The 72,089-nt window shown below is 35.2% G+C and overlaps 1 protein-coding gene across 3 annotated transcripts; it reads right to left on the bottom strand.

Annotated features, from left to right (window-relative positions):
* Nucleotides 1-15,530: 15,530 nt before the first annotated feature.
* ENPP3 (ectonucleotide pyrophosphatase/phosphodiesterase 3) lies at nt 15,531-69,437 on the bottom strand. Of its 3 annotated transcripts, none has more exons than XM_074333594.1 (23): nt 69,289-69,437; nt 65,835-65,913; nt 62,167-62,227; nt 57,740-57,837; nt 51,463-51,542; nt 49,071-49,190; nt 48,399-48,508; nt 47,024-47,089; nt 46,271-46,343; nt 41,404-41,512; nt 39,896-40,024; nt 39,480-39,511; nt 37,064-37,191; nt 34,922-34,988; nt 33,259-33,346; nt 31,768-31,946; nt 30,007-30,058; nt 28,559-28,713; nt 21,554-21,689; nt 19,238-19,315; nt 18,498-18,630; nt 17,366-17,522; nt 15,531-15,781 (listed from the first exon to the last, which is right to left on the bottom strand). In XM_074333594.1, exons 1-23 carry the CDS (start codon nt 69,364-69,366, stop codon nt 15,611-15,613), a joined length of 2,379 nt encoding a protein of 792 aa, XP_074189695.1. In that variant the 5' UTR covers nt 69,367-69,437; the 3' UTR covers nt 15,531-15,610. The 3 variants fall into 3 exon arrangements, with proteins under 3 accessions (XP_074189695.1, XP_074189694.1, XP_074189696.1); XM_074333593.1 differs by having other exon boundaries at nt 21,554-21,693; nt 28,560-28,713; nt 69,289-69,430; XM_074333595.1 differs by lacking the exon at nt 65,835-65,913 and having other exon boundaries at nt 21,554-21,693; nt 28,560-28,713; nt 69,289-69,422.
* Nucleotides 69,438-72,089: the final 2,652 nt, after the last annotated feature.

Raw genomic sequence — 72,089 nt, 5'->3', positions numbered from 1 at the left:
GGTCTTATTTCTCCATTAGGAGTTCAACATGTGTTTAAAGTTTTGTTAGCAACATACAGGTATAACCATAAAACATACATGAAAGAAAATACTTTATCACCTAAGAAAATAGTCATCTTTTTGCTTCAACATTCCAAATTTGGAAGAAAACTATTAACAGCAAATAACCTGACAATAATAATGGCATTTTCAATTAAGAAGAGATGCCTCACTACCTGAAAGTCTCAGTAACCCAGAGGTGGCTAAAATTCTGAGATGGCTTCTGTTCTCAGCCTGTGCCTACCCTGAAGCCAAACTCAGCTTTTGCTTCATCCCCCAAAACAAATCCAACAGTACAATGTATTTGTGAGTAATACCAGTTTTACTGAAAATTTCTAGGGGAAATGAGGAAATTATATCACATACCACTCAGAAAAACTTAATAAAAGTTAATCTTCACTGTTTGTCCCCACACTCCCTTCTCTTGTCTGTTCATCAAAAAATCTTCTCTATTTTCCTAACATTCCAATCCAGCCTTTGGCTTGAATTCTTCAGTTACCAAAAAGATACCCAGGCAAATCGCCAGCAATACCCTTCTCAAACAACAGCTATCCCCACTGCAATAAAAAAAACCAGATCAATAACTAGTGTTAGTTAAGCCTGGCCTGTAGGCGTTTTCTGCTTCATCTCAAGCAGTTTATATGTGTGGTGGTGGTAGTGGTGGTGAAATTCTGCAGCTAAGAGAATATTATTTTTACCAGATAGATAAATATACAATACAGTCATATATCCATAAATGCATACATATAAATATACAATACTTATACAATAAATATACAATATTATAAACATACTATACTGTGACATGGACTCTTTTCAGTTCTGCTCTCACCCTGTTTTTGCCCTGAGCTTTGGCTTCTGATGAAAATGAGCTATGCAGTTGTGGAGCCTCTGGGGACAGGACTGGGCTCTTTGACTTAAGTTCCCTCTACATGAGAGCCCTCTTTTGCCTACCATCTCATAAAGCACATTGCAGTAGCTTCTGAGAACATATAGAGTCTCCCAATACAAGTATTTTTTATGAAAACTTTTTTTTAACCTATAAAAGAAAGTTTTCTCTATACTTTTATATAACACACTTGACTGACCAAGTTGAATTTTCATTGAAAGTGTATAGTAATCTACTTTCTTTCAATAGTCGTGTGTTCTATTAGCATATAAAACTGTCTATAATGTGAGAGTAAGACGACTTACCTTAATAGTTGTCATGAATCCAAATTCAAGCTTTTTTCCAACTATTTACACCATCACTCAGCAACCATTTAGTAATTGCCCAGTTACTCTTTCCAAGTATGTGGGCTCTGGCTTGTAAAGTCAGAGTGGGAAAGTGAGGAAAAGCCGGCCTAAAAAGTTTCCATCAAATAAGTCTAAACTCCAGACATGTCTTTAGTCACTCTGACTCTACTTGGTTATTGAAATTATATGGAAACTTTTTTTACTTATTGGCACTACTAAAACCTCCAGACATCCCGTTTCCAGTCTTATGGTGTGGTGCACTGTTTTTTCATTAACCGCTTTTTGAAACAGAAGACAGTTTAATTCTTCTACTTTCATCTTTGCTGTTTTGGGATTTCAAATTTTATGCTTGCATATTATCTAGGTCATTCTTATGTTAAACTAAAGACAATTATAATTTTAGATTTTAATATTTGACTTCCTCATTTGTTATTGCTTCTCAAAACCTAAGTCACCCACTTTGTCTGAGGTGGCCACATTCCATGGTTGTCTTAGATGACGTACCTAATGAATACATGTTTCCCGCATAATGAATACATGTCTCCCACAGCTGATCTGTGAAGGAGGAGACTTTGCCCTGAATTGCCCTTGGCTCTTCTTCTGCTGATCCTTGCCCCATTATCAGACTCTTATCCTCAAAGTTTTACCCACAGCTCTCAGGCAATTATCATCTCTCCCAATCCCGGAAAAAATAAATTAAGAATTTGATGATTTAGGAGAAAGATTAAGATTGAGCAGAATTTGTTCTCACTCAGATTTAAATATATGGTGGGACAAATCATGTGCTGGCATCCTGACATCTAAAGTCTCTCTAAGCATCGTTCACTATAGCCGAAACTCTTAGAGCTTTTCTAACACAAGCTTAAATGAGACCAGATAAGTTTACTTAGCATTTACTGAGCTCCTTTTCAACCAGACACACTGATAGTTACTGGTACAAAGGTGAATAAGACAAGATTCCTAACTTCAAATTGCTCACAGATAGCTAAATAAATAATTGTGATATAACATATGCACTAAAATTACTTTTAAGCACAATGATGTCAACAGAAACTCTAAAGCTAAGGTACAAACCAAAAACCCATCAGCCAATTCTTCACTAGGTTTCTGACCAACAAGGTAACTGAATCTGTAATGTCTTAGTAGAACCACCCATTGTGGTTCAAAGAATTATATTTTCAAAATAGTGGATGTTTTATATTTTCAATTAAATACAGAGGGTGCCAAAAAATATATATATATATACATTTTAAGGAAGAAGAAAACTGTATTAAAATTGTAATACTCAATATATACCGATAACAAACGATGAATACAAGTCATGTGTATACATTTTTTGGCACCCCCCCACACACCCCTGGTACATTATTTTTCCACCGTCTAATTTTTAAGACTAGTTTAATTTATTTTACATTGGGATATATAAACTCCTGGCAATTTTCAGAGCAAGGAACTTTATAATCGGAGCACTTTTCACTTTGTAAAGCAAGTTTTATGTGTTCTGTCACTTAATCCTTACAACAGGTATGAAATTATCTCATTTTACACATGAAAATGAACCACACGAAGTTTATGCAATCCGCTGTAAGAGCCCTGACTGACCACTGTGCTGCAGTTGCTCTGCCCTCTGCTTTCCCTTGGCAGGTCCTTCCATGCAGTATTAGTTTATACAGATTGGCTCCATGCCAATGCATTTACAAAAATGTATTCATTAGAACACTAGAACTATGTGCACAGGTTGCTGGTACCATTTGTTTTTAATTAAAGTCAAAGTGGTTTTTCTTAACTAAAAACAAATTCCTGGAGCCTTTGATATATTAGGTTGGTGCAAAAGTAATTGCGGTTTTTGCAATTATTTTTAATCTTTTAAACTGCAATGACCAATGACTTTTGCACCAACCTAAGAACCTATTGTTTTTTGAAATATATGTTTCAAAGAATATATATATACATATATATATATACATATGTATATATATTTCAAAGAACAATAGTGATTAGACTTTTTTGTAATAGGTTACTCCCATGTGAACTGGGAATAATCATACCTGTATCAAAAGATTTTGGAATTAAGTGAGGATATATATGAAATTTTAGTACATAGTATAAATTGAAAAATGTTTCATAAAGCAATTATAACTCCATGACAAAAGACTGTGTCAAAATACGACAATGTCAAAGTATGACTCTGGCAAGTAACACATTTCATATTGCCAAAATAAGGTATAGGTTAAATCATATGAAATTGACCATGTTAATCAATTTTTGAGTTACAAGAATGGAAATTTAATATGGCTTATCCTAATATTATAATTTGACTAGAGGGTAAAATGCAGAGTTATACTTGGTGTTACTGTTAACAGACTTATTATTGCTGACTAGAACTTGATATACCCCATTTATTTATTATTTGTCTCTGCCTACAAGGACATTTTATTCTGGGACACGGTGACTCTGAGTACCTATTAAGCACAACAATAACAGAAAAAAAAAATTTGATCTTTTTTGAGTTTGTTGTCACTTAAACAAAATCTCCTTTATCTAGTGTGTTATTCTAGGTGGATCTCAAGAAATGGTTATGAAAAAAAAAAAGAAAAAAAAAAAAAAAAAAAGAAATGGTTATGAGAGGTCTTGAGAGGACAAGAAATTTTTCCTAACAGCCATACTGACTTTCTACTGCTCTTTGAACAAACACACCTGGAAAAGATAGTTGGTTCCAGATTTAAAGGGATGGCAAGAAAGGAAGACATTTAGTATCAAAGTAACCAATTAAAGATTGGATTCTAAATTTCTGTTCTTAATTTGTGGGAAACTCTGCCTAAATGTTATTAGATGCTGAAATTGGAATCTTGGGCCATGGTTATGAAGTCTCCGCAGAATAAACTCATTTTCTGAGATGATGTCCAGGCAGATATGGAGCATATGAAGCTACTGCCAAGTCCAGTTTACCTGAGCCACCGTGGCCAATCTATTTCTAGTATTTTCAGTATCCCAGAATAACAGGATTAACCATGGTATGGTCCCTTCTTTTATTTTTTTTCCCTTAAATTGCTAATGTGGCTATAACGTATAAAAATATTCTTGGCCCTAACCAATGAACAGGGATTGTAATAGAGGTAGGCCAAATTTAAAGATCAGGGCAACCACAAACCATGATGGAGGATGCTATTAATGTGACTAACTCATCCTGGCAGGAACTATAGGACTCAAACCTCCAAATTACAAGGCAAAAATCAACCTGACAAAATCCACAAATTTGAGTCAGTGAGACGGTGCCTAAGCTCAAATGAAGCAGAAACAATTGTTTGGGTAATTAAAAAAGAGGTTTTTGATGTTGTTGTTTGTTTTGTTTTGTTTTATTGTTGAGAGAGGGCAATGCTACTATGCTAGAGCCTCCATTGTGCATATTATTTATCTGGTAACATATTGAATCTCTGCAACAATTCTGTGAGGTAGGTACTAAATGAACCCTGTTACAAATGAGAAAACTAAGCTGTAGAGTTTAATAAGCCAGGTCTCACAGATAGGCAGCCAGGATTTCAACACTGGTGTCTGTAGCTTAGGAACTCATGTTCTTATTAATTCACTACTGCCTCATAACACTCAAATGAAAATTGATGATTCCTTAGGTGACTAATATAAACAAATTTATAGATATCACATTAGACAAGATACTGTGATCATTAAGCAAATTTTCTTAATTTCAAGAAATGTGAAATATTGTTTAAGGTCTTTGTTTATCCCTTAGAAATACAGAACATTATTCTGTAGTGGAGTCAACCTTAAGAGATGGACTAGCTAGCTTCTCCAGATTTCTTCTAGACTTATGAATCCTTAATTTAGACACTGAGAAACATAATACCTTGGGGTAACAGAACAAGCCTAGCTCATGTCCAGTGTCGTACCTTACTAGTTGTTATCCAGCTACATTTACACGGTAGATTTGGGACAAGTCAGAACCGCACAAATTCTCTGTCATTGGAGGGCTGAGGTTTGTTTCTGTCTGGAAGTTTGTTCAAGCTTGAGTCCACTGATTGAGGGAGTGATTGTGGTCTACCGACGGTGCTGTGTAAAAAGGAAGTCGTTTCTTCCAACAGCCTTGTTTGTGTTTTGGAAAACTGTTTCAGCTTCTGTCCTGTTTCCATTCCCATGCCCAGCCCTCCCAAAGTAAACAGATGACAAGTACTGGTGGTGGGGTAGTGGTGATGCAGGGGTGGTGATGGAGGTGGAGGAAGGAAAGAGATTTCCCTTGGGCCAGAGGATTTTCAAAGAACCCAAATGTAATTTGGAAATAAACTCAAGTGCCAAACCAGATGAGATTTATAGTATCAAGATCAGCCCAATATCTAAGTGTAAATATAGACCCCTAGAAATTTCATTTCCTTATTTAAAAATGACCAAACACTGATGGACATTCTTATGCTACATTCCAGCAAAGTTAGTGGCTAAAGAGGAATCATTGGCACATCAATAGATGTAACTCTATCCCATTCATCCTTTCCCATCTACTTCTACTTGCCCAGAAAACCCATTTATTTCTGATATTTTCTAGAAGAACAGAGACTGAGCTGCCTTAATTCCAACTATAGTACTAAAACCCCTGAAATTTTAAAGAAAGGAAAGAAAATTGAAACAAACCCATCGAAGAAGTTTCGGCATTTTAACTGGAAATAAGTCAACATTTAGAATTTCCCTTCTTTCCAAGTCTGCTCTCAAGACCTTAGCTGACCTCATTTAGATGTCTTTCTACAAACAAGAATTAATTCTAATCCTTGATTCAATAATATTGGAACTCACAAAAATGTCCCTTGTATATGCCTGTCTACCAAAATATGTTTAACTAAAAATATCAGTAATATGTGGTCTCACTATTTAAAAGCAAGCAATGTTATTGTATTAAGTTATTGTATCATGTATATAAAAAGCACTTGTCAAAAATTAATTGATCACATATTTCAATAAAAAAGAAGACAATTACATCACCTGAGATGATGTAGTTCTGTTGTCCAAGTCAAAAAATAACTTAAGAAGAGTGGGGTCATGAATGCTGACATGGATTCTTACTACACCCACATGAGTCTCCATAAATGCTCAGTAACACACATCTTGCATACCAATTTACAAAAAATCAAGGCATTTATTTAAATGCCAAGCACTCATTTCCTTATTTGCCCCAATAAATTATACTTTCTGATACAAAGCATTGTCTAAATCCTCAAAACCCAAGTAGTTTCCTGAAAAAATTGAAATTCTCCTAAGAAAAAAATATTTGAATCTGAACCAAAGTAAAATGGATTTACATTTACCCAAATCTCATATTTAAATATTATATTCAAAGGAGAGCTATGCCCAAGGGCCATGGGTTAATAGGGTTTAATAGTTACACCCATTGGTTGATGGAATCATGTGTGATTTAAATATATGTATAGTATATATATTTTGTATATGTATAAATATATTTTTATATATAAATGAGTTTACATATAAAATGTATATATATACATATATATGTAGTTAAATATATATAGTTCGGTTAGTGTTACAATGAATGTATGTTAGTTTTATGATTCAGAAAAAATAAATTATTTACAGTTTTAGTAGGAGAGAACTACATCAAAGTAAATTCAGATTTTGAATATACCGATTTAGGGATTAAAGTTGTGCCATATAATATTTTTATTTTTAAAAAATAAAAGTACCATGTATATGTTTACTGACTTCTAGGAATTTTTCCAGAAGATACACTTCCAACAAGGTATCCAACAAGGCACATGCATAAGGTTTTTCATTGCTGTGTATTTGTAACTGCAAAATATTGGAAAGAATCTAAAAGCCCTTACATAGGAGATTGATTTAATAAACTATGGTAGCCCAGAAACTTGATAACCTAGATGAAATGGACCAGTTCCTTGAAAGACACAATCTGCCAAAACTCACAGAAGAAGAAATAGACAATATGAATAGCCATATACCTAGTAAAGAAATTGAATAAATAATTAATGGTCTTTCAAAACCAAAAGCATCAAGCCTAGATGGGTTGACAGGTGAATTCTACTTAAGAAAGAAATTATACAAATTCTCTGCAAATTTTTCAGAAGATAGAAGCACAGGACATTCTTCCTAACTCATTTTGTGAGGTTCATACAAACTAGACAAAGACATTATAAGAAAAGAAAACTACAGACCAATATCTCTTCAAAAATAGATTTAAAAACCCTCAAGAAAATATTAGCAGATCAAATCTAACAATGTATAAAAAGAATTGTACACTACAACCAAGTGGGATTTATTTTAACTATGCAAGCCTCCTTAAAATTTGAAAAACAATTAATGTAATCCATCACACCAACAGGCTAAAAAATAAAAATCATATAATCTTATAATAGATGCAGGAAAAACATTTAACAAAATCGAGCACCCATTCATGATAAACAACTTTCAGTAAACTAGGGATAAAGGGGACTTTCTTCAACTTGCTAAAGAATATCCGCAAAAAAGCTACTGCTAACATCATACTTAATGGTGAGAAATTTAAAACTTTCCCACAAAAATAAAGTACAAGACAAGGATGTTCCCTTTCATCCCTCTTTTTCAACATCAGACTGGATGTTCTAGCTAATGTAATAGGACAACAAAAGTAAATAAAAGTATATAGATTGGGAAGGAAGAAATAAAAACATCTTCATTCTCAGATGACATGATTGCCTATGTAGAAAATCCGAATGAATCAACATAACAAAACAACTGGAACTATAAGTGATTGTAGCAAAGTTGCAAGATATAAAATTAATTTACAAAAATCACTTTTTTTTAATACCTGTAAAATACCTGTAAATATTTCAAGTGGAATTTGAAATAAAAAACATGATACCATTAAGCATCCCCTCCCATATGAAATACTTAGGCATAAATCTAACAAAATATATACAAGTTCTAAATGAGGAAAACTAAATAAATGGAGAGATGTTTCATGTTCATGGACAGGAAGACTCAATATTGTCAGGATGCTAGTTATTCCCAACTTGGTCTATAGATTAAGTGCAATCTCAGTCAAAAATCCCAGCAAGTTATTTTATGAATATCTACAAACTGATTCTAAGTTTATATAGAAAGGAAAAACATCCAGAATAACCAACATTATATTAAAAGCACAGGCACAGTAGGTAAATGCTGTGTTTACCTTCTTTCACAACTACATCAAAATTACAACTAATCTACTAAACAACCATTATTGAGAATTGCCTAAAATCAAGCTGAGCTGAAGCCTTTCAACTATGGACTTTCAGAAGAAGCCACCTCCAGACTGGTAGGAAGGTCAGAGACACAGCGTGGGCTGATCCCACACCTGTGCGTGACCATTAAAGATCAGGAGGGCTATTTCAGATGGGGACCCCCATCCCTTAAAGGAGCGAGAGGTACCAGCCCCACCCCAGCCCAAAGTTCCAGTGCCAGGGAGAGAAGTCCCCATAATTTCTGGCAGTGAAAACCAGCAGAGATTGTGATTGAATGAGACTGAGTACAGCTGACTCACAGATGCTCATCTTAAAGAGACTGCATGCAGACTTACCCACCAGTGGAATCACTTGCTCTGAGCTCCAGTGCTGGGGCAGCAGCTGAAAAGGTGGCAGGGACACATGGTGGGAAATTGAGTTGTCTGGCTTGGGATGGTGGCTGGAGAGGCGGATTTCTCCTGCGGAGCAGCTGGCAGAGGCCATTGTTTCTTTGTTGAGCCCTCCCTTTTCCCAGCGTGTGGACACAGGTGACCACCATATTTGAGTCTCTACCTTTTGTTAGCCCTGCCCTGGAGATTTGAGAGCTGGCCCCACCCAACTTTCGAGCACACCCAGGCCACTTCCAGGGCTTTGTCATGCAGACCACTTGTTTTGGCTCAAGCTGCAGACTTTCCTAGACTCTCAAGGGTTCACCGAACCCAGACAAGCAGCATCTGGCTTGAGCATGTCCTGTACTTCTGGCCAAGCAGCCCCAAGCCGGCACTAGTGGCAGCTGGCCTTGGTTAAAGACTTGGGCCTCTCAAGGTGTTTCCAAGCACAGCTCAGATTGCAGACATCTGCGGATTTATTTCTGGTTCCTGCTAGGTGGCCCTGGGTGGGGCACACAGGCTGTGCCTGAAGTAGACCTACAGTGGATCACCTCCAAGGTGGTCCTGGGGCTGGTTCTCTCAGTGGCCAGCTTCAAAATGAGCTGGAACATCACCCAACAACTCCCAAGTATGACTTTCTGAAGGGGAGGATTGGGCAGGCACCAGAGTCCTGCTGAGACAGATCCTGCTCTGTAGTATCAGCCCCTGCACAACAACTCTTCCATTGTAGTCAAGGCCAGTTCTCACAACCAGTGAGCCCAAGGGTCAGTCCCTCACAGTGAGGTGCAATTATCAACCAAGGCTCAACTACAAGAGGAGGGCACACACAACCCACACAAGGGACGCACCTGGAGCGTGTGGCTCAGGTGACCAGGAAGACTGTGCCACTGAACCCCACAGCACGCCTACTACATAAGGATCGGAAGACATAGCAGCCCTACCTAATACATAGAAACAAACACAGGGAGGCAGCTAAAATGGGGAGAAAAAGAAACATGTCTCAAATGAAAGCACAGAACAAAGCTCCAAAAAAAGAACTAGGCGAAATGGAGATAAGCAATCTAACACATAGTTCCAAACACTGGTTATAAGAATGCTCAATGATCTCATAAAAATGGAGATGGAAACCATGAGAAAGAACCAGTCAGAAATAAAGGATACAATATTGGAAATGAGAATATATTACAGGGAATCAGCAGTAGATTAGATGAAGCAGAGTATCCAACTAGCAATGTAGAAGATAAGGTAGCAGAAAATACCCAATCAGAACAGCAAAAAGAGAAAAGAATCCAAAAAATTGAGGAGAGTTTAAGGGGCCTCTGGGACAATATAAAGTGTACCAACATTCATATTATAGGGGTACCAGAAGGAGAAGAGAAAGAGCAAAGAATTGAAAAACTATTTGAAGAAATAATGACAGAAAGCTTCCCTAATCTGGTGAAGGAAATGGACATACAAGCGCAGGAAGCACAGGGAGTCCCAAACAAGATAAACCCAGAGGCCAACATCAAGACGTATCATAATGAAAATGCTAAAAGTTAAATACCAAGAGAGAGTCTTAAAAGCAGCAAGAGAAAAGCAGTTAGTTACCTACAAGAGAGCCTCCATACAGCTGATTTCTCAACAGAAACTTTGCAGGTAAGAAGCAAGTGGCAGGAAATATTTCAAGTGATGAAAAGCAACAACATACAATCAAGATTGCTCTACCCAGCAAGGCTGATTTAGAATTGGACAGATAAGGAGCTTCCCAGACAAGAAAAAGCTGGAGTTCATTATCACAAAACCAGTATTACAAGGACTCTTAGAGGAACTTCTTTAAGATGGAAGGAGGGGTTAAGAAAGGGGAAGGGATTAAGAAGAACAAATTGGGTGTTATACTGTAGTCGTAGGGATGTAAGTTATAGCATAAGGAATATAGTAAAAAATATTGTAACAACTAGTATGGTGCCAGATAGGTACTAGATCTATCAGGGTGATAGATGGGAATGGGGTTGGGGTCAGGGTGAAAAAGGTGAAGGCATTAAGAAATATAAATTGATAGTTAATACAGTATGGGGAATATAATCAACAATGTTGTAAAGATCATGTAAGGTGCCAGATGGGCACTGGACTTATCAGGGAGATCACGTCATAGACTGTGTAGATGCCTGACCAATGCACTATTCACCTGAAGAGCTGAATATAGTTGAAGGTCAACTATAACTAAATATATAGGTAAATATTGTCACAATATGTGGAGTACAACATAGGGAAGATAGTCGATAGTATTGTAACAGCTATATAAGATGTCACCGGGTTGTAGCTTGGGGGGTGGGTTATCACATTCTGAGGGGTTTAAATGTCTAACTATTATGTTGCTTTGTACACCTGAAACTAATTTAAAGAAAAAGAGTAAATCTACAATGATACCAAAAAAAAAAAAGAACAAATTTGGAGGGCTAATGCTACCTGACTTTAACATTTATTATTAAGCTCAAGGATATATTAAGTCATGTTAATTGCTTTAGCAATACAGAGTGATATTGATGAAAGCATAAACAAATAGATCAGTGGAACAGGATGGAGAGCCCAGAAATAAATTCACATAAATATAGGCAACTGATCTTGAACAAAGAAGAAAGGCAATACAATGGAGCAAAGATAGTCTTTTCAACAAATGATGCTGGAATAACTGGACATCTACATGCAAAAAGAAAAGGAAGGAAGGAAGGAAGGAAGGAAGGAAGGAAGGAAGGAAGGAAGGAAGGAAGGAAGGAAGGAAGGAAGGAAGAAAAAGAATCTAGATACAGACTTACACCCTTTACAAAAATGAACTCAAAATGGGATCATAGACCTTAATGTAAATTCAAAAGTATAAAACTCCTAGAAGATAACAGAAGAGAAAATATAGATGATCTTGAATTTGATAATGAGTTTTTAGGTACAATACCAAAGATATAATCCATGAAAGAAATAGTTGATAAGCTGGACTTCATTAAAATTAAACACATCTGTGAAAGACAATATTAAGAGAATTGGAAGACATTCCACATACTGGGAAAAAATATTTCCAAGAGACACATCTTACAAAGGACTGTTATCCAAAATATATAAAAATTCTTAAAACTCAATAAGAAAGCAAATAATCTGATTTAAAAATAGGTAAACACATTAACAGGCACCTCACCAAAGAAGATATACAGATGGCAGATATGCAAATGAAAAGGTTCCCCACATCATATGTCATCAGGGAAATGCAAATTAAAACAACAATGAGATACTACTACATGTCTATTGGGATGGCCAGAATCCAGATCACTGATAACACCAAATGCTTTTGAGGATGTGGAGCAACAGGAAATATTTCAAGTGATGAAAAGCAACAACATACAATCAAGATTGCTCTACCCAGCAAGGCTAATTTAGAATTGGACAGATAAGGAGCTTCCCAGACAAGAAAAAGCTGGAGTTCATTACCACAAAACCAGTATTACAAGGACTCTTAGAGGAACTTCTTTAAGATGGAAGGGGGGGTTAAGAAAGGGGAAGGGATTAAGAAGAACAAATTGGGTGTTATACAGTAGTCATAGGGATGTAAGTTATAGCATAAGGAATATAGTAAAAAATATTAACAACTAGTATGGTGCCAGAGAGGTACTAGATCTATCAGGGTGATAGATGGGAATGGGGTTGGGGTCAGGGTGAAAAAGGTGAAGGCATTAAGAAATATAAATTGATAGTTAATACAGTATGGGGAATATAATCAACAATGTTGTAAAGATCATGTAAGGTGCCAGATGGGCACTGGACTTATCAGGGAGATCACGTCAGAGACTGTGTAGATGCCTGACCAATGCATTATTCACCTGAAGAGCTGAATATAGTTGAAGGTCAACTATAACTAAATATATAGGTAAATATTGTCACAGTATGTGGAGTACAACATAGGGAAGATAGTCGATAGTATTGTAACAGCTATATAAGATGTCACCGGGTTGTAGCTTGGGGGGTGGGTTATCACATTATGAGGGGTTTAAATGTCTAACTATTATGTTGCTTTGTACACCTGAAACTAATTTAAAGAAAAAGAATAAATATATAACGATACCAAAAAAAAAAAAAAAAAAAAAAAAAAGAACAAATTTGGAGGGCTAATGCTACCTGACTTTAACATTTATTATAAAGCTCAAGGATATATTAGGTTATGTTAATTGCTTTAGCAATACAGAGTGATATTGATGAAAGCATAAACAAATAGATCAGTGGAACAGAATGGAGAGCCCAGAAATAAATCCACATAAATATAGGCAACTTATCTTGAACAAAGAAGAAAGGCAATACAATGGAGCAAAGATAGTCTTTTCAACAAATGATGCTGGAATAACTGGACATCTACATGCAAAAAAAAAAAGAAAAAAAGAAAAAGAAAAAGAAAAGAAAGACAGAAAGAAAGAAAGGAAGAAAGAAAGAAAGGAAGAAAGAAAAAGAATCTAGATACAGACTTACACCCTTTACAAAAATGAACTCAAAATGGGATCATAGACCTTAATGTAAATTCAAAAGTATAAAACTCCTAGAATATAACAGAGGAGAAAATATAGATGATCTTGAATTTGATAATGAGTTTTTAGGTACAATACCAAAGACATAATCCATGAAGAAATAATTGATAAGCTGGACTTCATTAAAATTAAACACATCTGTGAAAGACAATATTAAGAAAATTGGAAGACATTCCACAGACTGGGAAAAAATATTTGCAAGAGACACATCTTACAAAGGACTGTTATCCAAAATATATAAAAACTCTTAAAACTCAATAAGAAAACAAATAATCTGATTTAAAAATAGGTGAAACACCTTAACAGGCACCTCACCAAAGAAGATATACAGATGGCAGATATGCAAATGAAAAGGTTCCCCACATCATATGTCATCTGGGAAATGCAAATTAAACCAACAATGAGATACAATTACATGTCTATTGGGATGGCCAGAATCCAGATCACTGATAACACCAAATGCTTGTGAGGATGTGGAGCAACAGGAACTCTCATTCATTGTTAGTGGGGATTCAAAACAAGTACAGCCACTTTGGAAGACAGTTTAACAAGCTTCTTACAAAACTAAACATACTCTTACCATATAATCCAGCAACCACACTGATTGCTATTTACCAAAATGAGATGAAAAATTTTGCCCCCACAAAAACCTGTACATGGATATTTACAGTAACTTTATTCATAATTGCCAAAACTTGGAAGCAACCAAGATATCTTTTAGTAGGTGGAAGACAATAGACTATTATTTAAAGCTTAAAAAAAGAAAAAAGCTACAAAGCCATAAAAAGACATGGAGAAACTTTAAATGTATATTACTAAGTGAACGAAGCAATATGAGAAGGCTACATACTCTATGATTTGAGAAGAAATCTGGTAATCCAAAAAGTTGATCAATGGTATTGCCCTTCAAATAAGTACTGGAATCTCTGATTAATAACCCCATCTTGAAAATTAAAAAGATGCATATACAGAGGTTCTTTTTAAAAAAATAGTATAAAAAAGGGCATAAAATAAAAAATTTATCTCCCTCTCTATTTACTATTAATTCCTGCCTCTACCCACCCCAGCTTTATTATACAAATCAGGAGTTGTTGACAAACTACAGCCAAATCTAAGCCTCCATCTGAAAGTTTTTGTAATGTTGTATTGGAACATAGCCACTCCAATTCCTTTTTTCATATTACAGTGTTTTCCTGAAAATAAGACCTAGCCAGACCATGAGCTCTAATGTGGATTTTGGAGCAAAAATTAATATAAGTCCCGGTATTATATTATATTATATTATATTATATTATATTATATTATATTATATTATATTATATTATATTATATTATTATATTACCCAGTCTTATATTATAGTAAAATAAGACCGGGACTTATATTAATTTTTGCTCCAAAAGATGCATTAGAGCTGATGGTCCGGCTAGGTCTTATTTTCAGGGAAATAGGGTATCTATAATTATTTCCTTGAATTAATGGCAGGGTTGAGTATTTCCAACAGAGGCCATATCACCTAAAAATTTTTATTATCTGACCCTTTATAGAAAAAGTTTGCTGAAAAATGATAGCATACTATATATACCATTTGCTTTTAATTTAATCATAGATCAATATATAGATCTTTTTCCTTTATAGTAGTGGAATAGCATTCCATTGTTTCTTTAAATTAATTCCATGATTTGCTCAACCAGGCTTTTAGGTTGTTTTCTGGTCTGTGCTACTGTCAAAGATGATATTTTCACACATTTGTGCAAAGTATATCTATTGGCACAGTTTTTACAAGTAAAATTACTGACTGAAGGTAATGTGCATGTTTTATTTTAATAAACATTGACTAATTGCCAAATGTGAGAAGTTTTATGACAAAACTGATTGAGAATGGATTCAATTCCAAAGTAAGACCTACTTCTCTTATTCTCCTTCTGTTTAGAAAACACTGGGCAGCAAAATACAGCCGAAGATTATAAATGAGATAATTAATATAATAAAGACGATGTAACATAGCACAATCTCTGTGCAAAAATAAATGTAACTTTAAAATAATACATTTTTATGGAAATGAAAAAAAGAGAAGGGAATAGTGAAAATAATGCAACATGGCTTTCAGTGGACATAGGGAAAAATAGAATAGTTTATGATTCTTCAACAGAAAAAAAGCATTTACATTTTGCCAAAATTGTTTTATATGTTTAGTTAAATAATGGTTTCAAATATGGGTAAATATGTCTTTAGTTGCAAAATTTCGGAGACAGGCTGTACTTTTTCTTGATAAAAGTCAAGCCCAGTAAGAAGTTCCACGTCACGGACTCGGGCAACATGCGCTTTCAACCGTTCTTCAATCCACACAGCCTCTGGTTTATATTCCTAAAAAAGAGAAACAAAAGACATTTTCTACAGGACATACTTTTTCATTAATAGAAAGATCTTTTATTTCTTAGAAGTTGTTATTTTTCCTATGGTTTTGCTTGCTTGCTTGCTTTCCTTCTTTCCTTCCTTCCTTCCTTCCTTCCTTCCTTCCTTCCTTCCTTCCTTCCTTCCTTCCTTCCTTCCTTCCTTTTTTTAGTATAATTGACATAAAACATTCTGTTAACACAATAATTCGATATTTGTTCCTGTGGTTTTTACTGCCTTAAATTTTAATTTGATGCAGCTAGATGAACCCAGTCTGGCTTAGATTTTAAGCTTTCATTTCCTGTCTCTAATGGTCAATGGGATTTTCCATGGGAACACCCATTTCTATACACTCGACATGCCTAAACTTAGTTATCTTATCTACCTGCCAAGATAGTTCTCATTCCTAACTTCCTACTTTTTTTTACCTAATTATCTACATTTAAATCTCTGATTCATCTTTAAGTCTCCCTTTTCCTTTGGCTCTTGGCATCCAAGAAGTTACCAAATCTCCATTTTTTACTGCCTCCTTGGAAGATTCTTCCTAATCCTCTCAGTCTGTTTAAATTCTGCCCATCCTTCTGGGCCCAGCCCTACTCTCACCACATTTTATGTAACCTTTATTGATTATTCCAGCCAAATGTGTCTTGAATTTGAAACACTATATCCTTATAAGAGTATTTGGCAATTAATCCCAACTTTGTGACATCTCTCTTATTTTAATTTGTAAAATAATTCTTATATTATTGACTGACCCATTTACTTGTCTGTATTTCATTTAGCTTTCATTTATATATAAAGTTATATATGAACTCTTTGAGGGCAGAAACAATGTATTCCTCTTTGGTGCATTCTAAAAAGTTTCTGTTACAATACTGTGCTCTTAATAGGTGCTCAGTATATTTGTTGAATAACTTTAGTAAAACTCAATTATCAGGATATATATTTTTTTCTATAAAGAACATATATGCAAGTTGAAGTAACTATTTCCATAAAATTTGCCTTGATCCAAAAATATTTTGAGGTGGTATAAAACATGATGTTAGAAATGTTACTTGAACTAACTTAGTGTGCGTGTGTGTGTGTGTGTGTGTGTGTGTGTGTGTGTGTGATTAATTTCAGACCACGTTTCAAGTTGCTGGAGTATTCATTCAAGAAATACTGATCCAGTGCCAACTTTGGGACAGAACCTTAAAATTTGTGTACAGAATGAAAATATTAATAAGATACCACCACTTCCCTTATTAGTGAGTGTGAATAAAAGGGGTAAATAAAATACATCAGATATGCATACATAAACACATGTTCATGTAGGCACATACATGTTTAAATTGATATTAATTACATATATCAATTACATACATGTTTAAATTGATAGTAATTACATAGTCTAAGGAAAAGTTTTAAAATGAGGTTATTTTTAGTATGACTCTATTCATGAAACACCAAAATATATACATATGTATTATTGTAGTCAGAGCCTCGTTCATGAGAGCCCAGATGAGCTCTGACCAGTCATTTTCGCAGGTCCCAGGGACTTTCCCGGAGCATACTCACCGGGCAGCTCTCCACATTGGTAGGTCGGTGAGGGATGATAAAGGATAGGACATCCAACCACCCAGGGCAGTCACTGGGGGTGTAGGTCTTATTTTTACAACTAGTCATCATCACAAAGTAGTGTGTTGGAATGGGAACAGTGTTGTTGACTACATATCTAAAAAACATAATTGACAAGATTTGATGTTAGTATACGTTTACTTCTAAAGATTGTAAATGTGTTTATATATTTTGAAAGAAATGCCAAGGTAAGAATATAATAAAAGAAATTAAATGAATAGAAAGTACAAAAACCTATCACATATTTTTAGATTTCAACGAGTCAGACTAGAGATTTATAGAAGTCCAAGCTTGGTTACATTCACATTGTGGGGATATATTAGAATACAAAGAAAAGCAGAGCATGATATTATGCATCCTGTGCTTCCTAGTTTTGTTGACTTTATACCTCAATAGTGTCCTTTTCTGAGAAAGAAGAGCCAGGATTCCAACTCTAGCTGTGCTCTCCCACTAGATGTTCGGATGTGCTCTAATCCTCTAACATTCTACAACTTACAAAGTGTCCTCAACTTTAACATGGAGGTGACCCTGTGCTACCAACTTCACACTGTAGACACAGGGATAAATCCATACAACTGATATGACAGTCCTTTAGTTTCAGATAGCAAACATGAAAGTGCTTTTAAAAGTTTTAAGGGCAAAACAGACTTAAACTATTAGTATGAGTACACTAAAAGGAATATGAGCAGGGATAAGTACTGGTTGTTTTTATTTATTGCTGGACTTGTTCTATTAATATATTTATCAATAGCAGAGTATCTTCCCCATCTCTTCAACTTTTACAAAATCACATTTTTCCTTTGCCCATTAGTTTAGAAATTTTCTAAATAAAAATTTTGCTAAATTTTTCCTGGACATTTTTCTTTGCTCAGTAATTTAAATTATTTATTTCCATATAAGATTTTTTGCTAAGTATTTCTATAGACTAGTTGAAAATAGTCAACAATGACATCTTTACATAAATACATTATGTAGTACTTAGAATACTGAGCTTTCATTTAAAATATTAAGGTTTCCCCTCATGATACACCATTGCTAAACTAAAAAGTCCTTTTGGTTTTAAAATACTTACTTTTCAATTTCACTTGGAGTATCAAAATGACCATCGTAATTATAATCAAATACTGGTCCACTAACTACATTTACTCCATTTCTTTCCATGGCATGTTTTACGAGAAGAACACTGTGGAAGTAGTCCCATATTTCTAAAAATAAAATAATAAGGTGTTTAAAAAATCTATCGCTATTAAACATGGAAACATTGTCGATTATAGATAGGTACAGTTAAATAGCATCAAATTCTGCTTCAATAATTGTCAGTGGTGATCGAGTAATTCTGCAAAATAATCCATGCAACAAAAATCAATAGCCATATTAATAATAGCTTTTTGTTGTTAATGTAGTTGCAGTCTTGGAATTACAATGAAATATGTCTCCAACTTCCTTCCTAGGGCTGTGCTGCTTTGGGGACAGTGAGTATTAAAAAATGGTCAGAACACATACACTGCCTTACTAATTATGACTCTAGGGATAAATACCTTTCACTTACTCATGGTGAGTATCAGTAAAATTTTGTATTGTGTAGCTCTTTGCACTTAAATTAGGATAAAAAACAAATTATCAAAATTCTCAACAAGTCACCCAAAGTTGAAGTTGAAAATAAATTATGTCAGAGATACTTTCTTTTTCTATATTTAAAACATTAAAACCAGATGACTCAATATCGAACAAATTGCAATAAGAGATGTGCTTAGTTTGTAAGTTCATAGTCACTTAGGTATTTTTAAATTGATAATCTAAATATATACTTACTTTTGAATGCTTCATACATAGGGACCAAATTACTTGTAATTAAAGCATCATATTGACTGTCAGAAGTTCTATTGTATGCTGCAAAACAAATGAATTTTATTAAATCTAGCTATGAGAAAATATGACATACTATATAATGAGCAAATTACTATTACATACTAATATAAATTTACCAGCTGTCAAAACACAGAAATATTAAGTACTCTGTAATCGTGCCATCAATAACACAGTTATATGCATTTGATATCTGTAATGGGTTGAATGGTGACCCTCAAAAAGATATGTCTAAGTTCTAACATTCCTATACCTGTGAATGTGAGGGGTAGAAAAATAGGGTCTTTGTAGATGTAAAGTTAAGGGTCTCGAGATGAGATTATTCTGGATTTAGGGTGAGCTTTAAATCCACTGACTGGCATCCTTATAAAGAGAGGAAGGGTAGAGAAGAGGAGAGACTCAGGGGAGAAGGCCACGTGAAGACGAGGCAGAGGTTAGAGTGATGCATCTGTAAGCCAAGTAGCACCTGGAGCCCCGAGAAGCTAGAAGAGGTAAAGAAGGATTGTCCTCTAGCTTCTCTCCTTCAGAGGAAACGTGGCCCTGCCCAAACCTTAACTCAGGACTCCTTGCCTCCAAAACTGTGAGAGAATACATTTCTGTTGTTTTAAGGCCACCAAGTTTGTTACAGCAGCTCTAGGAAACAATTATAATACCGATATGAATGCATAGTTATGTAATGTGTACAAAATAATAATGCTATTATAAATAAGTCCTAGAAAATAAAACTTACTTAAGAAAGTCAGTTTTAACTCAGTTAAGACTGCTGATGACACTACGAATGATTGGCTCTGAAAACTCATGGACATGCCATCCAGCATAGTAAGTGCTGGGTGTGTGTGCTCTGGAACCCCAGCGCCTCTGCCTGCCAGCTGAACCACTTGAGCAAAGTGCTATGTCCCTCTGCCTCATTTGTCTCATGGCATCTGTCTCATGAAATATTGTGAGGATTAAAAAGCTGCAAGCCTACAAATGTGTATTGTAATACTATTTATATTTAAACTACCCTTGGGTATCTTAACTAAAACGTAAATGAAAGGCTAGTGGGTAGGCACCAAAAGGCAAGAAAAAATAAATTGTTGGTTTTTAACTTAAGATTCCACGTGCTGCTTATGGTCCTCAGATCCCCTATAATTCTTTTCTACTTTTTAAACTAAGCCCCAAAAGTTGGTAGGTCAGTATAATATTAACTCTTTTTTAGAGAAAAATAAGAATTAGCTTATAATGGAATTTTTTAATAGACTATATTTATAGTGGAAAGTTGAAAGAAGTTTGATTTTATCCTTAATATTTTTTAGATAAGCTCTTTATGAGTTTCATTCCCATTGAAATATATATCTCCAATATATATTTAACAGATACAATTTTATATGTCAATTTAATTTTTATTAATAAATTGTTACAACTATTCAAGGTTTATCCTAGGGTTTGCATAAAGTTGGTAGCTCTAATTGTCTCTAGATATTTTAATAAGATATAGCAGTTTAATTATCCTAATTCTTGTTAGAATTCTAAATTGATATGCTACTTACTTTCATTAAGACTTTTATTCCCCACTATAAATCTTAGAATCTCTAAATTATAAATCTCTAAACTGATCTCTTGGGTCCTGGCTTCCAGAAAAAAAATGAAGTCAAACATCAGGTTAAACTCATTCCCAGAAGCTGAAATTGCTGGAAACCTCAGGGGTGAGTTAATGAAAATGACATTTCCTGTTGAACAGGGAAGAGATATGAGTTTTTAAAAAATCACATAGGTTTTTGTATGTTCCCAAGAGAGATGCTCTCTAAAAAACAACTTAAATTTCATCCAGCTGCTTAATCTAAAGTTTAAAATTGTTGGGTATATAGCCTGAGTGAAAGAACTGAATTCCAGCCTGATTTCTTTTCACAGGCACAACTGCATTCTCGATACAGGCCTTAGTCTGGGCAGTGGTCAGAAAAGAAAAAAAAAAAAATGCTTTTTTTTTAGACACTTGTGTCCCTCTCTAAAGAATCTTCAGTTTTAAAATTAAACTTAAACCTGCCAAACTTTCTGAACATCTGGGCCAGATTAGAGCTGATGTGTGGTTCCCGTTGCAAAATTTATTAGTCTTTATTATAGTCGTTGGGCTGCTTCAGGCCAGCCCACAACCACTGGAAGCCTTCTGGGTAGCTAGTTTAGCCCAAGCCGATAGTTTTGCTGGGGTGTATATGTTTAAGGCACATGCCCACATCCAGCTGATGAGGGCTTTCTAAGCTGCTGCTCTAAAAGAGTTATACTAACCAGGAGGATAGAGGAAGCCGTGGGTGATATTCTTCTGTGCTAAATAGAAGGAACATTTTTGGCTCTCAGAAGGAGCAACCCTGACATCAGCCCGCAGACAGTCTGGGACAGTGGGAGGAAGAGGCGATGTGTCTCCCTGTTGAAAGAGAGAGAAAAAAAAATTACGCCCACAGTTATGGCTCACCCATCACCTTATATGGTTTGTAACTTCCCTAGAATGTTTTTCATTTAACCTTTTCCTATTTTCTTAGTGAATCAGGTCTACGCAAGCAATGAAAATGGATGTATTCAGCAATGTTTTCTTCTGTGGTTCCCTTCTGGCTAGAGACTCCAGGAGGGCAAATCAAATACACTTTGGAAAGGAACATTTACAGGATCAAACCTGAATTGAGAACAGAGGAATAATGGGAGCTACTGCTATATGTCAAAATCATTTTTAGGATGAAATTTTTAGGTGGTGATATATGTTGTACTTGCAAATAAAAATAGAAAATAAAACATAAACTTAAAAAAAAATACATGCTTTGAACTAAGGATATTATTCTTCAGTTGGGCCCAAATGAACCTAAGATTAATGCAAATAACCTGTAGTTGTCTAAATATATCTGGGGTTTTCAATAAATTTATAGCTATGCTTCAATTCTTCATAAAATACAGGAATTTTAAAAATAATTTTCTTGTAACTCTATTTAAAGATTAATGAAATAATTTATTCATTAGTGGGTATCTTATAAATGTGCTGCCTAACCCTACTACTTAAGGTAATATACCATGTTTCCCCGAAAAACAAGACCTAACCAAAAAATAAGCTCTAGCATGATTTTTCAGGATGACATCCCCTGAACATAAGCCCTAATGTGTCTTTTGGAGCAAAAATTAATATAAGACCCGGTCTTATTTTCAGGGAAACACAGTGGTACTGTATTATCATATTTTGATTAGCATATAACATGAGTAAGTAAACATTTTGCTATTCATTTAATTTTTTTCAGGGATTTTGATTTATATGCCCTCTACTGCTGCAGTGTATATATTTCTTAACAATTTTGTAAAATAATTTATAAAAAAGATTAAATCAGGATGCCCTTCCTTTGTTCGCTGCATTATGCTAAAAGCAAAAATTAGCTGCGGCATCTAAAATATGCGTGGTAATCCTTTTATGATAATCATTTTATCAAATCATCACATTGTATACCTTAAACTTATACAATGTTATATGTCAATTATATCTCAATGAAGCTGGGTTAAATACATACATGTACAAGATCAATTCACAAAGGAAAAGGCAGCATACACTTTGTGCTATATTCATAGGCAAGAGAGTATCGCGATAAGGTATAGAATAGGTAGGAGACGAAGATGAGGGAAGTCTGGGGAAAGCCAGAGAACGGACCCCCTAACACACCACAATACTACAAGATGGAACACACTGTAGAATTTGAGTTGACCTCTCACCTTGATTGAGCACACTTATCTCTGTTCCCTTCTGAAATTCCATTAAAAGGCAGTAATGATAAAGATACACAAGGGGTGATAAGAACCTTTCAGAAGTGCGAATCAGATAAACATATTGTTTACAATTGTAACCTAACTTAGTAAACCAATAAACACCCACAACCAAAAGCCTATGGTTGAGGAAAGCACAAAGAAGCTGATTCCTATTGCAGAACCACAAGATAGAACTTGATATCTTTTAAAGACAGGAGATAAGTATAGGTATGGAAAAAGGATAAGATGAAAGTCTGTACAACAGATGAAACAAAATCTTTACTCACGGGAGACTCTGAACCAGAGGGATGACCAGACTAAAAGACATAAGACACCCCCGAGAGCAGGTGTACCATATTGAAAGCAACGGAATGAAATAAAAATGTATATACTGAATGGGAAGAGTTCCCCGAGTGTCATTACCCCATGTAGCATGCCAATCTTATACACTGGGTCAGATTAAAAGTGTCCTGTTTTGGAAAGCAAACCAGCCCGAAAGGACAACTAGATACTTACAATTCAGAGTCCTGAATACAATGGCTGATTCTCATCCTGATCAACTACAGTAAAGCATATCAGCTGGCAGGCCCCAGCCACGTAGCTTAGTGCCTCACCATTAAAATATGAGTGAAGGACCACCAGACATTTTGTAGGAATGGGTCAAGGAACCAAAAAGGAAAAGAGAATGCAGACAGCACAAGAAAACTCTCAGAGTGATGAGAGTATCTATATAGTACCTACACAGAAAACAAAAAGCAACAGGAAGGGAAAGAGATACCAGAAATAGCCCTTGGGATTTAAAACTATGTGACAGCAGAAATAAAATAATCAGTAAGATCTATAAGGTGAAGTTGCAGATACCTTTCAAAAAGTTGAATAAAAGATGAGAGATGGAAAACAGTAGGAAATACATAAAAATATTAGAGGGTCAATCCAGGAAGACTAATGTCCTATTAATTTTGAAAAAAATATATTTCTAAAATTCTAAAGCTATACTATCAATTAAGCATAGAGGTAGAATAAGAACCTTTGAGACACACAAACTTTCAGAAATGTATCTTCCTTTCTTCCTTTCTCAGGAAGCTCCTAAGTCCACCAAAACAAGAAGTAAACCAAGAAATAGGAAGATATTTATGTCAGGGGCAGTGGATTAGCTATCACCATTTATTTCACTGTCCTGATGGCAGACACTGGAAAACTAAAAACATTTGTTTATATTCTTTCAAAAATCCATCATAGCAAACAGTTCCGAATAACCAGGTTTCTTCACTTGGCATAAAGGCGCCACATAAAGTTGTAAAATGGGAGAACCAAGGATACCGATTGCTGACAAAGTCAGTCTCATAGAGATCCAGAATATTGTGATTTGATGTTTCCTACCACACATCTTTATTATTTTACTCTAACACTTCACATCTTCTGCAAGTTTTACTTGAAGAAATGCACAATACATAAATGTAGCCACAGATGCATGTTCCATAATATAAAGAAAATGAAATAGCTGTATTCAACAGTTATAAATATGTTAAGGAGGGAAGTTTATAATTTTTAATGAGATTGCAGCTATAAAGTTGTACTCAAACAATTTAGTTGAGCAAAATGTTTACTATTTTCTCAAAGTGACATAGACTTTGGACTAGGACAAATGGACCGCGATAGTTTTAGCCAGAAAGTACTAAAAAAAGGTTATGAGTTTTCTGCTAACTGAAAATCCTGTTTCTTACATACCAAACTTGAACCCCTAAATAGAATAAGTGCATCGAGACTAAGAAAGGCAAGATGTGACCTCCTTTATGAAGGTGAGGTTATGTAATATGCAACCCTCTAGAAGGAGGGCGGGGGGGATGATCATGTCATCTTTGAGTCTTGGGCTCCTGAGAGAAGACATTGTTAACTACTACTCCCTGAACCCCTTCACCCTTCCCCCCAAAAAACAGCTTCAATCCCACCATATTTTCAGAGTTCCTTAGAGTATTTTTAATTCAAGAGATAGAAAATAAGGAAAACAATAAATAGAACTCTCTAGCTCTCAAAATTCTTCAAGAGAAGTAGAAAATAAGCATAGACAGAAAAGTGAGATGCTCTCATTTCTAGTCTGGCATGGGGATAAAATAAAATTTGAACAGGGAATAAAATTATATCTATTGAAGTTATAGACTCTACTTGTAGACTGAACATAAAAGCTAAAATTTATTGATTTGAAGATTGGATAGTTATGATCTTGCCTAATGGTAAAGATAATGACTATAAATATTTTCAATTACTTTTCTGGTCATGTGACTTTTTTCTGTAGGGAAAAATATTTTTTATAGTTAATTAAAAAAACACTTGAAATATACAAAAATTGTCCAGTTTTTAAAGACTCACAAAACATGATTGGATAATAATTTATTATATTGGAGCTAACAAGATTTAGAAACAAAAAGAGCTTTAAAAAATTCGGTGATATGGGATATATGTATACATATATAGATAGAGGGAGGCATTTTTCAAAGTGTGCTAGATTTTCTTCTCTGGAAAAGTCCTTTGATTGCCTATTAAATTTATAAAGTATATATTCTAAGTAATAATCAGAATTCTTGCTCTTACTTTAAATTGTTCACAAAGCAACATAAAAAACAGTTCACATTTTCCTATAGAGAAGGCCCAGAAGCAAAATTTATACAGAGATTGATCACACTTAATGGTTTTGAAGCAGTTGTTATAGGACCATGATTGCAAATCACAACTATTTCCCCAGAACTCTTCTGAGATAACAACAACAACAAATTAGAAAACCCACCAAAACCACAGAAAAAAAAGAAAGCTCCATAAAACTTAGTCACAAACCAATTAGGCCCATGTTCCAAAAAGTGCTTATTTAAAGTCTGATTTTTCAAACACAGAGCTGATTTACAACATTTTTATGTGAATCTCAAAACATCCTTGTATATAATTTTCTTGAACCACAACATACTAACAGAGTAATTTCTGAATTAGAAAGCAGAAAATTGCTAGAATTCCATCCTGTCACGTGGAGGGAGAAATACACAAGTAGTTCTGTAGGATCAGTGAAAGGACAGGAACTTTTGGTAACAAAGAAGCTAGTTTTAAAACAATAACAAAAAAGAATTGTACTAAACTCCTAGTTTGAACCCACTTAAAATCTCTCTGCCTTTGATTTCCGTTATAACTCATAGAAATTCAGGAATGCAGAACAGCAGGGGAAAGTATTAAAAACAAACGTTCCACACAATCCCTGGTACCTGGACTTTTCAAAAATAGAGAATTGAATAATAAGACCGGAGTTGATTATATTGCTCCTCTCAAGAACAAAAACAAATAGAAGTAATTTTAAGGAGAAATAACATGTTGTTGTTTCATAGCATGTTTCATTGTATGTTTCAGGTATGTTGAAGAAAATCAAACAACTGAACGTTGTACATACTAAGAAAGTGATATTGCCATTGCTAGGGAGGCAGAAACTTCCCTCTATCCTTCTAGGTTCTTTTGGTTGGTCTAATAATTAACTCTACATGAGACAGGTTAACAAGAGAAAAATTACCACATTTAATTACCTATGGATGGGATTCCCACATACATGAGAGAGTCAGAGACCCCATACAGATGAGAGGTGCAGAGACAGAAAGGGAAGATGAGGTGTATATGGCATTCTGAGCTAGGGATGAGGTTAGGCACCTTGGGGCTTCAGAGGGGAAGAAGGTCATTCACAGGACCATAAGAAGAGCAGGTACTCAGTAATTAGAAGTTGCCCTGCTCTATAAATAGGTCATAAAAAGTTATTTCTGGGGATAACTCTTATTATGGGCACGACCCCTACTTTAGATTCTTTAAAGGAGAGGTAAACATTTCTCATAAGCCTACAGGGTCTCTACTGCCTTCAGCTCAAAATAATTCACATGCCAAAGTGGCACATCTCAGGAAGGCTTGTTCTGAACCCCTTCACCATTAATAACGCATATAAACTCAGGTAATAGTTCGTAAAATATTTGCCCACATTGGGAATCAACATTAGTGTTCTCCTACCACTGACCACATTGTCAGCAACTGAGTTGGCTTTCAGAACACACAAGCTTTAATTAGTAGTGCGAAAACACGCTTATTTTTCTCCAAAAATCTTGAATTGGCACAAGAGTAAATAAACCGGATACAACTAATCACTTCCTTTCTGTAAGAGGTGGTACATCTGTATGTACCCCTAGCAAGAACAGCAATAGGTTAAGGTTTGTCATAAGAATATTTGGATGTAAAATACAAAGATTTTCTCTATAAAAACAGTTTCCTGATTATTTCTTTACTCTTCTGGTTGAAAGTACTGCTTTGTCTTTAATAATGATTGGGATTAATTAATGCAATGTGTTCATTCCGTAAGCATTTACTGGGCAGCTCTAATCTGCTGGGGATAAAGTAAACCATCCCTGCCCTGAAGGAATGTTTGAACTAATTTTTGGCAGACTTTGACTTTTGCTTTAATTTATATTTCCTTGATTGCTAATGATGCTTAGTTGCTTGGCTCAGATCCTTTGCTTATTTATTAACTAAGATGCTTGACATTCTCTTGTTTATTGGAAGAAACTTATTAGCTATTCTGAATCTTATTAGGTATTCTAATTACTATTCTGGATTCTAATCACTTGTTTCTTATATGCAATGCAAACATATTGTCCCATTCATAACTTTGTCTTTCTGTCACACATTATTAATATAGTCAAATTAAATCAATTTCCTCTGAATTTTTTTTTTTTGTTGTTGTTGTTGTTCTTGTTCTTGTGTCCTAAGAAATCCTTCTCTATCCCAAGGGTATATAGATAGGCAGAAAGGCAAATGTGTTCATATTTAGGTCTATAAATCCACCAGCAATTTAACTTTGTACACCGTGAGGTAGAGATTTAATGTTTTCTTTCTTGTGGTAGCCAACTGTCCCTTGTCATTTATTGAAAAGGAGTTTGCCAGATAATGAAGAGGGAAGAGGATTTAAACAACTGGATTCTCAATCTCAGTCTGGAGAGACTGGTGACAGTAAACCTATACATGTAAGTCTAGCGTGACCTATTTGAGTGCTAGCTCCTTCAGGGAAGAATTACCTCTTATTCACACTGTATTTCTTGTGCCTGACATAGTACACACAGCAGATAGTAAAGTATTTGTTAAATAATCAAATAAATACAAAGGTCTTTATCATCTGGTTACCATCACCTTGTATGTACACTCACTATATACTTAGAATATACGAAATGAAAAGTGTGCGTCTGTACTTCCTGTTGCTTCTCTTTGAAGTGTTGTTTTCTGTCTGCCTTACCAATCGGCCTGTAAACATTCTTTTTTCAGGCAAAACACAATGTGTTCCTCTTGCACCCAAACAGCACCTATAAATACCTTTAAGCAATACCTGGGCATTGTCTTATAGGACACAGACCAGTGAGCGCCCTTTGGGATCTCTACGGAAAATCAAAATTCAATATTAGAGAACCACAATTGTTTTCTAGCCTGTGTGGATCAAAGGACACAGGAACTTACTGGTTTGAAGACTGTATATGAGCTCCACATGGGCATCCTAAAAGCTTTTCCAAATCCACTGACATAGTCCCTGTGATAAAGGAGACAGTGTTCTTTGTTCTTCTGTATAACCCTGGGCCTTCCAAAGGGCAAATTTAGTTTCTCTGTTGCTATTACTAAAATAAAAATAACATAAAAAAAGTTTGTGAAATTAGCAAGTGCCTCTATGCATAATAACTACAATTATCTGATGGTGTATGTGCCAGTTACGCTGATAAATATTTTACATATTTAACCTCTTTTAATTCTTACACCAACCCTATGAGGTAGGTATCATTTTTCCATTCTATGGGTTACAAAACTAAGACTTAGATACGTAATTAGGCAAGCAGTTAACAGCTCATAGGACATATTTACAGAAAAACCTCAAAATCAAAAATGCATAATTTATAACAAAAATGATCTACTTTAATAAATGTCATAGGAAAGATATTAGTATTTTATAATAGGTATGTCCTAATGTATTTACTTATTTTCACTTGTTTGCTATTATAATCTAAAAGTCCATCAATTACCAATAGTCAAAAACCTTCAGGGTATTTGTGCCATGGAATAACACTCACCAGATTATAAGATTATCAAACAACCAACATATTTACTGAACTCTTACTGAGTGCCAGGCACTATTCTAAGTGCATACATATATTAACTCATATAATCTTTATAGCAACTTTATAGAGGAGGCATTCCCATGTTATAAATGATGAAACAGGCCTAATGAATTTAAGATAAGAATACTTAAAAGGCCAGGTACTGTTCTAAATTCTTTCCATTGTTTAACTGTTTTAATCTTTACAATTGCATAAGGTTGGTACCATTATTATAGATGAGGAGACTGAGGCACAGACAGGTTAAATGATTTGGCCCAGGTTACATAGCCAAGAAACAGTAGAGGTACCATGTTTCCTCGAAAATAAGACCTAGCCGGACCATCAGCTCTAATGCGTCTTTTGGAGCAAAACTTAATATAAGGCCCTGTATTGTACTATATTATATTATACCCGGTCTTATAGTAAAAAAAAGACCAGGTCTTATATTAATTTTTGCTCCAAAAGACGCATTAGAGCTGATGGTCTGGCTAGGTCTTATTTTCAGGGAAACACGGTAGGACTCAAATCCAGGCAGTTTGGTCTATTCACATCTAAGAAAGGGAATAGGTGACTGTAGATGAAGCACAACCATTTCAAGGAATCTATTATGTTCCTGGAACCATTATAACTATCCCCCATGCTTACTATTGTTGTTATTAGTTCTAGGTTTCTTTGTTTGTTTTTTTTCTCCTTACTTTGGCAATACAATCTTTATGTTCAAAAGCCCCTGTCAGCTTGTTTTGAAGAATTCCAAAACGGCAATATTGTGCTTTGTTAGGTGTAACTGTCAAAGACTTAACATGTTTTCTATTGACTTACTTTCATCTTGTGTGAGATTTAGCATTTGATTCACATGTTGTACAGAAGCATCCTGCAAGATAATGTGGGGGTAAGTCAAGGTAATAACACGTTTTAAAAGGTGATCAAAATTATTTCCACAGTAATCACACGAATGTTTTGCTACTGGACAAAGAAGACAGGCTAACTTGAGTTTAAATTCCAATTCTGCCACTTACTGAGAAATATAGAGATATTACTATTCCTTGGGATACTTTTGTGTCGGAGTTTGTAAAGATATAATTGACAATGGGGCAAAACATTTTGACCACAGCTAGAATCAACTACTATATTGAGATGACAGCATCCTAGATAGGGCTTCTCAAACTTTAATCCGCATATAGCTCACTTGAGAATTTTGTTAAAACGTAGATTCTGATACAGTAAGCCTGAGCTCAGTGAAGCCTCAGATTCTGGATCTCTAACCAGCTTGCAAATAATACAGATGCTGACCCTAGGACCATATTTGAATAGCAAAGGGCATACTTTACTGAGAAGAACTCTGGGTTGCAGTCAGGTAGACCAATCTTCTGTGACCTTGGACAATTTACCTAACTTCTCTGAGCCCTCTTTCCCTCTAAAGTGGGGACTAAAGAATTCACTTTGTAGTGAACGTATGTATTTTTTTTATTTTTCATTTTTTTAAATAGCAGTTCCATTAAAGTTATCTGTAGCAGGAGGTAGGAAACTTACACCCTTACTCTGATCTTTGCTGTTGATTTGATTTTTATTGGGAAGCTTGACTGGACTTTTGTCCCTTAAAGCCTCTTTTGGTTGGTTATTTATTTATTTATGTGGTGTAATGTTACTGTGAGGATTAGAGAAAGAAAAGCCTTTGTTGACTCCTGGCTATAAGGCATAATTCCTTACCTGAAGCAGCAGGTGATTATTTAGCTCTACAACCACTTTTTGAACTTGGCATCAAATGCCCCTTGACATCGGTTTTAACTTGATAGACTCCTGATAACTGGGCTCCAATTCCAGTCTGAAATCCCAGGCCCACCCATGCACTCTAATTCTCACAGGTGGTCTTGGTTCTTGCATTTTGAGCTCCTGTTCTGACTCCTGGCCTTTGGGGCAGTTGGGAGAGGGGGTTTGTGGGGTGGGGAGTGGAGGGGGAGGGAGTAGTACTCCTTGTACTGGAATCTCGCCTTGTTGGTTGAAAGTCTCCTAGGATCTGAAGTCCTGCTTCTGAGCTCAGCAGGTCCCCTGGCCCAGTAAAAAGACCTTCCCAATGTTGTTTTGTCAGCCAGCCTCTAAGAGTTGCCTGAAGGGGATCCTTCCTGCTACCCTAAGGAATACTGCGCTTTTTGAATGTTAGGCTTCTTGCTGAGTCAATTCCACAGCCCCCACCCTATTGGGTATGTCTAACACTAGATCACAATCCCTGCATCCTCCTGTTATTTCTGCTCTACCTAACCAAACATGACTGTCTGGTTCTTAAATTGTAAGAGGGATGGTTTATGAGTGAAATCAGAGATCTCCAAGATTCTACTGTTTTGAATGCTTACTGACAGCTCACAAGGAAATGAACGATTTCCAAATGGTGATTTCCAGTTTACAAAGCACATTCACATACTTAATTTTATAATATAATCTCTCATTTCCAGATAAGGTTTAGAGAAACCACATACATTTATTTAGTAATATCCAAGCAAGAACACCAACCTGGTGGTCAGCTACCCTGATCATAGATTAGCTTGCCCCTTTACATTCTTATAGAGACATGAAGTTATTACTTACATCCGGTAGCTTAGGGCATGAACAATCTAGATCATCTGTGGGCAATAGAACAGTGAAGCCACAGACAGAAAACTTGGACACTTCCTCTTGATGGGATGGCTCATAAAAAGGCACCTTCAGAAGATGGTTTAAACTACCATGGGTACCATTGTTTGGTGCTGGTTGAATGTGTAGAAGATCTGTTTAAAAAAAAAAAAAAATGAGTTCAAGGTACATTTAAATTGGAAGGCAACAAGTTCTACGTAGGAGATGGGAGAAAACAAACATCTACTGTTCACTTCCTTTAATAAATTCTGCTGTGACGCAGTCGCATACCACATATGCCACTTGGTTTACTGCCTTTCTTCTCCTAGAGTTTCCATCACCTAGTCTTTCTAGAGTATAGGAACAGTGTTATAGATGAGCTGCAGGAACTTTCAGGAACTGTTTCTGTTTCTCCAAAGAAAAACATCATTGCTTAAATGATCACTCTTTTCCATAAGCATATCAAGGTTTTCTACCATAAAAAGCTATACTTCTGATAAACACAAATTTAAAGACATTAAATAATCTTATTTGTAGTATCTTTAGTTAATTAAGTGAAATTCTCTAAAGAGAGATACTTTTCAAAAAAGAAGCTAGTGAATTTTGCTTAATATTTAGAGAACTTTTTCTAATTTTTTTGTATAAAAATAAAATACACAAAATATTTTACAAACATTTTAGTGGCTCCTGCTGAGTCCCACCAGGTAGATCTCTCCTAGAATTGAAATCCTACCTGGTTCCTTCTAAACCTCCCCGTAAAGGGCCAGCAGCTTGGGAACCCACATTTTAAGTTGTTCAACCAACAGTACATTATTTTAAAATGGATACTCTTTGGTCTTGAAGTCATATTCAATTACCATAGGCCTTTGGCAAGATTAAGAGAGACAATTGTGAGAGTATTTATGTCTGAATTTCTAAAGCTAAAGGTGAAATTGCAACACACTCATTGCCTTGCCAAGGTAAATGATTTAACACAAATATCTGAGGTAAGCACGTAGGCAGAAAGGTAGGTTAGATTCTCTAAAAGTCTAATTCCTTAAGAATTTTTTTTAAACATTTAGGGTAATAACAAATGTCTATCTAAATAGGACTTTCTTACCATCCTTTTATGCCAGAAGCTTTCTCTCTGTAATTACAACAAAATACCTGTGTTTTAAGTGTATTTTTCTGCTTTGAAAAGTTAGAAGTAAAATTAATTTATCTACATTTTATTAAATTAAATTTTCATATAGTAACTAATAGAAATGCTGGTCTCCTGAGATCTAATGTTTAGCGTTACCAGAAAAACTAAGAATTCACCCTTATGGCTGAATCATTCTGAGTAATAAGTCATTCTTCCCCATATTTTCTACTTTCTTCTTAGTGCGGAGCCTCCACCTCTGGGATTCAATTCATTATCAATTTCAAAATACATATTTTTAGAAGGATATCCACATTTTGCTGTTGAATTTATATAGATATACTTACCACATAATAGGTTATAGACTTCAATATTGTCAAATGGTTCAACTTCCATCTTCTCTTTAAAACTGGGTCCATATGCCAGAAAGATAGCCTAGGTGGTAATAACAATCCTACCATTACTAGATGTCACCTAAACTTAAAATTAGATGTTGGAAGTGATATCATTTTCTTTCTGTAACAGCTCTCCTATTTGTATTTAGGCCTCTGTAAGGATTTCTTTTCAGATTTGAAAATAATTTTTACATCATTTCTACCTTTGCTGTTGTACCAATCCCAATCAAATATAATCCATATTGTATTTACTATTTTTACCTGCTTCCATAGAACCTCATATGTCAACAGTCTAGGAGAATACAAGCAACACTGGACAAACAAAGTTAGTACAATTCTATGATATCTAGACAATATAAATTAGAAATTTATCATATACCATAATATATTATTTCCATATTCATTTCATATGATTGCTTACATATGTTAATACATGACAAAAAATGTTGCAGTTATCAGCAAAGAATTGGAGGCATAGGTTTTCCTTGCAGTAATTAACTTAGTTATCAAATAGTACTCTAATTAACAGAGAAGCACTCTGTCTCCATAGATTAAAAAAATATATATATTTACAAAGACACGTAAGTAACTCCTCATGACAACATTAACAGGGAGTATTTCACAGAGTCTAATACACTTTTCTCTATTTGGAAAGGAATGTGTGTGTAGTATGTGTGTGTGTGTTACAAATTGGACTAGGTTAGATTATCAGGTTGCAAACATTGTGAAGCTTTACCAATGGGAGAATATTGGCTACATTTTACTCATGTAATCCTCCAAACAGTTCGTTTCCTGAGTTTCCAGAATACCGCCCACTTCTGGTTTCCTTCCTTTCTCACTGGCTCTACTTCAGGTCTCTTTGCTATCAACTCTTTTTCTCCCAGCCTCTTCAGGTAGAAGTGCTTAGGGCTCAGTACTTGGTCCTCCTCTGACCTACACTCAGTCACTGAGACTCTTCTCTAGTGACATAAGTTTTAAATGATTTGTATACCTAAAACTCAATTCTTATGTCCCAGTGCACTCTCTCTTTAATTGCCTATATAACATCTCTATTTACAATGTCTAATAAATATTTTGAACTTAACATGTTCAACTGAATTCTCACTCTTTCCCCTCCAATCAGCTGCAGTCACAGTTTAACAGCCTTTCAATAGCCTACAAAACTACAAAGGCTCTCACCCTCCCACACACACACTGTGTCCCCACCGGCACCACCCCCAGGGCCTGTGTACTGGCAGTTTCTTCTGCCTGGGATACTTGTCCCCTGAATGTTTAAAAGGTTATTTCTTTCACCTTCTTTTAAGTCTCTGCCCAAATGTCAGCTCAGTGAATCTTACCCTCTCCACTGTATTTAAAGTTGCATACTGCTTCATGGTACCACAAAACACCCCCAATTTTCACCTCCTCTGCTTTACTTTTTCGTTATTTCCTGTAGCACCTATCCCCTAATATACCAAATAATATATTCCTTTATTATTGCAATTGTCTATATCCCCGTTAGAATGAAAGCTTCACGAGGGCAGGGATCTTTATCTGTTTTGCTCACAGACGTGTTCAAGAGTCCTGTCACATAGTAGGTGCTCAACAAATATTTGTTACCAAAAAAAGAAGTTACCTCCATGGCCTTAAATTTATTGTCAAAACCATGGTTGCCTCCTCCACAGTATGAATTTGATTTCTTCCTATAAAGAAAAAATATTACACTCTGATCAATGTATTGATATAAGACCTCACTGCAAACTGAGCTTTAGTAGATTTTTATGTAGCTTTTGCTTTTTTATAAATAAATTTTTTTGTCAACAAAAGCGTAAATATAGTTATTTTCATGCTCAAATTCATAACCACAGAGTAACAAACAGAATGGTAGAAGAGAAAGAAGGAGAAGCCTTTGACTCTTTGACAGTGACAAAAAGATAACAACAAAGACATACAGGAAGAATTTGTCTGCATGCTTACCTGTACCTTTACACATTAATGTCTGTGTGGTTAAGAATAGTTTGATTAATGTGTTTCTTTAAGCATTTCAATGCTTTAGAAATAAATTTTTGGAACTGGGAAAAAAATATTGATTCCTATTTTACAGCAGAGATAGCTAGGAAAAAATATAAAAGTAAGAATAAAGAATACTTAGGGCATATTAATTATAACACTTGGTAAGGAGAAGCCAGTATATTCTGTTAATTCAGAGTTTATTTTTAACTTATGAGATTTCTTCCATAGGCTGTTACTCTATTACTTGAATGACTTTTCAAATTTAGTTAATTTTTCTTTTGCCTATTTTTTCATATTTTAATCTTTGAATAAAGCAGCATCAGTCATTTTATATGTAGTTGATTTTAATACTTGAACATGAAACAGCAACGAATGAACTGTTTGTTTTTGTGTGTTTTTTTCTGCTGGCTGGACTTTCCAATTCTGTTACCCATAGTTCATGCTGTGGGTATGGATGGGTACTTTCTCGTTTGTACCAATGGCCCTCTAACTTCCTTGATCTCAGGCTCTTTGGAGAACTTACACACATTTGGACATAGATTTATTTATATATTACATACATACACTACTAACAATCATATGTGTTTAATATTAGTAAAGCTTAATTTTGTTCACATATTTAGCCTTCTTTTACAGAATGCTGTTCTGACCCACACAAAGGGCTATACAACTCTAATCTCAAGAAAAGAGGCTAGTGCCATCTAGTGACCCGCTGTAAAACTGCACACACTGTGGTCTAGCTCTGTACTGCTTGGCTTTTGTGTTAACATCTTACAGAACAGACTCCGCCAAGTCTCCAGTTTCTCGTCCTGCACACACTTAACATTAGAGCCCAACTCCCTAGTCTTCCTTCGTTTCTTTCTTTGTTAAACATATCTTTCAGCCGCTGTATTCCGATTGTCCTCTGTATCCCCCTGGGATTAAACAGTATACAAATGGGATAGTCTGGAAAGCACAGTATGATCCTGATTCCATTTATACCCACTTATGCACTCGGAAAAAATACTGGAATAAAATTTAAAAGTAGAAAACATTAGCTAAACTACCAGAAAGTGTGTATTTATTTGTTTATTGGCTTATGATCAGTCTTCTCTATTTGACAAGGAGAGCAGGAATCATTTCAGTATCTCAAATGCCTGAAACAGGGTCTGGCACACACATAGCAAGCATCGATGAAATGAAATCTTGTTGAATCAATGAATTCATTGGCTATTTGGGGATGGACTGATTCAGAATGGCTTTTATTTTCTCTAAATACACTTATATTTTGCAAATGCTCAACGATTAACATGAATTACAATTATATAATAATTAGGAAACAGAAATGTGACAACTCATTGGTTGGCTTGGCCTTACAGCCATAAACCTGTTCTTTTATAAAAACCACAAAGATGACAAAGATATTGAGGAGCCCTCTAATTGATTACTCACTACCAGCCTGGAAGACAAGTGATATCATCTTTATATCCTGTCTGCCACCTAGAGGAGACCACAGTGGGGCTTAAGAATGTGCTGTTACAGAAAGTCAGTGAATAGTCTCAGCCTTCTCCCTCATACTCGTCTGTATCGTGAGAGTTAGGATGCTAAAACTGGCAATCTAATAACCGTTGTGTCAACTGCAAATGTGCTAGATAGCATAAAAAAGGTCAAGAAAATGTCATGCTCAGAAAAATTTATGTGATCATAATAGCAGGATACTGTCAAGCAAATTTATAATGAAAGACGGTTGTTAAAAGTGTTATAAGACATAAACAGACTCACAAACCTTGAAGCCAGCCACTGTCGATCCATCAAAAGATGAGCTTTGTCAATCCTAACATTTTTGGCAAAGTGCAGTCGTTTTGGCAAATCAGGAGTCAAATAAGGCGTGAAATGCTGATCAGGTTTTCGGCACTGAAAAACAGGTAAATCATTTCTTCATGACACGTAATTTAACACTTTCACCTCCTAAGACAATTTATTAAGCACTTTTTAAAAAAATTAAGCTTGGCTAATAAAATAGAAATATTAAATCTATTATCAATGTGGTCACATTCCCTAAATATATTGTTTTTATTGTTGCCACAATATTTAAGTTACATTTAAAAATATGATGTAAATTATATTGTTTGATGTTTAAGTTTTTATTCCATGTATATATCTTAAACCACCATAAACCTCCCTTCCTTTTCTGAGAAACAATAGCTATCAGTCTAGATTTAGAATGGCAATTACAACTTGGAGTTTAATTATATATGATAAGTATATAATATATTAGTAGATATGAGTAAAAAAAAAATTTAAGTCAGTTTAATTGCACCAAAATCCCTTCACAATTGACTCAATTTACACTTTAAATAACCTACATTTGGTTAACTTTCAAATAAAATTAATAGTTTTACAGATCTAGTAGTTTCTTCATTTATTAAAAAAATCATGAATTTCTTATAAACTGACGAGAAATGTTTCTTTAATTATTATTGCTGTAACTAGATGGTATATTTTAAAACTATATAAAAACAAAAATCAAATTGTTACCTATTCATGTAAAAAAAGTGAGAAAACGAGAAATAGAACTATGAAGTAAATTTTTCTCCCACACGACCTTTTTGAGAAACGAGAGACAGAAAAAAACAACAACAACAAAAAACGTAGGTAAGAATTTAGGTGTGGATGAAAGGGGATTGTGTGAAAGTAACCTCACAGGGTGATGTGATCATAAATTCCTAACTGGACAGGTCAGGGTGGGTAGTCACGCCCCTATAACTTCTTTAGTGAAAGGTTTTTAAGTCAGCCCTGTCCATTGTTTCTATGCATCTAGGTTAACACATCTTTAAAATAAATGGAACAATCCTTAAGAGAGCAAATAAACTTGTTAACTATTTTGCAATCCAATCCCTGCCTTGCTTTCTCCCACTTTCATGCAATGTTCCTTAATTACCTCCTTCATCTCAAATGCATAAAAGAAACAGCAAAACTGTTCTTCTCTGGGAAGCATTGCTAGGAATATTGCACTACCACATGAAATATTTTCCTGGGGATAATAGACAACTTTGTGAAATGGTAGTCCATTTCTTCAAGGCTCTGTAGCTCCAGGCCCAGTCCATATATGTGATGCCGTGCAATAGATTTCCAAAGCCTATGGCATCCAACCCCTTTGCACCAGTGGGATTATTTGATCCCCTTCTTCACCTCACCAACAGGAATTCAGTTATGTGAATCATGAGGCAATGGATAAGAGGGAAAACAACGGGTGGATTTAGGGAATCCTCAAGTTGGAAATTCTCAACTACCCTTTCAATCAGCATGAACACACTGCATATACAGTTCACCAGTAGGGGGTGAGATTGCCTATCACGCTTACTCAAGATCAGAATATTAGAAGTTGTAAGAACCTTCTTAACATCCTAAAGGTTTTCTGTTCTAACAGTCATTCCTGCTTAAAACCTGCAGGGTCCCAGGATATATTAAGAGTAACCATTCTTCACCCAGTGTTTCCTTATCTTTAATTATTCACACATCATCCTAACAGTTTTTACTATGATTGCATACCACTTATACGTCAATAACTCTAGCCCCATCCCAAGCAATTGTAAACTCATGAGTTTCATAGAGTAGATGTATATTTATGAATATATTCTAAATATAGAACTGTTAAAACTACCACACAAGAATATTGCAGGTCTCCCCAGGAGAAGTGAACTCTACCTTGAAAAACCCAGATTTGTTTAAGCTCTCTGGAATTTGCCCTGTTCATTTCCTTACAACCTGGGATGTGGCAACCAGTCAAAAGCAGTTGCAATTATGCTTGAAAGTAAGGAGATAATTTTTTTCTGACCTGCACAGGAAGATCTGTAAGACTATGATCCACTATTTTTTGATATTAGTCATACAAAATAAAACGTGAAAAGCGATGCCACCTGAAGCTCACTAGCATGGCCCCTTTGATTGAAACATCAGCCCATTCAATGAAAAGTAGGAGTCATGCCACCGTTACCCCAAACCTATAGTGGTGTCAACTCCAAAATGGAAACAACTAAGGTAAAAGCAACTGATATGCATATAAAATAATGCTGACAGAGGGTTTACAAAATAAATTACAAGTGGCTTGGACTCAGAAATATGAAATATAAATTTCTTGGGACCCACATGAAGGACATTACATTAACTTAAATATATGGATTAGGAGACTGTATACTTACACTGAGGTTCCTAACAATTTCTTCAGAATTAACTGTTTCAAAAGAAAAAATATAAATCACATTACAACTGATACTTGACACTGTGAAAAATTTGAACAACTCAGGTGACTTTGACACATACATTTATTAATGACTATGCTCTAGTTAAATTGAATAAAAACTTATTTTAAACAAAGAATTATTTTAGCATTTAAGAATGAAGTAGAATGTATTTTAACCTAATGATATTTGATATTACCATAGACTTTATAGCCTGAACTTAAACATGGGAATTTCTCACTTGCTTCTGTATGGTCCTCCCTAGGGAGTCAGAGAGATGGGGTCTTGTAATCCCGACATCCTCAGAATCAGGGGTTATGGTTATTCACTTTCAGTTTTTTCTTTTTTTTTTCCTTTATGGGTGTCTTCATACTTACAGCTATAGAAGTCCTGAGGTATATTGAGAGCCCTGATGCGAGGGGAAGGTCCTTGATACATGTAGAAGTCTACTTGGGGAAAGTAATCAGTCATATATTCCACCTGGTTACAATAAGTCTGATCCATTCCTGAAATTAAGAAAAAAAAATTATCCACTGAATGCATATAAGTGGTAACAATTGGTTGTCCTTAATCCTGTCAAATGGGAGACATTTTATTCCATAGATCTCAAACCAAGTTTTACTGAGAACCTACACAACTTGCCCTATTACTTTACCCTAAATGGCAGACTTTGAAAATCCTGGCAGTGCAAGAGATGGATCATATTTGTAAGAGAAGAATAGACAGGAACTACAAAAAGATCATTTGCTTGACGTAAAGTAATTTTGACAAAAATCCTCTGTAGGAAGCTAGTTACATTATATAATACCTGATTTGTACCTAAGGCAACATGATATATTTTTAAATAAAAAAGTAACATGCATTTTATGAAACAATACATTAAGACAATAAGGACTAGAGGATATTTACTTTTCATAAGTGTATTATTTAAATTTGTATAAGCAACACATGCTCTAAAAAGATTTGGTATTGAAACCTATTTGAAGATTTTTTTCAGGTTACAAATGTATTTTTATTTTTATTATTTTTGTATTTTACAATTTATTTTACAAAGTGTGCATTAAAATAGTTCCTTTACTTTTAAAACAATAAGCTAAAGTGTGAGGGAATATTCTTAAAACGTTTTTAAATAAATTACTGTTTCACATTATTTTGATGTCCTAAAATATAAACAAAAGTTTTGCAGACATGCTTCTTTTCCTCTTCTCCCCCCTTCATAGTCATTGGAGGACATTGGATGTCCTCCTAGAAAAGACAGTTCTGACCACCCCATCAAAAAAGGTCCATTTCTGCTTTATGTATTTTCAAATATGCCACATCTAGTAAAGTACTCAGCATTGAGTAGGCACTTAAAAATATTCGAATGAACTAGTACTTTTAAACTGTGTGAGGTGGCAGAGGGTGTGATAGCTGTTCCACTTCCTTTAACACTCAGGTTAACTGAAAGGAAAAGTTAACCTGAAGCAGACAAATATGGAGTGACAGGGACTTTATGGAAATCTGTTCATATAACTAAAAAAAATCCACAGGACATGGTCAAACTAGACAATATGGTAAACTGTAGCCAATCTATATGAATGAAGACCCATTGAAAAAAGGCCCCCAAAACCACTTTTTATGATTGAATAACAATCCAATGACATCTGTTAAGTACTACTACCTCCATTTTTACAGAAAATTAAGTGTATGGGTGGATTTTCAGAATGAATTTTAGAATAATTAAACTAGAAATTTTAATTTTCGTCCTTTATTCATCACAGCCTACCCAAAACTCATTCTTTGCTTATTTGACAGCTTCTAGGTCTAGAAGTACAGACTTAAAAATATCACTATTCTTTCTGTAAGCTATAATCAATGATAGAATATAATTTATAAAAAAGCATACCATGGTCAGCCAAAAGGATTATATCGACACAATTGTCTAAGTTCCGCAGTTTTAAACCCTCCATCAACATTCCAAAAGCATTGTCTACTGATTGTAAGGCTTGAAGTACCTAAGAAAAAAAATTGAAGTTAAAATTGTCTTCATGAATAAGGTTTAATTAACCAAATCATTATCTAATTGAACAAAAATTAAACACACTTCCTTCTCTGAAATTGTTGGTTTTTGAAATAGGACATCAGAGAATAACACCAATTTCCTAAATTTCTATAAACAAAAAACTCAAACTGTGTTCCCTACAAAAGAAGATAAACTACTGTAAGCAATAAATATCTGATTAAAATGTTCAACCTCAACAAGTATTATTCAACTGCAAAGGTTTTCATGATGCCCAATGTTGGGGAAGAGAGTCCACAGATACTTCTGTGGAAACCTAAGTGTGTACGCACATTCCAGAAGATCTAATGACAATGTGTAATCAGAGAGTAAAAAAGGGGAAATCCTGTAACCTAATAATTCTACTTCTGGGTACTGGTTGTAAGTAACCATTAGAGTACAAATAAAAATTTACATACAAGGATATTCATCACATTATTTATTTAGAATTTAAATACAAAAAAAATTATGCCACATATCTAAGAAATCATACTGGATAGCCATAAAAAATATTTTTAAAAGAACAATGGCATAGGAAAATGCTAAACATAAAAAATTAAAGCCAAACTGTATGCATACCTTTACATATTGCATAATCCTGATTTAAAAAAAATATATTTAACATTTCTCAATAAGCACACATGCACAGAAAATGAAAAGGAAATATATCAAGGTACTATTAATAGTGGTTATCTCTTAATAGTGAATTGGAGTTCATTTTTATTTTACTCTCTACATTCTCTAATGTTTTTAAATTTTTCTGCACTTTATCAATATAGTACATTGAACTGACTTAATGTTTAAGTGAATAAATTTTAAGTGACATCACTTTTCATTACTTTTTTTTTCAATGACTAAGAAAATGTAATAGCGATGGATTGGTGGAAAATGTTTAATCTCTCTTAGTACTATTATAATAATAATTGCCCTGTTTTTTTTCTTTTTTGAGAAAGAATTGTACAAACCAGTTACTGTAAAGCGCTTTAGTGCATTATTCCAAGAAATCCTCACAGCAAACATTCTTGGATGGTGTGCTAATAGAACTTCCAATTGCAGAGACCAGGAAACTTGAGGTTTAAAGAAGTTAAATAACACATGCATGGCCCCACAGTTAACAAGGGACAGAGCAGGACTGGAACTCAAACCATCTCTGTCTACTGCTAAGTCCATCAACTCAAAGCTGTTTTCTGTCCGTCATTCTTAGGGTGACCATGCACTCTGGGAGTCACAGTTTCCACCTGTTGTCATGGCATGACGATGTCCACTTTCACATGCCACCCTACTCATTCCTCCCTACTGCACTAAGAGCCCCTTCTCTTGTGTCTTCTCCCAGCACCTGGGCATTCTGCTACCACTCACTCCCCACAGATTTGAAGTCATCTGTGCATGTGTCTGCCTCCCCAGGAGAATGTGTGCTCCTGCAGGTAAGGGACTGTGTAGCCTAACTCATCACCTACTTCCTAAGCACAGAGTCTTTCACAAAGTACACACTGAACATGAAATGACTAGATGCTAGCCCCAGCTCTAGCCCAGACAAAGGAAACAAGAATCCCTGCACTAGGCAGTGGGCAACAAGTGGGCAATATTTTGGATGGCAGGATAATTAACAGGGATAAAAATATTTATAGCTCTGGGGCGAAGCAAATTTGGGTAGAAAGCCCTCCTTCTTTCACATAGAATCATGATTATTTACTATCACAGCGGATACTGTGGAAACTGCTAAATCAGTCCTGATATGAGGAATTAGCGGGTAAGACCCTCAGTGAAAACTTGTTCTTTGGATCAAGAAGTCCTTTTTTAATAAAATGGAATTTAAGGTCGCAGAGGATCCTGCTAGCAAAAAGTTCTACATAGCATTAACATAATCTGTTTTTCAAAAAGGGCAATAGCCTTCCTGCCTTGTTTTCACTCCACAAGTCTCCGCACAAGTGGAGTTCTTCAGTGCCCTGAAGTTCTTCACCATGTATGTGAGAATTACCAACGTTGAAGTCACTCTGTGACCAATTTAAATTTTCTTTTCTGAATTGAATGTTTCTTCTCTACTTTTCTTTCCAAGATGTGATCATGTCTTCTTCAATAATGGACAGCTAAATCTTATTAAAATACTAGAGCATTACTTAAAATTCCTCAGGACCAGACAGGCCATTCTGTGTTTAATTCAGCTTCAATGCTAGACACTGATTGGATCAAATTCATTAGTAAGAAGTTCCTGGCTTCACTATACTTCAAATATCTCTCCCACTCCCTCCTGCCTGTCCAAATCCTACTACCCTCTATATTGCTATTTCAGAAAGCTTTTTCCAGCTATAACAGGCCACAATCATTTTCCCATTTAAACACTGTTTATGCTGTTAAAATTTTTAAGATTTCAAACAAAACAGGATCACCAATGTTGCACATTAATTCATTATTTCTTTTATCTGCCCTTTTAACATGGTTTCTGATAGTAAGGGACTCATATTCTTCACTGCTAAGAATGCCTTGCATAATATCAGGGCCAACAGCAGCTATTAAAAACGAGATTTAAAGGGACAGCAGAACAAAAACAAGAATGGTGTGAATAACTAGACTATCTAGAACAATAAACTTTCAAGATAGGAAATGTGTCAAAACAAACTGTAATTGCCTTTTTTACTTTCAAATTATGTTATATTAACTCTGAATCAAAATTTGTAATTAAAAACAACAATAACAATAATAAAGCCATGAAGCCTTCCATTTTCTCCATCTTCTTAAGTTTTAAAAGAGGTTTGGTCTTAAACTCTCTTCTATTTTCATTCCTCACTCTCTCCTTAGTACATCTCCACTTCCATGCACTATCTGTATGCTGCCAAGCTGCCTGATCGCTATCTCCTTTGAGCTTTAAATCCACATTCAATTACTGTCTGGACATCTTCATTTGGACATCACAGGCACATAGATCACAACATGATCTTCTCCCCCAAACTTATCCCCCCTGAGTTGTCCACCTGCTTTGCTGAATACCATCCTTGATCTCCCACCCCAACACCCATCTCACACCAAGTCATTCCAATCCTACAAATGAATCTCAAATGCGTCTTCTTCCATCCAATATACCACCATCTCTTTTCTGGAATATAGCTAAAGTGAACACATCTATCCCACTTTCTCTTGCTCCCTCTAACCGATTTCTCTTACACAGTAAAAGTGATCTTTAAGTACACACAGATCTGATCCTATCACCTGCCTGTTTAAAATGCCTCGATGCTCCCCATTATATGTTTTATGGCCTATAAGAACCTGCATGATGTGGTCCCTGCCTCCTTCTCCAGGCTTCCTCTTCGCCCTCTCCTCTGGTTCACAACGCTCCAGACATTGGTGGGAGATAATACTCATATAATTTGAAAAGTACCTGGCACAGCATAGCACACAATAAGGGTTAGTTGCTGTTTATTGTTCTTACTACTTTCATGGTGTTTATTTGTCTTATCATCTGTTCTTTTGTCTGTCTACCCATTTATTCATTCTATGTGATCCCCTCATGTGCTCAGCTCCTCTCACAGTCAGGCCATTTGTGAACTTGTTTTCCTTTTGTTCTTCAGAGGAGAACTTTCTAACCAGCCCAACCCCCACCCCACCAAGGTAAGATTAGGACCTCCGCAAAGACCTCTCAGGGCACACAAATCTTTTCCTTTGCAGCACTTTCAAAATTATATTTAAAATTAATTTGGAGCTAAAGTCGAGCATTGATTAAAAGAAAACGATATGGTGCCTAATAGTAAGTCAACTATAGGGATCAGACAAATCCAAGTTATAGCACACCCTCTCAATTGATTAATCATTAAATAAGGATAGGAATTATAATAGACAAGAAGAAATGGTGAATATGCTTTAGATGGTTACTTAGGCATTCACCATTACAGTTAAATTCTGTGATACAGTCAAGAGTGGTGTTGGAACACAAAGGAGGACCAAAGGGTTAAAGTGGCAAGAATGAGCAGGGCCTTGTATTAGAAATCATTTGGATTTAACGGAAAGAAAGAGAAAGGGCATTTCTGGTAAATAGCAACGTAATGCGTTCCAACTGAGGACAATTGTTAGAGTTTTCATGGAGTAGGGAAATAACATATTCACAGGGGCCTTGGCGGGTTTACATCAATGTAGATTTCAGTGGATTTAAGAAGAGGACTATTTTTTAAGCAACATTTAAAAACTGTATTTCTATAGGAAAAGCATAACAGAAGAGTTTAGGCAATGAAGAAACTCATGTTACAAAGTCTACTCCAGTTATAATGGGGATCCAGGAGAGGACTAACTCTGCCTGAGGTAATAACACATTAAGCCCAGTTACAAGGAACTTATAAATGGAATTGGTCATGAATAGATAGCTGGATATTTCATAGCAGACTTGCTGGTGACTTAGCTTGAAATGAGTTACATTAACATGTTGAAGTGGTACATGCAGTATCTAGCCTTGATACTTTCATTATATGAAATAACAGTGCTACATTTAAATATTCAATGTGTTTATCAAATGAATCAAAATGTGGTTAATAAGGCAGATACCCTTTTTAGTCATGTAACTCTTTTGAGGTTAATAAGGCAGATAGTCTTTTCAGACTTTTAACTATTTTTATCTCCTTGTGTATACATCAAATATATTTGTATTCAGTGGGGATTCAAGAATACCATTTTATCTTGTGGGTTAGGGATAGATGATTTTACATTTATTAAAAAAGAACAAAAAACTTACATCGATACTGACTGGTCCACTTTTATGTCCTGCAGAATCAGGCTGTTCCACATATAGGGTATAAAAACTGGGTCTAGGGGTGAAATTGAAACAGAGAAATTTGGAATAAGCCTACAGGTTGGATTTAGGAATTTTGCAAATCTAGAACTTTGTGGCAGTTTCATTGTCTCCATCCTGGTCCAGAGGTTCCACTTAGTCCCAGCAGGTTAGTCTCCTAGTGGGAATTACATAAGACCTTCCAGATATAAGGGTTGATCTGACTCAGTAACGAAAATCTCTTGTTCTTGCTGTTAAGACCTCTCTTGGTGTGCCTTAGCCCTTTATATTTCTGGCTTTCTTACATTTTGCTATCTGTGTTCTGCCACTAGTTTTTTTTTTTTTGTCTTTAAATGTCTGGTTTATGATACACTGTTGACCCGAAGCTCTCTTCCAGGATGCTCTGACTCCAGCCTATTGCCATAGCATCTCTGGCTCCTTGAGTCAGTTCTCATGGCCAAATTTCAGACCCATTCTCAACTCTGCTCCCAATCCCTATCTAGTTCTGTGATTTGGCTCTATCTGGTTTTGTCCCATAGTGTCAACCACATTCTCAAGAGCAAAAAGTCAAATACACTCAGGAATAATTCTTGAAAAGTGCCCATTAAAAGGGAATGCCACATTTTACTATGTTTTTTTTAATGGTCATCATCTAAAGTAAAGAAATTCACTTTATACCCATAAATATCCCACTAGTCAGCATTTCTCTGATATTACCTTTCAGCTTTGGGCAGGTCCAGCCATTTTAACAATGTAGAGATCCTCTGTTCATATGGTACACTACTGAAAAGTAGAGTAAATAAGTTTTTTAAAAAATAATCAAATCAAGAATAAATCCATTATATTCTAGCTAATCAAATCAAGAATAAATCCATTATATTCTTACTCAGAAAGGCAGATTGATATTTGCAGGTACCCATTTCATGTTCATGTATGTTCAAAACATTGAAAGGGGTTCAGTATTACTTAAAGAGATTCCTGTTTTTAACACTCATGTAGAGATACACTTGCCTCACTGTAAATTAAATGTATATTGTTTTCTTTCCTTCTCATTTTTCTTTCCTTCAATTTTCCCCCAACTAAAATTAAAGACCAATAATTATTATAGATTCATTTGATTTGTTTATTTTTACATATTTAATTCATTTATGCATTTATATATGTGAAGCATCTATTGCCAGACCCTACTTGTTCATTTCAAACAGAATTGATCAGTGAGCAAACCAAAGATGCTTTTTTTTCTAGAGATTACATTCTCTTGGAGGGAGACGAACAATAAACAATAAACTTACCACATAAATTGTATAGTATACTAAAAGGTGATAAATGCTATGGAAGAAAAGAGATAAGCAGAGAAAGGGGCACTGAGAAAGTGGGGTGGGTGGTTTGGAATGTGAAATCTTAGTGTGATCAGCCTAAGCCAAAATTGAAAAAGTAATTTTTAAGCAATGGCCTGAAGAAGGTGAGAGGGAGCGGGCTGTGCAGATACAAGGAGGGAGATGATCTCAGACAGAGGGAACCGCCAGCTCAAAGGCTCAACAGCAGAAGCAAGCCTGGTGTGTGAGGCCCACTGAGGTCAGTATGGCTCAAGCAGAGGAAATGCCCAGGGAAGTAACGGGAGAGGAGTCATACCACATAGGGCCGGCCTTGTGGGCTTTTACTCTGAGTGAAACAGGGGCCATTGAAGTTTTGGGTGCAAAGGAATGTCATGATAGGACTTTTTTTTTTAAGTAATTATTCCAGCTGGTAGATTGAGAATAGATTATAGAGGATGAGCATAGAAGAAGCAGGGAGATGTATAAAGAGGCAACTATAGTAATACAAGTGAAAGACGATGATAGCTCTAACCAGAGTGTTAATGCTGGAGGTAATAAAAGGTTCTCAGACGGCACATATTTTGAATGAAAGGTACAAGCATTTACCAACAGACTGGATGAGGGATGTAAGACTTAGGAATCAATGATGACTCAAGGAAATTGGCCCCCAAACTGGAAGAATAGAACTACCATCAAGATTAAGACCAAAAAAAAAAAAAAAAAAAATCCTAATCATTCCTGCTGAGATGGGGTCATATCTGCAAGTGCTTCACTACCTGTTGTAAGGCACATAGATGGTAGGAAGGGAGCCATTTATAGCCACATCTGATCCTGGCCAAAAGTAGGTACCAGTTTTTAAGCCTTGATACACTGCTGTGAGCCAGATCTATAAGAAGAGAAAATGGAGGTCAAGAGAACAATCAGTTTGGGTAGAAATGGTACCACTTACTAGAAAGTGAACAATATTAATAGTTGCAAAATTTATTTAGTTATTAAAAGTTATTTAAATTATTAAAAATTTGTCTTTGTAGAAGTTAAAAAATATAATTATCCAGAGATCCACCTGAAAAAATAAAAAATGTAGTAAGGTGGTAAGAAAGAAGATCATTTTTTTCACATTGGTAAAATTGTACTGTTCCTCTTTCCCATTTAAAGAATTATAAAACAGAATAAGAAAAAAAATACCCAGATAATCTTTCCAAGTAACTTCCAGATTGATATGTTTATAACACAAAATCTAAGTTTCAAGAGAAGGTCGTTTAGGTGAACTACCATAAATGTTTAAAATATTTAAATTATAGTCATAAATAGTTGTGAAACACATTCCCACCCCCAGTCCTTAGAAATTAGAAAGATCATGTAAAACTCAAAGTAGAGAGAGAAGAGGGATCCATTGTCACATTAAGAGATGGAAGTCACTTTGGTGCCACACGTAGAATGTTACATACTGGTTGCCCTTGCCACCAAGCTGGATTATCTTTCTCCTTTGAAGAAAGTGAAAAATTCTTGTTGAGGTTTACATCATACATGTTATTGTCAATGATGCCATGTGATTCTGGATATAAGCCCTAAAATAATAATTTCAAAAAAGATTTAAGATAAAATAATGTATTAATAAAACATAATTAAATTGAAATAGCATAAGATCTGTAACATAGCTTGAAAGGATGTCATATACCTTTCAATATAAATCCTCTGAATCTGAACCCAAATACATATAAATATATTTGGGTTCATATATATATATATATATATATATATATATATATATATTCCGGTTCCATCATGGCCTAAAGCAGCAAATGAATGATATTAGGCACAAGATTTGTGTTGATGGTGTTAATATAACTCTTGTGTGATTAATAACTATTTGTTAATTAAGGTTTCCTATATTACAATAAGGAGTAGCCACTGGTTATGTTGACAATAATAGCATGAAATTTACTGCACAGAAGGTTTTAAGTATTAAATATCCTGGCTAAATGGGTTAAAACAAGTTAGCAGCACTTTAAAAGGGAATCTGCTAAGTCTCCATCCATTCTCCCTGCCATCCATCCATCCATCCAATCATTCCGCCAATCCAATCATAAACATTAATCCAATCATTCCACATTTCCATTGAATGCCTGATATCCCACGCAGTTGTAATAACTTTTAGTTCGATTTTATGGTTACTATTTCAGAACATTACTATATATATGAATATGAATACACAGACATATATTCAGTAAACCAGTAGCACTTATAATAAGTATAGTTGCTTATTTACACATACACGCATCTATACTACATCTTATGTGTATATATTTATGTTTATATGTATACATACAGTCATTTCTTGTTATTCATGCTAGTTATGCTTTATAAAGTTGTTGCTAACACTAAATACTGAACAATTGCTCTCGGGAGACCACAGCTTAGGTTCCTATGAGTCTCTGGCCGCACTTTTGTCTACTGATCAGTACATAATCTTGTTTTATTTGTATTTCTGTTTAAAGATACATTATTATATATGTATATTTTTGGTTCATAATAACTCATGCCTGAATGAAGTTTATCTAACACACATATTTTCTCTGTAAGACACATCATAGCCTTTTGTTCTTAGGAACACTAGATAGCATTGCATCACTACACTGAAAGGCCATTTTACACAGCAAAACCAACAAAAAGCAAAAACATGCAAAAAACGCGGCACTCAACAGACAGTACTATAAAAACAATGCTGACAGTATGACAGCTAAAGCAAGAAGGCAGAGTAACAGAACCTTATTAGACCTCAGCTGGGAGCACGTAAGTTGAGCAACTCAAATGTTTTGCTGCTCTACGAATGCTCTCAAATGACTAAGAATATGTCACAAGTACTGATTTTGGGGTTACAAATAAATTTTAACAAGTAGGTGAATCTGCAACTATAGAATCTACAAATACATGCATACGTGTGTGTGTGTGTGTGTGTGTGTGTGTGTGTATATATATATATATATATATATATATATATATATATATACAAAGATGTGCCAAAAAGGTGCCAAAAAGATGTATACGTGGGACTTGTATTCATCTTTTGTTATTGGTATATATTGAGTATGACAATTTTAATATAGTTTTTTTCCTTTCTTAGATTGTGTATACATTTTTTTGGTACCTTCTGTATATATAATTACATAATCGTTAATATTTAAATAAGTTACAGTTACTGTTCCATAGTAATAAAAGACTGAATACAAGGTTGTAAAGACACAATAATGACTTTGGCAGTAAAGGCTGAGGCAGAGGCTTCCTTAATAAGAAGTGTTCTAAATCTATAAATGCTAAATAACTAAATTTTTCTTTGAGTTTATTTTGATCATTCCACTTATGTCTTTTCATAAATTGAGGAGAATTTATTTGCTTTATCTAAAGAGATATAGCCAGTATCAATTCATTTACTAAATAAAGACTGTATCTAGTTAAATATAATGAAAAGACTAGGAAAGAAATACCCCAGACCAAAGTGGTAGTCCTCATTCATAGACTGGCATTCCCAGAAGACCTTCAGATAACGGAGGCTAATCAGACGATCAGAGGAGAGTGGTATTTCTCATACCCAAGAGGCTACCTGGCCAATCACAAAAGTGAATTAACCAAATGTCTGGACACTCATTCATAGGTAACACCTCACAGCACTGGATTGGCCTCATAATGAGGCTTCTTAGCCTGAATTAAACCATGAACTATCGCCACATGTGTTTATGAAATGTGTGCCATGGGGCTTGGTCTGTTCCTGCCTAAGCATGTCTGGTGGTATGGTCAGTTGCCTGTCATGGACTGTCAGCCTTCCATAGGCCAAGCACTTACCGTGACAATGCTGTAATGATTTGGAAAGGTCTTGGTTGGATAGACAGATCTCAGATATTTTGAATGAATTCCACATGTTTCTGCAACAAAGAAATTAAGAAGTTGTTACTGCTTCAGAAGTTTTTAGGATAACTAAAAATCTGAACATAAAAGTTTTCCAGAGAAATAGAAAACTAACTAAAGAATCAATTGAAGATGGAAAGAGGTTGAAATTCTGATGCCTAATTCCTCCCTTCCAAAGAATGTCAATTTTTAGGAGAGGAGTGAGCTAAATCAACGGTCTACAAAACTTTTCTGGAAAGAGCCAGATAACAAATATTAGGCTTTGCAAGTCCCTATGATTTCTGTTGCAACAGCTCAAATTCTATTACCGAGGCCCAAAAAGCATCCATAGACAATATATAAACAAATAAGCATAGCTATGTTCTAATAAAACTTTATGGACATTGAAATTTGAATTTCACATAATTTTTATGTGTCACAAAATATTCGTCTTTTTTCCCCCTTACCATTTAGGAATGTAAAAAAATTCTTAGCATTTAGCAAGCCATACAAAACAGGCAGGGTAGGCTAGATTTGGTCCATGGGCCACAGCTTGCTAACCCCTGAGCTAAATGATACACTGCCAGCTTTGTTTGCTTTTACTGCTCCCCTCTTGCTCACCCAGGTCATTACATTAAGAATTTTTATACAACATGTACATCTCAGCTAACAGTTCTTATATGTAAAGTATCCAATATAACAAAAGTCAACACAACTACTAGGTAACTAAAAAGGAATTTGAATTGTATAAGTGCATAAGCCCATGTCATGTAGTAATGTTTACCTAACGAACTAACTTTGCTGCTTATTATTTTCAGTATAGTTTCCATTTGACCAGTGAAGTTTCCTGTGATGTTTTCCACAAATCATGGCGTTAGTTTTACTTTCAGTTGTTCTACTGTTTCAAGCTGTGCAACAACCCTACCTAAGAAGGTCAGAACCATTCAATCATTGCTATTTCCTCTGCAGCAGTCAAGTACAAGACATTTTTCATGCTAAAGTCCTGTCGATTCTAATTTGAAAAGAAAGCTTCACCATTAGATGTTCTATTTAAGTTAAAAGAAAAAGTGAAAATAATTGTTGTCCAGAAAGCAAAAAACTTTGCAGCTTGAAACAATGAATGTTTTCTCAAATAGGCTTGGAGTTAGTTTCTTCTCAGCCTCTAGTTCAGTGTTTCCAATATGATCTAAGAATTGCCTCCTTCAGAATCTTCTTGGGCCCCATATCAAGTCTATTAAATAGGACTCTGATGGGGATGAGGGACTGGATGGAAGGTGAAGAAAATGGAGCTCAAAAAAAAAAGAAAATCTATATTTTAAGCAAGCATCCCAAGTGGTTTTGATGTACGGAAGTTTGAGGCGTGCTCTAGGACCTGACTCATAAGGTATAATTAAAGCTTAAAATACTTTTTTTTCTTTTATAGTCAACACCACCAATAAACAAATCTTGTCCTCAATCAAGGAAACACACATTTAACATTGTTAAGAAGTCATACGATAGGAAGTAAAATGAAATCTAATCCACTTATATAACTAAAAGAATTTAAACAGGGGAAAAAAATCATATAATAACCAAAGACATAAAGTCAGTTTATTTCCTTGAAACATGGGCGGCCCTGTCAAATTCTTAAATGCCTAAAGGCACAGAGTGTAAAGTAAGATACAAAGTAAGCTACCAGTAATGTGAAAACATGACACCTCTCTAGTTAAAATGTCTTAAACAGGACACACTTGCTGACTATCTACGGACTCAGACAACCATTTTGGATCACCTGCCTTTGAACCAGAGTTATTAAAAAAACAACGCACAGAAAACAAGATCTTCTGCCATTGTTTCTTCCAGATCTTAGGGATCTAAATAATGACTGAATAGAATAATTCTGGAAGGACAAACAATAAATCAGTAAGAGTAGTTGCTTCTATAGGGAAAATCTAGGAATATCTAGAAAAAGGAAGGGTTATTTTTATTGGTTGGTTGGTTATTTGTTTATAATATATCTTTTAATTCATTTTTTAAAGTTTATCATTTGAATATTTTACTCCTTAAGAAAACATTTGTTTTAAATGTACCAAAAAAATCTGAAAATATAAATGGGATAAATATATAGCCATAGTAACTATACATTATAAAAAACAGAAGACTAAATGAATGAATAGGTGAAATAGCTGAAGACTGTATGATGCAGCTAAAGAAGTACTAGGGAGGAACTTTAAACAAGTTAAAGAAAGAAATTAAATAAAGACAGACACGTTTGAGAATCAGAAGACTTAATATTGTTAAAATGTACATACTACCCTTAGAGATCTATAGATTGAAAGCAATATCTATCAAAATCATCATAGCATTTGTTACAGAAATAGAAAAAAATTCTAAAATCCTTATGGAACCTCAAAAATATTAGCTAAAACAATCTTGAAGAAGAATAATAAAGGTAAAGGTATCACAATTCCTAATTTCAAAATGCATTACAAAGGTACAGTAATTGAAACAGTAAGGTACTGACATAAAGACAGACAAATACACCAATGGAACAGAATGGAGAGCCCAGAAATAAATCCACTCATATATGGTCAACTCATCTTCAACAAGGATCCCAAGAATTCACAATAGGGAAAGTTTAGTCTCATCAACAAATGGTGTTGGGAAAACTGGATATCTATATGCAAAAGAATGAAATTGGACCCTTATCATATACTATAAACAAAAACCAACTCAAGATAAATTAAAGATTCAAATGTAAGACCTGAAACTATAAAACTTCTACTACAAAATGTAATGGGAAAGCTTCATAATATTGGTCTTAGCAATGATTTTATGGATATGATACCAAAAGCATAAGAAACAAAAGCAAAAATAGACTAGTGGGATTACATCAAACTAAAAAGTTTCTGCACAACAAAGAAAACCATGAACAGTGTGAAAAGGCAACATATGGAATTGGAGAAAATATTGGCAAACCATATGTCTGATAAGGGATTAATTTCTAAAATATATAATGAACTCAATAGAGAAAAACAACAAATAACCCAATTTAAAGATGGGCTAAGGACTTGAATAGATATTTTTCTAAAGAAAATACACAAATGGCCAACAGGTATAAGAGAAGATGATCAATGTCAGTAAACATCTGGGAAATACAAATCAGTACCGCAATGAGATACCACCTCACACTTGTAGGATGGCTACTATCAAATAAATAAATAAATAAATAAAACACAAGTTTTTGGATGAATGTGGAGAATTTTGACAAGGATGTGGAAAAATTGCAACTCTTGTACACTCTTGATAAGAATGAAAAACAGCATTGAGATTCCTCTAATAATTAAAAGCACAACTAACATATGATCCAGCAATCCTACTTCTGGTATGATTTATCCAAAAGAATTGATATCAGGATCTTGAAAAGATATTAATACTCCCATATTCAATGCAATACTACTCATAATAGCCAAGATATGGAAACATCCTAAATGTCCATCAACAGGAAAATAGTTTTTTTAAAAAGTGGTATATATATATATATATATATATATATATATATATATATATATATATATATATATATAATAGAACTTTACTCAGCTTTAAAAAGGAAGGAAATCCTATAATATACAACCATGTATATGAACCTTGAGGACATGTAAGTGAAATAAGCCTGTCACAGAAAGACAAATACTGCATGATTCCACTTGCATGAGGTATCTAATAGTCAAGCTCATAGAAGCAAAGAACAGAATAAGAGTTGCCAGGAGCTGGGGGAGAGAAAATGGAGACTTGCTAATCGATAGGTATAAAATTTCAGTTACACAAGATAAACAAATTCAAGAGTCCTGCTATACAACATTGTGCCTATAGGTAAGAATACTGTATTACACACTTCAAAATCTGTTAAGAGGGCAGATCTCATGTTAAGTGTTCTTACCACAATAAAATTTTAAAAGAAGCAGGAAGAGGAAGAGAAGAGGACAGCAAATGACACGTGCTGTGGAGAATTTAAGAGTTCTACTGCTCATGAACATTTCAGTTTTGTTAACTCTGATCTTCAAAACTGCATCTGTTGCCTGCCAAATCTCTCTGCTACTACCAGTCTTGTTCTATCCCTGGTTTCCCAAATAACTTTGCAGGAAGCTTGGCTTCTAGTTCAAGCCAAATCATTTCTCTCTCACCTGACAGTTTCCTGATCTTGGGCTTGGCCCTCTGTCTGCTTCCATCTACACTGAGACAAGACAGTGACATCGCCTTCCCACTGTGGTTGAGTCCCCAGAGGCCCCTTGGTGTCACTGATATGACTCACTGTGCTGTAGTATTAGTTCACTCTGTTTCCACCATCACTGTAGCTCAACCCAGGCCGCTTGATGGGACACTAGAAATGGGGTTCTAGACGTCACCTAAATGATGCCTGCTGTCACCTACCATACTGCCCACCTACCATTCCTAGGAGGTCCTAATCCTAACTCTTCAACCACATCTACTCTTCATTGGGCCTCCTAAAAACCAATAGCCTATTTTGTATTGGTAGACCTAATTTGTGATATCTTTTAAACCTGTGAAAGGGGAAAACTCTCAATGGCCCGATATTTCATTGGCATCATTTCCAATTCTCAATGAATGGGATGAGCAAATAATTCCACTTCAAAGGGGCTCAGTTCAGCCTGGCTAGTTAATTTCCCTTTTGTACACAGAATTTTATATCCAGAATATCAAGGGAAATTTAGATAAGGAAATAAAAACTGAGGGATGTTAATTAACTGTCCAAGCCAAAGTAATTCAGCAGTAAGTGTGTGGGGACAGAGCCCCAGAAAGCAGTTTCCAGGCTCTTGGCCTCACATAGAAAGGCGCTGGCTCAGGTAGTAAATGGTCATCAACTGTGATTGGATGGCCATCAGCTGTGGCTAGTTGGCCATCAGCTGTAACCAGTGAGCAATTGGCTACTAATATAAATGCTGTGGCTACGCTAGCAGGAAATGGGGGCTAGCAAGCAGATGGTGGCTGAGCTAGCAAGCGCGGATTGCAATTAGGACAGCGGGTTGCGGACAGTGTGGCTCCTGCTTCCTGTGTCTCCAACGCAGCCACTAGTGAAACTACAGTGGTGTGACTCCCCTATCTATGGCTCTGTTGGTGTACCTTTTTGGCCTTACCATGTCCTGCATTCTTGTGTGGGGAGCAGGACCGGAGACCCCGCATGACACCCTGCATGACAACCTTGTGTTGTAGGGGAAGCAATTTACCTATAATCATAGAATTTTAGAGCTGGAATTAGCAGTAGAAATCACTAGGCTTTATCCTCTCATTTTTACAAATGACGAAACTGAGGCCCAGAAAGGGTAATTCACTTATTCAGGTTCAAACTGCTATTTTTTAATACTTTGGAGAAAAACAAAAAACAAGAAACCAGTACAGTTGTCATAATATTTGAGGAACTTGGGGCGGAAAAAGGGCCTGGAAGGAGGGGGAAGAAAGACAGGAATTGGAGGGCAATGGAGAGCATAGAACCGAGAGCCAACCCTCTGATACTTCTTCGTTCTGTGTCCTTTGGTACTCAATTTATTTTTATTATTAACTTTATAAAATGTGTGAAAACCAAGTGCCCTCACACAGAAGTACAACATCATGATAAAGACAATAATGAAAATAATAATTATAGAGATAACTTAAAATCATCCAATGTATACTATGTATATATTCTGACAATATTCCTATCAGGTAGGAAGTGACTATTCTATAGACGAAGAGATGAGGGCACCAATAGGTGAGACAAGCTTCTCACAGTCTCACAGCTAGTAAATGGGGGAGCCAGGTTCCAGGCACTTAGATTCCAGAACCAGATGTGGATACTGGACTTCTCACCTTCTGGGACATTGGTATGTGCTGGCTCTATCCGGTCTATTCAGGCTCATTCAGGATCTGCCTGCCCTTCCTGGTTATACCCACCTGCCTAAAGCTCAGAATCAAGGTCTGACAAATGCCACGTTTGAGGCAATATACATAGACAGGTTTCCATAGTACAGAGGTATATTGAAAACAAATAGAAATAAACAAAAAGATGAACATGCTACAAAAAAGGAAGGAGGAACCAACAAATATGAAAATAGAGAGCAAGGTGTAACGCATCAAGATCTTGAGAGAACCTAGGCTAAGGCTAACAATGATAAAGGTCAGAAAGAGATGTGCCATCTGAAGATTGACTAAGTAGGTGTCTTTATTATTTGCATGCCTCCAGTTGTAGAAGACTTACTCATTTTATTGATATTAGGCATTAGAGTACTCCATGTCTGTAAATATTCAGCTCTAAATCCATCCATGGAAAACAAAATAACTGGTGGTAGATCAAATCTGGTAAGAGAAAATTACAAATTAGTTGATTATTTTGATTGTAAAAACAACAACAACAACAAAAAAGATACTTTTCTATACTACTTATAATTCTCTAAATTAAAAAATGCCTGGAAAGTACAGTAAGAAAGTAATTCTAGGTCAAGTTTTCCTTTCAATTTTAAAAATTATTATTTCCCTTAACAATCAGTACTTCCAATGTTTTAGCAACCTAATAAAAATGGGCAATATTTAAAAAAAAAATAAATGCTACATAAATTATCTAGGTCTTTTAACTTCGACACCTGCTCTCCTTTGAGTTCTAGATTTTAAATACAGTTGGCTGACTTTATTTCCATTTACTCCTTGGCATTGGCTATCTCTGACACCCAGGTAGACCATGTATGAAATTTTTCTAGCCCTGAGAGTTTATAATGACAAGGCAGTGTGCTGTGGAGAAAAGGGAAGGGTTTTGGCCTCAGGAAGACTTAAGTTCAATTCTCAGCTTCATTCTTTACTATTTATTTAACCCTAGGCAGTTATTCAACCTCTCAAAACTCGATCCGAACCCATTCACCTGCATACTTTGGAATCTTAATGATATAGTATATTAGTATCATTGCCTCACCTCTAATACATGTAGTATTTTACAGTGGTAGGTATACATGGAGCTAATTAAATGTAGTTTTACAAGAGAGTTTAGCAGCATGCAAACAAAGCATTAACAAAACTTCACCAGAAATGGGGTTCTATATGCAGCTCTTTCATGGTGCTCACTTGTCTAAGGAGACAAAAGTAATGATTACTAAACTGAAGGCTCAAACTCAAAATTTATAAAAGTTGCAATTATTCTACCATCTTTTGGGTATAATTATAATATGGAATGTATGAACTCTGTAGCTTATGTGGTGTTTTAGTATTCTAAAGTTCTACATTTTTGACTCTTTATTCTAATATCTCAGGATATTAATATTAACTGTAAAAGCATTACAATCTCCTTTTAGATGAGTATTTACGTTACAGTGATAGAAGACAACTTTTGAGTTACAGCCAGAGACAGTCTTGTTTTATTCAATAGTTTTCCCTCTTAAAATTTTACTTGTATTTTATTCACACATACACACATATTTCACAGATGCATGGTTTCATAAATTTTTCCTAACTGAACTCCACTGTGTAGCCATTACCTACAAGAAACAAGAAACAGAAGATTGCCAGCACGCTAGAATCCTCTTTTTGTGCTCCTTGCTAGTATTAATAGCAAACCACACCCCTATGAAAGGTGATAAGTTCCTAGAATTCTAACAGCAGAGATTAGTCCTGCCTATATTTATACTTACATGTAAACAAAATCATATTGTACTATGTATTTTGTTGTGTCTAGCTTCTTTTACTTAACACTGTGTTTGAGATTTATCCATATTGTTGCATGTAATTGTAGATCATTCATTCTCAGAGCTGTCTAGCATTCCAGTGAATGAATAAACAACTTATTCATTCTACTATTGATGCATTCAGGTACTTTCCAGTTGAGGGTTATTATGAACAGCCATTATGAACACAGTAAACTTGTTAAAAATTCCAAACACAGTGCATGCAAGTGAGTAGATAAGAGAAATGATTTTCAACTCTGTGTTCATTTTTGAACAAAACATACTTTTCCAAGAAATGTGGTTAGAATAACTCTTTAACATTCTGACACCCAGTATTATTATAAAGAAAATTCTGAATGCTGATAACAGCTAAACACAAGAAAAATAATTTTAGTGTTTTTCAATGTGCTTGAGTAAAGTTAGAAAAAATAACATAGCCATCTAATTCCACATTATAAAAGAAACCGTGAAGAGAGTCTGGAGGACAAGTCTATTTGTCTTCACAGAATATAAATTTATTGTAGAAGAATTCATTTACACGCAGAATAAAGGCACGAAGGAATTATAGCTCACATCAAGGGGATGAAATTAATAAATGAACAGGAGTAGCTAAGGGTTAGATTTGAGTTTAGAGTACTATTCATGTGCACAAGAGGATGTCAGATTCAATCTTTGTAAGGTGAGAGTAGGCTCTCCAGGGGGTATGATACATGAACTAAGCCCTAAAAAACAAATAAAAAATAATATGAAAAGAACATGGAATTAATGTTTTAATCAAGGAAAATATGCTGTGTAAAAGCCCATGTAAGAGATACGATACATGCAATGACATTATGAGTCTCAAAAAATTAAGTTAAGCAAAAAAACAAACACAACACAACACACACACACACACACACACACACACAAGAGAACATATGGTATGATTCAATTTATATGAAATTTAAAAATAGGAATTTATGGTGATAGAAATCAGAACATGAGATATCCTTCTGGGGTGATGGAAATATTCTATATCTTGGAAATATTCTATATCTGTGGGTAACACAGTTTTCTGAATTTCCAAGCCTCAGTATACTGATCACTTAAGTGCGAGCGTTTCAAGGTCTATGGATTATACCTCAAAAATAAAAATGGAAAATTGGGACTGTTTTAAGTACAATGTATAGAAAATTCATCAAGAAATTAAAGTGGTGTATTGCAATTTACATTGGAAAATACTTATTTGTTTCATAAATTCATTAGCACATGCTAATTTAAAAATTGTATTTATAAATATGCCATCAAAATAACCTTGCAGTTTAAAAACAGGGTCAAACATCTGTGGGATCAAGATGTTGATTTAATTCTATGAACAAAAAAGAAGCTATGCAATAAGCCTGACAAGCTATGTTGAGGGGGAGGAAAGAGGGCACATGGCAGGCCTGATACGCTCAGTAACCAAAAGCAACCACACAGGACGGTATGATCACTAATTCCTAACTGGACAGGTCATGGTGGGTAGTCACATTCCAGGCCTGCAGTATCCTTAGCAAAGACCAATCTTCACCTCAAGTGAACCCTGTCCGTTGTTCTTATGCATACAGCATAGCATACTTTTGAAATGTCAGGGTAATTTTCTCTTCTAGACCTCTCAAAGGCACAACTCAGGTACCAGAGCACCAGACCACAGAACCCCACATTGTTGTCTCATTCCTAGCATACCATCTCTGTGTGTTATAAATGTTAATTATTAACTATCCTGTCCCCACCAATGTAAAAGAAGTATGTGTCTCTATTTTGCTTTTTATCCAAACTTCCCACTTTATTAATCTACTACCAATGGATTTTATGTAACCCTCTTTACATCTTCTCCTTTGATTCTGATGTATAAAATAAGTTACAAAACTGCCATTCTCTAGAGCATTTTTTCAATCCATTGAGATTTTGCTTCCAGGTTTGTCCTTAAACTTTTGGCTCAAATAAACTGATAACACTTTTCAATAGAATGGACATTATTTCATCAACAATTCTCACATGGAACTTCCTGAACTTATTATCATTATTCCAATTTTATAGATGAAGCTTGGAGAAGTGACTAATGCAAAACCTCACAGGCAAAACCAGAATTCAAACTTAAGTCTGTTTTTTATTCTAAATGTGTTGCTTTTCCACCCAGAAGCTGCTGAAGAGGGCAGCTAGTTCTGAGGATTGGGTTAAACCAAAGGAGCATACAAAAACAAACACAGTATCCACACACATTGTTTTAAATGAAATGATGCTATCTAAAATGTCTTCAGCGATTCTTTCTATAGCCAGAGTTTCCTTTCTCCTTCTTCTACCTAATTAACATCCTCCCACTGCTTGGGCCAGAAGAGTGAAGTAGGTGAAGAGCAGACGGGGCAACTGGAGGAAAGGGGAAACCCACTCTGCCTGGGAGATATGGGGTGAATTTCCAGGGTTGGGCAACTGGGGGAGCAGCCATTATAATCACGTGGAGGAGATGCATGGGAGTGGTGGGGGTGAGGCGTATTACCTCACGTGTTCATCACCCATATCCACCTGACCAAGTCCCCCTCATGCATTCTTCAAGGTCACCCTTTCATTGTGAGGCCTTCCATGGACAAACCTCTTCCCCTTCACCCAGTAAGAATAAATTTGAGGTGTCAGGATGTTAATAGAAAAGAGTTCTGGTTGGAGTAATTTCGATCTAAATTCTAGTCCTGATCATAGAACCTTGCGAATAGTAGTATAAATATGTCAACCACTTTTCTTTGTCATCATTGTAAGACATTAATAAATGAACATAAAAATGCTTTGTAAACAATAAAGCAACAAAAAAATCTCTTATTAGTATCAACCACAAGAAATCTCATCTTTTCTTAACTTTTTTTGTTTTAAAATGTAAACAGAATGGAGGAAATTCCGTCCTGCCTCACAACTACATTCCCATGTGCCATCTGTTAAAGGAGGATAAAATTCCCCATATCATCCTTACCCTTCTGGACATTGAGACTGCTGGGCTGTGCCACAGTCTTCTTTTGCCCATGGGGTTTCTCCTGAAAAGCATAAGATCAAAATCTGTAGACTGCTGCACCACAGACAAGAAAAGAGAAACAAATGTTCAATGCACATGATCTTTCCAAACTACAGTCGTGTTACTCCAGTGACTAAATTCTTCCAGAACATGTTAAGTGCTACTTCACATATTGGCAAGGTCAGTGCCTCTAGTGATTTGTACAGATCAGTAATTTCCAGTAACTAAACACCAGGAAGCCCATGTTCACCAAGCAAAACCAAGAAAGGGGATTCCATTAGCTTTGGGAAAGGGACAATTTCTTTTTCTTTTATTAATAATATTTTTATCTTCAAGGATAATCTCTCCCCACTGTTATAAAAAAATGAATTTAATAAATATAGATATACAATCTAAAAGAAAAAGAGAAAAGAAAGCATGAAGAAAAAAAGAAATAGCCAATGATAATAACTGATATCAATTGGGGATAATTGAGTAAATTTTTAAGATCTTAACTAAAAATATTCTTACTCCATAGATGTTTTGGGTTATAGAACATGACAGCTAATTAATGAAATATAAATGATAGAATATGAATGTCATCATTTGCCACTCCTGTGGATCTAGGCAATGATAATCAATGGCTATCATCCCCCCCAAAAGAGACAAGCAGATAATATGTAACACCATCATCTATGACGTTTACTTGCAGAACAAATTGCAACTGAATCAGAACAATCTTCATGTTCTAACTACCAATTTGCAGGGGGATATAGGGGCTGACAAACTGCCTATAACAGAGAACGCAGCCAGACTGGAAAACTCTATAGGATCCTATTTCTCCAATGTCCAAATTCAAGGGACAAAAAGAGGAAGGGAGAACCTACTTTTAAACGACTTGAAATATATCAGCCAGTTACTATATATGGAATCTATTTGAATCCTGCTTCAAACAATCTTATAAATAGATATTAAGAAAAAAACAGAAAATATTGAACACAATGGATATTTGATGATACATGATTATCAACTCTATTGTAGATATAAATATATCAACTAGATATATTGATGGTGTTGTAATTTTGTTAAATCCTCATCTTTTTTTAGATACATACTGAAAATATTTACAGATGAATGATATTGACTCTAGGATTTGCTTTGAAATAATCTAAAATTTTGGGCCAGATTTTGGAGGGGAACAAAGAGTATATTTTGTTAAGAAAAAAAAATCCAAAACTTGAAAATAAGCAAAAGGATTGATCATTACATTTCACTTTAATGTCACACTGAGAATTATCTTAAAAGCCCACATATGGGTTATCTAATTACTTAGGAGTATATACCTTTATCTAGCTTATTCTTTACCATTCATTTTACTACTTATTAAGGGTAGCAGTTAACTGGTAGAAAACTAATAGCAATGTAACTGATTCTTGTTTGAATTAAATTATCTTGTTTGAAATAAATTGTCCTGTAGAAATGCAAACCATTTCTGTCTCATCAGAAGTTACAGCTTTAGTGATTTCATTCAACATTCTTTTAGTCATATAATACTGGGGTGACAAAAAAATGTATACACATTTTAAGAGATGTTATCTGTGCTCAAGCAGTACTTTGCCGTAATCAGAAGATTCTGAATGCTGATGGTGACCACTTTGAGCACTTCTTGTAAGTGCATAAGTCAAGCGTGACTTGTATTCATCTTTTGTTATCAGTATATATTAAGTATCACAATTAATACAGTTTTTCCTTTCTTAAAATGTGTATATATATTTTTGGCATCCTCTGTATATGACTCTTTGATTCTCTTTGAGCCAGCTTAACATCCCATTTGGTTATCTCATTATGTGTTAATAAATTTTTGATGTGTTTACTTTACAGTCATGTGAAATTCATGTGTTTATCTTTTTGAAAATTATACTGTGTCAATATGAGACAAGAAAGGCCATGAGTTGATCATTGCTAACACTAGGCAATGGATATATGGGGAAAACATCATAGTATTCTCTCCTTTGTATATGTTAGAAATTTATGAAGTTTTTAAAAATTCTAAACTTAAAATAAGTTAATCCTTAGCATGAAAAAACATTTACCTTTGTTGAAAAAATAAACTGCAATGACTAAATTAACACTATCAAAGTAAACAATTAGTGGTAATGGTACACTTCAACACTGCTTATAATAATTACTTTTGCTTCTGTTAAATTGTATGATATTGTACAATAAATTCAGCAGAAAAAATTAAAACATGATCTGAGGATCAGTCTTGAGATAGAAAGTTAAGAGTTATAAAATTGGGGTAAAAGGCAGGAGATTATAGTGGTCAGAGGCAGTATGGTCAGTGAACGTGCTAGAGAAATAAGCAAACTAGAAACAACCCTTCCGTTGTGAATTTAGAGGAATTTTTAATGATACAATGTTCACTATATCAACACTATATCAAAATATCAAACAATTATTATTTTAAAAGAGTTACCATTCCAGGCTTTTATTTTCCTTTCTGATTGCCTTGTGTAGCAGCTGATTTTCAATTATGTTTCATGTAAAAACGGATTCAACTATTAGAACAAAACCTATATTCTGTTAAGGGATTATATAGTTAAAGTTTCTACTATAACATTTTCCTCCTATTTACAAAATCAGAATTCAACCTAATCTCTTTTTTTGTCTAAAAATATTAAAAGTGTAAGTTAGCTCAATTGGGCGTAGTGTTATGTAAAAAGGGGTGGATAGCTTGAAGCAATTTTGTTTCTATGTGTATATGTGCATGTTTTGTAAATCTCATCAGATGTTCAAATTGGTAATTTTTCAAAAAATCAACATCACTTGTAAAAGGGCAAGCAGGTGGAATCAGGAGTTGAATAACCTGGATTCTAATTTTGGCTTTGTATTAATTCCCTGCGTGTCCAAAATCATAATTTAACTACTCAGGACACAGTTGTTTCAACAATAACATTGGTTTAACAAACTGATATTTGGTCCAGATAATGTCTTTCATGATGTTTAACCATAAGATTTGCCATCTGTTTCTTAAACCATGGGCATGTCTAGCATAGTTACTGGACAGTAAAAGACCTTGCTTTACAGTCACATATGGAACTTTAAGACTTCACTTCTTTCCTATGATATCTATGCTATGAGCTCCCTTCTTCTATAGTGCACAAACCGCATTTCTTCCCCTCAGTAAAAAACATTTGTCTTTTTTTTCTATATGGGGTAGCTAAAGATTCCCTGACTTGTTTTCATTTTTGCAGCCTAGGCGAGCTCTAGGGTCACTAAACTCACAGAGGCAAATACGAAGGGAGCAACAAAGACTTTTGGAGCCAAGTTTATTACCAGATATGAAAGGTTAGAGTAGGAGTTGGGCCAGGAGTCTTTGCTCCAGTTATCAAAGTCCTCTATGAAGTTAAGGAAAAGTAAGGGGAAGATACTGGCATGCTATGACTCTCAAAGGAGCGTGAGGGATGAGGGCGAAGAGGAAAGACCAGAAGCCTCAGTGAATAATGCTAATCACAGAGGCGGGCTCCTGAGAAGTGGAGTTGGGAGGAGAATCTAGTTGGACAATGCTACGTGTGGGAGGGAGGAGACTCGGAAGAGGAGGTGAAGGTGAGAAGAAACGGAAATGTTAGGAGAAGGCTGAGGGGTGTAACCTTGCTCGTCTACTCGTTGGCTAAGTCCAAGCTTCAGGCCTAATCCAAGTGTCACAGCCACCAACAAAACAAGAAGAACCTATTACAAAAAAGGAAAGTAATCTTTACAATTTAAAATATATAAATACAAAGATCCAGATAACCGCCCTCCCTCAGTGAATATTAAGGGCACACATTGTACTGGTTATGCATGATACCAGATCCAACAATGATAGAGGTATGTAATTTTCTTTAATGCCTCACAATAAGAAAGGTTTGGGAAGAATTTTAAAATACTGTTTATTACAGATCTTCCAATTTAAATACATTAATCCCAGTTATCTTAAACCTAAATTGAGTTAAGCCCATGTTACCTTTGCCCATTTTTCTTTCTTAAGTAGATATGCATCTGAAGATTATTTAGCTAAAAGCATTCCAAAAGTGTGAAATCATTCACTAATCATTCACTACCTTATTCCAATATGCAGGGTTACCCCCCCACACTCTGTCCACCAAAGGACAATGAGAGTATTTAACATGTAAAAATATAGTGTCCAAATAATTAACTGGCAAATGATCTTCTTTGATCTACACTCAAACAAATGATTTAGGGTAGCTTGGAAGTTGTGTGACCAAAGATCGTATGTGCCATTTATTATCACTATTGCTGACAAAGCTCCTCAGTATAGTGGACTTTATGCTATGACTAGAATTAAACTATAATATAATTAAAGAGAATTCTTCCCACTTACCTCTTTCCCCACCTGTGAAGTCCAATGATAAGCATGCTGCATGATACAGCTTGAATAACGTATGTTATCATAAAGACTATGAATGTGACAGACACACAGATTGTTTAGGAAAGTATTTTACAATACCAATAATCTTTGCTATAGTTTTTTTTTTTTTTTTAATTATTTTCATGAAAGAAAAAGCACAACATCAGAATTTGCTTAGATAATGAAGACCTACATAAACTATTGATTTTTTTGGTTTGCATTCTGGATAAAGAAGTTGCATTCTGAAAATCAACTGAAAGATGAATGTATCTAAGTTTATAATAGAAGTGAATTCTATTTCCTTCTTATAACACTCAAAAGCCACCTGTGACCAAGACTAGGAATACTACAAAGAAATAAAACACTGGGGAACTGTCCTGTGGTAAACCTCCTGTATCATAGATTTACAAATTGGGATATTTCCATGTACATCTTATCTTTGGTCCTTGGCAATTCAAACTTGCTGGAGAAATAAACAACACCCAAGTGACTTTGTACTTGTTCCATATATTTATGGCTTGCTTGCTGCATTATTCTGTAAGCTCCTTGAGAGCTTAATCTCATATAATTATTCATTTTAAATATGTAATTCTGAATAAGCTGTTTGATATTGAGGGGTGTATATATCTTAAATTATCTTATGCTTTCTACAAAGTGGAGAACGGAGTACTCTGGACTCTATATTACTGAGAATCCAACATTTGACTTTCACTTGGCTAAATAAAGAGTGCTGGAAACACAGCAGATGCTATTAAACTTTTTGAATAAAGCATGTTAAAATTTGGAAACATGAGGGTACCTTTGAAATATTTTAAAATATGATTTTGAAATGTTGAGCTTTCGTCATATGTACTAATAACCACTAGAAAGATACAAAGATAAATGATGCACACATTTTGTTCCCAAGGAGTTTATCATTTCCTGAATTTATAACACAGGAGATATATAATAAATGGCATAAGAGTTAAAAGGGTGGCTCCAAAGTTCCCAGAAGGATTATAAATAAGTAGAAAATCTTGAGGGTTTACTTCGTTATTGTCACTGGGCTCAATGCTTACACACCTTGTTTCATTTATTCCTTGAAACTATGCTTGGGTGACAGAGAGAATGGTGGTGACACTAACAAAGTAGGGAATTTAGAGAAAACAGCAGCAGGATAGGTATGAGAAAATAATGCAGATGGTTTGGTCTTGAGATACTGGATGAGAAGCAAGCAAGCAGGAACTTCAAATTGTGTGATAGAAGCTCAGTGAGAGACCAGTCAGTGGCTTACTTGGAATTCTTGGTTGAGAATATGACTCTTAAAACCATGAAAGAAGATGAGGTTTCCTAAAGAAAAGATCTTTAGATAGGATTTGGTGAAAGACTTTTGTGCATTGGGAAGAAAGATAAATCAGTGAAGAATGCAGATAAAAAGGTAAAGAGAAAAGTCATAAAAATAGGGATTTTAATGCCTTCATGGAAACAAAAGAAGAGAATAATTCAAAATGAGAAAATACTCAGCCATATCCATGTATTGTTGTTATGGAGACTCAGGAGAAGGACCAGGGAGGGCTGACTTCCAAGAGGTGATTTTGGTACAATAAAAACAAAACTAGAGAACAGGGAATGGTTGGGTAGTGAGAAAACCGAGACAATAGATAGAGCTCCCCTTTTCCTGAAAGTTTGATGGTAAAAAGAAAAGAGTATAATAAAATTAAGGAAAGTTATTGGGGTTTTGTTTTGTTTTAGGACAGGGAAGAGCTTACCATACATATAAAACAACAAGAAAGAGAAAACAGGCAAAAGAGACTATTTCTAGGTGTGAAGGGCTGGCCTGGGGGCACAGATGGTTGGAGCACCATGCTCCTAATGCCGAGGTCATCAGTTCGATTCCCACATGGGCCAGTGAGCTGCTCCTTCTATAGCTAAGACTGTGAACAACAGCTCTCCCTGGAGCTGGGCTGCCGTGAGCAGCCGGAGGTTGCCGTGGGCTGCTGTGTGCCACTGTGTGCTGCTGTGGGCTGCCATGTGCTGCCATGAGCTGCCATGAGCAGCCAGTGGCCAGTATGAGGGGCCAGCAGCTGGCGAGAGCCATTGTGAGTGGCTGACCGTCGACTGCCTTAGCTGGGGGGTGGGGAGCACAAGGCTCATAATACCAGCACGGGCCAGGGAGCTATGTCATACACAACTAGACTGAGAAACAATGCCTGGAATGAGAGTGGAGGGGAGGCGGAAGAAGGGGGGGGGGGGAAATTAAAGAAAAATAAGGAAAAAAAAGAGTGGGGAGGAGTGAAGTAAAATAGGATAAAATTAACAGTCCAACAAAGAATATAAGATACAGTTATTTTCATTTCTCACTCTGGTCTTAAATTTTTCATGCAATAAAAAAGCGACTTGGGAGGTAATTATAATCATGGTAAAATAAATGCTGCAAAGTGTTCTGCCACGGAACCCCACTTTTTAGATTGATCAAATATTCATTAGTTGTTACTCAAAATTTTTATGTGTAAAATATGATTAAAAATATTAACTGCACTAAAGTTGTGATGGGGATAAAACCGAATATAATTACTTAAAACTTTATGTTTAAATAGCAACACAAACAAATATAAAAAGGGAATTATATATATAACATTTGTCACAAAGCTGGAGAGACTAAAAGAACTGCACTTTTAGTAAATAAAGAAAATAAAAATAATATAAACTATACTTACAATGCAAATTATTTTATATTTCTTAACAGTGCTCTTCTTAACAGTTTCTTCTGTTTGTAAAGTCAGCAGAGAATTCATTATTCTTTTAGCTATATAAACCTGCTTTGCGAGAGCTAGATTACTCTTTCCTTTTTCTAGTCTGGCAAAGAGAAACTGTATGAGTTATGTGTGACTGACTTTTAACTGTTTGGGAAGATTACTACTCTTTAGTGATTGGACAATCACCAGAGGAAAAAAAAAAGGTTGTAATAACAGTAGTGTCAAGATATGAGAGTTATTTTTAGTACATTATGGATAACTGTGCCTTCTCTCCTTATACTTTATATAAAAAATAACCAAAACAAAAGGCCTTGTTATTAAAATTCCAGGGAATTTCTATATTTACATAAATTTCACGTCATAGTTAAAAACTAACATTAAAAATGTGCTTTAACCACGGGGATACAAAAGTCAATTTGGGGAATGTAATCAATAATGTTGTAAAGATTTTGCAGGGTATTCGATGGACACTTGTCTCATTAGGGAGACAACCTCAGGGATGGTGTAGATGCCTGATCACTACACATGAAGTTGAAGCTGAACAATAATGAATGTCAACTACAATTATATGTATATATACATATGTATATATATATATATATATATATATATATATGTATATGTATTTACAAGAAGTGGAGTACAGCATTAAGGATAGAAGCAGTGGAAATGTGATGGCTGTGTGCAATGTCAGATGGGGGAGGGGGGTTATCACAGTGTGAGGGATATAAATGATAAATGTCTATTACATTGTTTTGTACACATGAAACTAATAAAAAAAAGAAAAACAAATGTGCTTTAGCTATAGTAGGAATTTCAATTCTGCTAAATCTATATAAAGTACTTAATTATGTGATAACTGTGACTTGTATCTTACACTGTTAATAGTTTGACATGTTTTTATACATATTATCTCATGTCAAACTTAACAATATCCCTTATAAACATTTTATCCATATTATGTAGCTGAGTTAAATTAAGGCTCTGATTATTTAAATTAGGGGGCTTGTCCCAGGTCACACATTTACCTGATGCTAGAAGTGGAACTGGAATGCAAATTATGTGACTTTCCCAAATCACATATTTACTCAATGCTAGAAGTGGAACATAAATCCAAGGCTATTTTCATTAACCAGTTTAACAGGCTCTTTTCTTGTTTAAATAGACCAGAGTGTCCTGAAACTTATGAAAGCAGCTCAAGTAATAGCAGTGTGGCCAAAGAGAGTTAGAGTAAATGGTGAGTGTTGAGCTCTTCTAGTTTAAATGACCTGAAGGCAGTAATTCTCATCGTGTATTAATAATTCCACGGAACATTAGTCCTATGAACACCTTCTTGTTCAATAATAAAGCTTGAGAACTCTTTCATAAAGTGAAGATTATCAAAATCCTGTATGCTTCAGTACACTCATTAGAAAACAGTGTTCTAAACTATTCCAATGCTAAAAGCAGTGGGAAAAAAGTAAGAAAAGAATCTATTTTAATATATAATGATGCATAAATGTTGAGGATATTTCTGAAAATCATGTCTAAAACACTTTTTCTGTTATTGAAGTTTTTCCTCAGTCCTTTCTCAGTCCAGGATACTTCCTGTGTCCAGGATACTTCCACGTCACCAATTACGCCTAACCAGTGGAAGCATCTGCATCAGTTGCTGTAGCAGAAGAAGTTAGTTTTAAAAGTAGAAGATACAATAAAGATGATCGAATCCAGGGTCTTGTAGACTTCCTTTCATGGACCACAATGGAGTACCAGGTCTTTAAAAGTCACAAATGATCAAAAATGTATTGGAATACCTTTAGCAAGTGGTTCTCTACACTGGATAAACTTAGAAGCACCCAGAGTAGCTTTTTTAATTTTAATTTCTTAAATTCTGAATCCCAGGCTCCACTTCAATTGAATCAGAACATTCTGGAGTTTTGGCTAAGGCCACAATATTTTTTAAATATCCCTTCAAGTGATTTCACATGCAGTCAAGGCCAGTCTAAACACTTTGCTTTCAGTGGTGCATGCACTTTTGATTTCTCTTCTGCAAATATGTACTCTGGATTATATATAAATTTGCCGATTTTACAGGTAAGGTTAGAGGACCCCAGGGTCTTGATCACTTACCCAAGATCACCTTGGTTAGTGAAGTCTTAAAAGTGAGGTTTCACCAGGTCTTCAGGCTCCCACTTCAGGGTGTTCTGTTATTATTATTGTGTTGTACTGATTGTATTAAAGAAAAACCAATCTTATATCATAATTCTTCTCAAAATCAGGAGATTCTTAGGACTTATGGCTTTTATAATCTGTCATCTGACAACTGCCTTCAATTTTGTTGGGTTTCTGGGTTCTAATTGCTTGTTTGCACTTTTAGTGTTCTGTCTAGTTTGCCTTGACCGGTTCACAGTGCTCCCACTTGTATTTTCCTCTCTGTGTGATGACTAGGCTTGTGTGTCAACTTGGCCAGGCTCTAGTAACCAATTATTTAATCAAACACTAATCCATGGTATTGGTGTTACAGTATTTTGTAGCAATAAATTGATTTTAGGTAATAGAGATAACCATCAATAATGTATATAAGCCTTATCCAAACAGTTGAAGGCCCTAAGAATAAACCCAGGTTTACCAGAGAAATAGAAATTCTGCCTCAAAATGACAGCATTAACCCATGTTTCTAGCCTGCCAACCTGCCCTGCCCTATGAATTTTGGAGTTGACAGTCACCACAATCAAGTGAGCCAATTCTTCTCCCTCTCTTGAGCTTGCTTTCTCATCTGTGTC

Source organism: Rhinolophus sinicus, linkage group LG05 (assembly GCF_036562045.2).
Source record: "Rhinolophus sinicus isolate RSC01 linkage group LG05, ASM3656204v1, whole genome shotgun sequence".
Taxonomy (NCBI): Eukaryota; Metazoa; Chordata; class Mammalia; order Chiroptera; family Rhinolophidae; genus Rhinolophus; species Rhinolophus sinicus.
The sequence above is the reverse complement of the archived record's forward strand: the minus strand, read 5'-3'. Positions and strand labels throughout refer to the sequence as shown.

Excerpts from the sequence above, each read along its gene's own strand:
- ENPP3 (XM_074333593.1), bottom strand. The coding sequence starts at position 69,366 with ATGAATTCTCTGCTGACTTTACAAACAGAAGAAACTGTTAAGAAGAGC. Across the intron at positions 65,914-69,288 it reads AATATAAAATAATTTGCATT|GTTCTTCTTGTTTTGTTGGT; the intron begins GTAAGTATAGTT and ends TTTTTGTAATAG. Across the intron at positions 30,059-31,767 it reads CATGCCCTAAGCTACCGGAT|GATGCTTCTGTACAACATGT; the intron begins GTAAGTAATAAC and ends ATTATCTTGCAG.